This window comes from Brassica napus, chromosome C3, assembly GCF_020379485.1.
Source record: "Brassica napus cultivar Da-Ae chromosome C3, Da-Ae, whole genome shotgun sequence".
Classification (NCBI taxonomy): domain Eukaryota; kingdom Viridiplantae; phylum Streptophyta; class Magnoliopsida; order Brassicales; family Brassicaceae; genus Brassica; species Brassica napus.
Window position 1 is genome coordinate 1,973,891 of NC_063446.1, and position 65,176 is coordinate 2,039,066.

At 37.9% G+C, this 65,176-nt stretch overlaps 13 protein-coding genes and 2 pseudogenes across 17 annotated transcripts in view; 7 read left to right on the forward strand and 8 right to left on the reverse strand.

Annotated features, from left to right (window-relative positions):
- Positions 1-1,363: 1,363 nt before the first annotated feature.
- LOC106384959 (transcriptional repressor ILP1-like) lies at positions 1,364-6,842 on the reverse strand. Its single transcript, XM_048751873.1, has 6 exons — positions 5,784-6,842; positions 5,368-5,535; positions 4,273-4,946; positions 3,886-4,168; positions 3,483-3,772; positions 1,364-3,088 (listed from the first exon to the last, which is right to left on the reverse strand). Exons 1-6 carry the CDS (start codon positions 6,819-6,821, stop codon positions 2,815-2,817), a joined length of 2,727 nt encoding a protein of 908 aa, XP_048607830.1. The 5' UTR covers positions 6,822-6,842; the 3' UTR covers positions 1,364-2,814.
- Positions 6,843-7,102: 260 nt separating this feature from the next.
- Positions 7,103-10,400, reverse strand: LOC111204262 (WD repeat-containing protein 26 homolog). Its single transcript, XM_048751874.1, has 5 exons — positions 10,141-10,400; positions 8,859-9,695; positions 8,428-8,529; positions 7,717-8,346; positions 7,103-7,499 (listed from the first exon to the last, which is right to left on the reverse strand). The coding sequence occupies exons 2-5, from the start codon at positions 9,663-9,665 to the stop codon at positions 7,269-7,271; spliced, it is 1,770 nt and encodes a 589-aa protein (XP_048607831.1). The 5' UTR covers positions 9,666-9,695; positions 10,141-10,400; the 3' UTR covers positions 7,103-7,268.
- A 934-nt stretch (positions 10,401-11,334) lies between these two features.
- Positions 11,335-17,353, forward strand: LOC111198437 (annotated as a pseudogene).
- Positions 17,354-18,309: 956 nt separating this feature from the next.
- Positions 18,310-24,904, forward strand: LOC106384957 (annotated as a pseudogene).
- Positions 24,905-24,983: 79 nt separating this feature from the next.
- Positions 24,984-26,532, forward strand: LOC111204263 (transcription elongation factor SPT4 homolog 1-like). The gene is made up of 5 exons (XM_022698570.2): positions 24,984-25,125; positions 25,212-25,303; positions 25,547-25,602; positions 26,059-26,120; positions 26,247-26,532. Exons 1-5 carry the CDS (start codon positions 25,030-25,032, stop codon positions 26,295-26,297), a joined length of 357 nt encoding a protein of 118 aa, XP_022554291.1. The 5' UTR covers positions 24,984-25,029; the 3' UTR covers positions 26,298-26,532.
- Positions 26,478-29,547, forward strand: LOC106384952 (pyruvate kinase, cytosolic isozyme-like). Of its 2 annotated transcripts, none has more exons than XM_013824879.3 (4): positions 26,478-26,713; positions 26,975-27,290; positions 27,373-27,834; positions 28,539-29,547. In XM_013824879.3, the coding sequence occupies exons 2-4, from the start codon at positions 27,033-27,035 to the stop codon at positions 29,349-29,351; spliced, it is 1,533 nt and encodes a 510-aa protein (XP_013680333.1). In that variant the 5' UTR covers positions 26,478-26,713; positions 26,975-27,032; the 3' UTR covers positions 29,352-29,547. The 2 variants fall into 2 exon arrangements, with proteins under 2 accessions (XP_013680333.1, XP_013680334.1); XM_013824880.3 differs by having other exon boundaries at positions 26,711-26,882.
- LOC106384953 (calumenin-A-like) lies at positions 29,500-32,241 on the reverse strand. The gene is made up of 8 exons (XM_013824881.3): positions 31,661-32,241; positions 30,996-31,198; positions 30,694-30,796; positions 30,535-30,600; positions 30,281-30,454; positions 30,101-30,197; positions 29,877-30,016; positions 29,500-29,796 (listed from the first exon to the last, which is right to left on the reverse strand). Exons 1-7 carry the CDS (start codon positions 32,041-32,043, stop codon positions 29,888-29,890), a joined length of 1,155 nt encoding a protein of 384 aa, XP_013680335.3. The 5' UTR covers positions 32,044-32,241; the 3' UTR covers positions 29,500-29,796; positions 29,877-29,887.
- Positions 32,242-32,828: 587 nt separating this feature from the next.
- LOC106384950 (serine/threonine-protein kinase SRK2G) lies at positions 32,829-35,429 on the forward strand. 3 transcript variants are annotated; one of them, XM_048751877.1, is made up of 10 exons: positions 32,932-32,964; positions 33,085-33,204; positions 33,366-33,440; positions 33,511-33,612; positions 33,712-33,765; positions 33,851-33,943; positions 34,094-34,186; positions 34,450-34,554; positions 34,647-34,745; positions 34,823-35,429. In XM_048751877.1, the coding sequence occupies exons 1-10, from the start codon at positions 32,947-32,949 to the stop codon at positions 35,168-35,170; spliced, it is 1,107 nt and encodes a 368-aa protein (XP_048607834.1). In that variant the 5' UTR covers positions 32,932-32,946; the 3' UTR covers positions 35,171-35,429. The 3 variants fall into 3 exon arrangements, with proteins under 3 accessions (XP_013680330.1, XP_048607834.1, XP_048607833.1); XM_048751876.1 differs by having other exon boundaries at positions 32,948-32,983; XM_013824876.3 differs by having other exon boundaries at positions 32,829-33,204.
- LOC106384949 (DDT domain-containing protein DDB_G0282237) lies at positions 35,378-39,593 on the reverse strand. 2 transcript variants are annotated; one of them, XM_013824875.3, is made up of 12 exons: positions 39,406-39,542; positions 38,853-38,970; positions 38,607-38,726; positions 38,188-38,360; positions 37,653-38,062; positions 37,442-37,520; positions 37,004-37,350; positions 36,443-36,894; positions 36,180-36,351; positions 35,940-36,101; positions 35,760-35,848; positions 35,378-35,663 (listed from the first exon to the last, which is right to left on the reverse strand). In XM_013824875.3, exons 3-12 carry the CDS (start codon positions 38,717-38,719, stop codon positions 35,513-35,515), a joined length of 2,148 nt encoding a protein of 715 aa, XP_013680329.1. In that variant the 5' UTR covers positions 38,720-38,726; positions 38,853-38,970; positions 39,406-39,542; the 3' UTR covers positions 35,378-35,512. The 2 variants fall into 2 exon arrangements, with proteins under 2 accessions (XP_013680329.1, XP_013680328.2); XM_013824874.3 differs by lacking the exon at positions 38,853-38,970 and having other exon boundaries at positions 39,406-39,593.
- Positions 39,594-41,860: 2,267 nt separating this feature from the next.
- LOC106384944 (ATP synthase subunit beta-2, mitochondrial) lies at positions 41,861-44,657 on the reverse strand. Its single transcript, XM_013824870.3, has 9 exons — positions 44,126-44,657; positions 43,860-43,935; positions 43,683-43,771; positions 43,474-43,591; positions 43,285-43,388; positions 43,027-43,185; positions 42,709-42,933; positions 42,297-42,608; positions 41,861-42,218 (listed from the first exon to the last, which is right to left on the reverse strand). The coding sequence occupies exons 1-9, from the start codon at positions 44,594-44,596 to the stop codon at positions 42,105-42,107; spliced, it is 1,668 nt and encodes a 555-aa protein (XP_013680324.2). The 5' UTR covers positions 44,597-44,657; the 3' UTR covers positions 41,861-42,104.
- A 686-nt stretch (positions 44,658-45,343) lies between these two features.
- Positions 45,344-48,085, forward strand: LOC106384947 (ATP synthase subunit beta-3, mitochondrial-like). Its single transcript, XM_048751875.1, has 9 exons — positions 45,344-45,874; positions 46,039-46,114; positions 46,193-46,281; positions 46,371-46,488; positions 46,570-46,673; positions 46,774-46,932; positions 47,026-47,250; positions 47,355-47,666; positions 47,755-48,085. Exons 1-9 carry the CDS (start codon positions 45,401-45,403, stop codon positions 47,866-47,868), a joined length of 1,671 nt encoding a protein of 556 aa, XP_048607832.1. The 5' UTR covers positions 45,344-45,400; the 3' UTR covers positions 47,869-48,085.
- Positions 48,086-48,665: 580 nt separating this feature from the next.
- Positions 48,666-50,354, reverse strand: LOC106384946 (protein ATAF2-like). The gene is given in 3 exon segments (NM_001315775.1): positions 48,666-49,235; positions 49,778-50,058; positions 50,140-50,354. Coding segments are annotated over 3 exon segments (843 nt in total). The 5' UTR covers positions 50,300-50,354; the 3' UTR covers positions 48,666-48,833.
- A 6,441-nt stretch (positions 50,355-56,795) lies between these two features.
- LOC106384945 (amino acid permease 2) lies at positions 56,796-59,282 on the forward strand. The gene is made up of 7 exons (XM_013824871.3): positions 56,796-56,964; positions 57,057-57,180; positions 57,274-57,507; positions 57,765-57,858; positions 57,933-58,147; positions 58,222-58,361; positions 58,455-59,282. The coding sequence occupies exons 2-7, from the start codon at positions 57,057-57,059 to the stop codon at positions 59,109-59,111; spliced, it is 1,464 nt and encodes a 487-aa protein (XP_013680325.1). The 5' UTR covers positions 56,796-56,964; the 3' UTR covers positions 59,112-59,282.
- Positions 59,283-61,812: 2,530 nt separating this feature from the next.
- LOC106384942 (2-oxoisovalerate dehydrogenase subunit alpha 2, mitochondrial) lies at positions 61,813-64,263 on the reverse strand. The gene is made up of 8 exons (XM_013824868.3): positions 63,796-64,263; positions 63,371-63,691; positions 63,088-63,245; positions 62,905-63,004; positions 62,702-62,813; positions 62,467-62,606; positions 62,184-62,369; positions 61,813-62,097 (listed from the first exon to the last, which is right to left on the reverse strand). Exons 1-8 carry the CDS (start codon positions 64,012-64,014, stop codon positions 61,930-61,932), a joined length of 1,404 nt encoding a protein of 467 aa, XP_013680322.1. The 5' UTR covers positions 64,015-64,263; the 3' UTR covers positions 61,813-61,929.
- A 258-nt stretch (positions 64,264-64,521) lies between these two features.
- The window catches only part of LOC106384943 (probable gamma-secretase subunit PEN-2), a 977-nt gene continuing 322 nt past the window's right edge, over positions 64,522-65,176 (reverse strand). Inside the window, exons 1-2 of the mRNA XM_013824869.3 lie at positions 65,131-65,176; positions 64,522-64,894 (exon numbers count right to left, since the gene is read on the reverse strand). The exon at positions 65,131-65,176 is cut by the window's right edge and continues 322 nt beyond it. Coding sequence (XP_013680323.1) covers positions 64,734-64,894; positions 65,131-65,176 — 207 coding nt within the window. The 3' untranslated portion in view covers positions 64,522-64,733. The remainder of the gene's footprint in view (positions 64,895-65,130) is intronic.

Sequence of the window (65,176 nt, forward strand, 5' to 3'; positions counted from 1 at the left end):
TTCTTTCTTTCTTAACGTTCTTAGTATTGGTAAGAATGATCACTTTGTGTTGAAAAGAAACTAGTGTTTTAAACATATAAAAAGTTAAAGAAGTTGGTAAAATGGTAATGTTTGAGAGAGTTGTGTGGTTCATTAACTATGCTTCGTGTAGTATTCACCATTCCAACACTCAACTTCTACTAGGATGTTTTTGTTTTGTTTTAATCCTTGGACAACAAGAAAGTGATGTTTTACTCTAAAATTTGGATTGCATGTAAATCTTTTGGTTAGCATGTAACCGAGATAATGAAGTTGTTCTACATGCCAAAAGTTTTTGTTAAATATTCTATGTCATGACTAAGATGGAGGAGATGAAAAAACCTCATGAATATGAAAGGAACTGTCTAATGTTGAAAGACAAGTTGTAGCAGAGACTGTGATAGGTTAATGTGGTTGTGTTGTTCCTTCCATCATGCCACTCAAACATAAAGATTATGTTGTGAACATATTGCTAACATGCTTTTTTCTCTTTCTTTCTTTTTTCTCTTGTTTTTCCCTTATTTTTCTCTTATTTTTTCCTTATTTTTTTATTATAAAATGTAATGAAGAAAAAAAATTAAAACTTTTGTCTGGCTTGTAGTAATAACTTCCAAACATAGCTGGAGCCTTGTACAATTCGGTGCCTAGAGCAAAACTAATGACATCCAATTCCATTTGTGTGAAGTTTTCTCTGCCCATAGGAAATACAAAGATTTCTATCTTGAGGTTTTGAAGACGCACATCGGTTGTAGCATTCCTTATTGCTACACTCTCTACATGATCATTGGAAGACTTCAAGTACTCCGTCAAACCTTGGATAAGTATGTTTTTGGCCGAGTTGCTTACATCTTTCAAGGAAGCATGAGGGAAGTACATGCTTTCTTTGATGGGACTTTGGGTTTGCTTCCATCCCATGATCACACAGAGCACATTTGAAGGAAGAAGATGTTGGCGATTGTTTGGGATTCTCTGAAGCTAGATAAGTTTAAAACAATCAGCAACTTAATATCTTAAACTTTAACATACCGTGTAGTGGATAGACAATACATATGAGAAACATCACCATCACCATCATGATGATGGTTGCAATTGTTGCATTCATCTTACACTTACAAGAGGAATATTCTTCTCTTTCTTTCTTAACGTTCTTAGTATGGGTAAGAATGATCACTTTGTGTTGAAAAGAAACTAGTGTTTCAAACATATAAAAAGTTGGTCAAATGGTAATGTTTGAGAGAGTTGTATAATTCATTAACTACGCTTCTTGTAGTATTCACCATTCCAACACTCAGCTTCTACTAGGATGTTTTTGTTTTGTTTTAATCTTTGGACAACAAGAAAGTGATGTTTTACTTTAAATTTTGGTTGCATGCAAATCTTTTGGTTAGCATGTAACCGAGATAATGAAGTTGTTCTACATGCCAAAAGTTTTTGTTAAATATTTTTTGTCATGACTAAGATGGGAGATATGAAGAAAGCTCATGAATCTGAAAAGGAAATATTTACTGTTTAAAAACGAGTTGTAGCAGAGACTGTGATAGGCTAATGTGGTTCCTTGTGTTGTTCCTTCCATCATGTCACTCAGAGAAATGGACTTCTTCCAGCCAGAGTATAGCAAAGGAAGATGTCATGTCAAGCTGTCCAAACTCTCAAGTAAACATAATCTCACAATCAAGTAAGATAGACGCAAGGCTTGACTCAGTCACTTTCATCAGTGAAACAAACCACCAATTCTTACACATCTTTCGGTTCATGAGATGTTGCATCACCATTCTCACACGTTTCAGAAAAATCTGCATTCACTGAACATTTAGTGCATTCACCAGATTGTTGCAGTAACCATACGTTTTTGACTGCTCCATCAGACTCAGTGTTTGCATCAATCTCCTTGTAATTGGCCAAAGAGAAGCCTCTGTATTTGCACAACAGGAGCTTTGAGTATTTGATGCTTTGTATCAGATTGTTCTTTCATATCTACACTGCTAAAATTACCCGAGAGTTTCAACCATAGTTCCAGACAGTTGTCTCCAGAGATATGTATATTATTAAACTCAGAACGAGACCAACCCAACCACTCTAGTTCTGAAACTGCTTGGTGATAATCTGTCTTGTTACCCCTCATCATCGTCTCTCTGTTGCCCAATATTCAAAATGGAACACGCTCTAAACAGTACAGGACACCAACGAGATATAGAAAACTCTCATTGTGCCCAAGAAGAGTATGGAGAACTAGTTGTACAACCCTGAAACAATTTGGTGTTTCCTGTATCTCCATTTATGTTGTCGTCACTTGGAAGTTTCCCTTCCTCAAAGAGAAACCGTGTCATTAATAATGCATCTTTGTCATGTTGAACTCTGCCTAACTGAGCACCCAATCTAACTTCAGACTCCTGCCACGGTTGGAACAAAAGCTCCCCATACGTATGTAGATAATTGTAACAGTCATTGACAGTCCAACAACAACATTCGTGACATGTAGTTGTCTTTGAATAGAGTGACGAAGCATTAGTTTCTGTTACGCTTTCACTAAGATCATGCTGCTGTGTATCTATAACTCTCTTCCAAAAATCTCAGTATTTTACTGCACTGCACCAGCCATTGTTTCTTTGACGTTAGGCACAAGAAAGAGCATATATGGCATCAACTTTCTCTCCTCCAGCGAAGACATCTCAGCATAAGAACATCTAGTCACCCTCACTTCAACACCAGCATCAGATGCCTCTGTATCCTCTTTATCACCATCACCTTTTATTGTTTTCTTAGACAAACTATATGCATGTAGTGACGCTCTTTTGGCTATTGTTTTATACTTGAAGTGCCACGATTTGATGAGTTTGAGCTGTTGGACATGTTGCCTCTCACTTCTGTCTCTGGATTGAATACTGCCTCCTTGAGATTGAATATTCTGACAATTTCTCTGGCGTGATCGTGTTCGTGGAGCTCCACTAGCATTCTCTTCAACCTGCGGGCAAGACCCGTGGTTTCCGCATCATCCAGTCCTGAGGCATGCCGTTTCTCGAGATTTTCTCCAAGTGTCAGAATACAATCTACAAGTGGTTGCAACAGCCGGCTGCAAAATCAAAGAGAACGTTTTAGTATGTCAAGGCGAAACTACAGCACAAAAATTGGTCAATTCCATAATATGAGTTGCTACTATCATGTAACAATGATGATGATTTTTCTTAGGTGAATGAGCATAAAGACCATAGCCTGACCAATACTATCTAATTTTAAAGGAAGTGCCTAGAGACTTTGCAAGATTAAGTATGTAAATCTTGATTGGAAAGTTCCGCTTTCTTTACTCTTGCGTTAACACTCATGAAAATCAACAGCTTAACTTTTCACGCAGACAGATTCTAACCAAAACGGGAAATAATATACAACAACACAAGATGGGACTATGATAAAATGACCTATGCCAATGCGTGAGAGAGCAAACTTTTGTTGAGAGAAATTATTGTTACCTGTGAGTTCTTGTGACGCTTTGTCCTGTCCATACTCCAGACAAAGAAGCAACGATCTTTTCAGTTCTTGTGACTGCATCATGGATATTTGATGAAATGCTTCTGACATGAGGTAGGACTTTGCCAAACAAAAGCTCACTCAGAGCCAAGTTCTCCAACACTGGAAGCGCCATGATGTCTTTCCACATGCATATATTTCTCATAAGACGGACTGATGTCCCAAACCTATATGCTGAAACTTGTGGAGCATTGGGTACAGCCTTCAATACCAGAGGATCCCATGTCGGAACCTGGAGAACAAAGAAAGGATCAGACGATATAATTGGTCCAGTATACTTCATAACAGAGTCGACGAGAGTTTATCAGAAAAATAGCAAAAGATGTAACAAATTCGAATTCATACCGTAATAGCTGCTACGGCTTCAACAAGACGAGAACGAATAGCAGCAAATAGTTCTGCCAGAGCCTCGCTTGAAGCAGAAACATAATTTGTCACCAAGCTTGTAGCAGCAACAGCATTTTTTGTCTCCCGGGTGCTAAGTATATCCCAACAACGAACTATCTGATGGTGCAATATAGGAATCGCAACCTTCTCCACTAGCTGAGGGACAAGGTTGGCATCAGTATCATCGGGTGCAAAATCATCCCCGTCTTCTGGCTTCCCGTAACTAAACAATAACCCATGCCTGCAGACATAGATAACGAGTCAGCCTATTTCCACGATAAACAATGGTTTAGTTCACACACTAAGAGACTAATGCCTACTAGTTAGGAATCGTGAATAACTTACCACTCCATGTCAAAGAAATCCACTTCTTGATGAAGAGGACCCCATTTCAAAAGCTCCAAGCGTACATAAGGCGAAAAGATGGAAGGAACGGTCATAGACATGTAAGCGTCACGATAAGTAGATGAATAGTCTCGCTTCCACTTCTCAAATCTCGTCTTCACCCTTGAAAGCCGGGAATATTCCTCAGATGCATCACTGAAGACTTTATCAGCACATTGAAGTATCTTGTCTCTGATTTCCTTATATGCTGAAGTCTCGCTGTCACTCTCATCAGTGCTTGATTCTCCTTCTATTCTCAGAGAAGATCCATCAATCTCCATGGCAGATGCACGTTTATTTTCAAATCGAGCTCGCCTTTTCTGCCGTGCTGCAGCCCTCCGTTCCGCTTCCCTGCGCTTCTGCAAGTTTTCGTCTCTGCCCAATTCATCAAGCTTAACTGGTTGGGCCTGCTGTCTTATAGAAGCAGAGGCAGCCAGCGCAGCACTTGTGGCAGCAGCGATCACTGAAGTACTGCTTCCTTGCTTTAGAACTGCCATTGCTGCTTTCACGGAGGCGCCTAGCTCTACCATTTCATCATTGTTATCTGCAACTCTCCTTTCTAGAATAGCTGAAGCATGTTTTTCATTAAGTTCCTTCATCTGATCTTCAATTTCCTCAATGAAGGAACCCTTTTCCTGCGAAAGAAAATTCAAAACAGAAATTAGGAGGAATCCAGTAGCAGTATTTTTTCATAGTTGAATTTTTATACTGATGGAAATGAAAGCACCAGATGCATTTATATTAGGGGTAACATTATCCATATAGTGAATCCATACGGCTCTTTATATGAAAGCCCTTGTGTTGCATGCATTGCAATCAATCGTAAATCTTGTACGTTTTCAGTACTACAGAAATCGTTTGTTTTTATAGAGATGGAATCAAACTCTAAGTTTCAAAGAATATATACGCCAAGAGTACTTAGGTTACACGAAAATTTGGTTTGAGTTCATTTCTTTCTTGTATCGATGATATGAGTATTTCAAAAGTAAAAGAGATAATCCTGCAACCTATGCAATATGTATACAACTACATGCACATCGTTATATTAGAGCGTACCTGCATGAAGTCGCAAATAACAGAAATGAAGCCTCTGAGTTTTTGCATGAAGACATACTTATCTCCAGCTGCAGATAGAGAACTTTCAAGAGATGAGATACTCATCAACGAAGCTGTTAAATTATCATCCGTCTTGGCAAGCGAGGATACGGATTTTGCATGAGATTCCTGGCAAATAGTTCAAAATAAATGCAGATTATCACAAACCAAATCCAATATAACCCATAAACAAATCAGTCTCATAAGTTCATAACTAGTCAGCAGCAAAGGGACTCTAGGAAAACCTCTGCGGTGAGCTATGTTCACAACTTAACGATCAACTGATAATGAAAAACATGATAGGGTGATACTAACCAAAGCCTAAGAGAAGGCAAAAGATTCGCTACAGAGAAGAGGGCAAGTTCATAGATCAATACCTTAAGCCTCTTAACATTCTCTTGCAACGCCTTCTTGGCAAGTTCGGCTTGTTGTGACATTGGTAACGTATCGACACTACTAGCTGGACCAATGGTGGGAGGCCCTGAACCAGGAGGTATCCCGGCATGATAAGCATACATCTGCGGTTTCTGTTGTGGATGCAAAGGCACATCGCTAGTTGCAGTTCTATTAGTCCCTTCATCTATTCTTTTACCAATACCTTTCTTTAATTGCTCCTCCTCCCACAACTTCTCTTCCTCATCTTCATCCTCAGATAAGCTACTAATCGTGGACTCATTAGCTGTAAACACAGCTTTCCCATTACCTTTGTGAGGCAATGCACTGATGAAACCTCCTTGAAAGTCAGTATCCTCATCGCTAAGCACTTCAACAGCAGAACGATTCGTGGTACTGCAATCCAGTGATATGAAATCAGGTGCTGGTGTTGAACGTGGCTGCCTCATCTTCTCCCTCTTGGCTCTAGCTTCGATCACCGCCTGTTCGAAAAACGTATCGTCAGGCCGATCTTCCTCATCGAAGTCCAAATCCGAAACCTGTCTAACCACATCCGTCAGGCTCTCCTGCTCCTCCTGAGGTTTGATTAAACCTTTGAGCACTACCTTCGGCTCGGTACTTGCACTAGGTCGAGAATACGGAAGCGTCCGTGTGTTCCTTTGTAGCTCGAGCAGCGCCTCTTTCGTATAAGAGCCGGCCTGGGAAAGCACGTTGGAGGAGGAAGAGGAAGGACGATGTTCGATGGTGGAAGAGTTGAGTCTGTGAGAAGATAGACGCGAAGACGATTTGCTTCTGTCTCTGCCGCTGCTCTTAGGCTTTACAGTCACGCGGAGAGGTCCGTCTTCTTCCCCTTCCTCATCATCGGCGAAACTGAGGAGCTTCTTCTTCGTGTCAGACGCTGGGAGTTTTTTAGGTTTCGCCGGAGACGGTTTCGTCGCGGCGGTAGCAGCTTTACCGTCGATTTCGTCATCGCCGCCGTCGTCCCCGCGCCGCCGGAAGTTCCTAGGACGGTTACTTCCCATCCTCTCTAGAAATTAGGGATTCGAAACTTCGAATAATAAGAGAGTGAAAAATAATTAGTTACCGCTACTGCTTTGTATTTTTTTTTCATTACCAGAGTAAAATATAATTCAATTAACCGACTTAATCAAAATATACAATAACAAAATAAATAAAATTTTCCATGTAACAAATAATTATCTAAAGGAAAAAATTAAGTTCATCCAATTTTAACGAATTATTTAAATGATATCATTCAAACTATTTACAAAGAAGCAGCACGAGAAGTAAAAAAAGAAATAAATGTTGCAATTTGCATTTTCTTTTCATTCCACTTATGGGTTCATAATTAAAAACAGCTTTTTTCTTTTGTTTCTTCCATGCCAAAGGAAACAAAGTGAAAAAGAGATTGATGAAGGAAGAAAACAACATAACTGTTAAGTAGTTTAAAGGAAAAAGGTAAATCATAATCAGTTCCCATTGCATCGGTGAAGCACACCATTGCTACTACTTGCTTGCACTTGCTTCTTCTGGTTCTGTTGGTTTATCCTGTCAAGTCCCCATATCCTTATGGTGCCGTCATCGCTTGCTGAAGCCAACATGTGAAGGTTTGTTGGGCTCCAGCTCACGCAGTTTACCGCTCCTGCATGTCCTGGTAGCTCAATGATTAACTTCCCTGTTGATCTGTGCCATATATATACCTGCAAATCACACAACATATGAATATGTATGTAGACCAATGTCACCAACAGAATAGAGATGCAACCATTCTTCTATACTCAGAAACAGAGACTCATCTGATTGTCTTCTCTAAAACTGATAATGTTTTGTAACTCTAAATCCTAAAACCAAACCGAGGAACTATATACATTTGATTTAGCTTTGTGTGCTTATGTGATGAAAAGAGTGGATTTATACCAGAGAATCCTCGCTTCCACTAGCGATGAAAGCTTGTTGATAGCCACCAAAGCATGACCTGATGAGGAACCGTGAACGCTTGTGGCCTTTGTATCTCATCACAATCTTGGGGTCACCTTCGATATTCCAGAGACGGATCTCCTGGTTAAGGAGATTTACCAGAAGATATTTGTTATCATTCGAAAGCGAGAAGGATGTAATCATGTCTTCCTCTTCGATCAATCTCTCGACTGTCGCTTCCCTATCAAACAGGGATATCACTGAACCTTTGCATACACTAACGACCCACTTGCCATCATCCGTCATTGCTATATCTGATACTTTTTGCGTCCTCTGGCCTTTCCAGCATTCCAACTCTCTACCGTCTAAGTCCCACATGCAGATGCTTCGGTCTGTCATCCCGGCAATGATTCCCTGCCCATCAGAATACCATCCGCAAGAAATGGGACCGATGCCGCCTTTTTCGTACGTGTGAATACAGTCTCCTGAATCAACATTCCAGCGTCTGATAACCTCTTCTGCTCCACATGTCAGAACTTGACGATCATCAGGACTCCATAAGATCGCAGTCACGGGCTTCTGGTGGCCCACAAGTTTATGCTTCAATGAAAACTGCCCATCGGCTTTGATCTGAGAAGTAAACTCTAAGAAGATCAGCAAACATGTTTCCAGGTAACAAATCAAAACTTTTAAATGGTAAGTCAGCATTACCTCCCATATAATTGCGGTCTGGTCCTTGGACGATGAAGCTAGATATTTGCCATTATGCGAGAATTGCAAGAACCAAACTTCATCAGTGTGCGACTCCAAGATCTAAACCATTCACATAGAGAGAACTTAACAAATGTGATTTATGTCATAAACACACACAAACACTGAACTACAAACATAAAAAAGAGGCCACTGCAGTAATTAGATAATCATAGGAACGTGAGTACAGGTCACAGCAAAGAAAAATACTATAATAGACAATGATGGAAAAAATAACCGAAAAGAACAAGAAGCATCACGCTGAGCACACTGTACTAAAACCTTTCAGCTAGGGATACATATAGTTTCGAAAAACTAATGATCACCAAGAGAAGAAACAACCACAACATGAAGGAAACAGAAGTAACATTAACATATCATAGCAGTCTAACCTGAACAGTCCGAGAAGGAATCTGGTGCTTCCCGCATTGATGATCAGAAAACAGAGACAAATCACTATCCAAAGTATTATGGTAAACACAAGAATCCCGCTGAATACGAAGAGAATTCTCAACTAAACACTCCAACCTCTTTTCCGGGACCATAACAGAAGCAGGAAGCAAGTTGTGCAGCTCCTCCAAAACCTTAGACCTTGAACTCACACTCTCTTTACCTTTACCCGATGAGCTAAGTGACATAAACTTTGAAGGTGATATAAGTGCAGAAGCGAGCTCATGAACACGCTTTGTATTAACACGAAGAGGCACAATCTCGTTCCTCAACGTCCCTAACGCATCAGCTACCTTCTCAAACTTCAGAAGCTCAAAGAACTTCTGCTCTAGCAGCAAAAACGACGCAGCTTTAACCGCCTTTTCATCTACCAACCCGATTCTGTGCAACGTCGCAACACTCTCATCCCATTTCCCTTCCTTAACCTGCTGCAGAAACGCCTTGACGACGGACTGATGCATAGGGATTCCGGACTCTTCCTCCAGCATAGCCCCGGTTTTACCATACCCAAGCGAATAGAGAGCTCTGCTGATGATCCTGACGAATTCGGATTTTTTAATGACGCCTTTGGAGCCGATGGTTTCATCATCCCCTTGGGAGGAGGAGGTGAGAGGCCTCGCCATCAGGTCTCCCAAAGAGTTGTTCACACTACTAGTGGCTCTAATAGAAGAAGAGTTGCCGTTGGGTTCGTCAGCGAGGAGGAGTTTGGCGCGTTTAAAAGGAGGTTCAGTATCCTCCACAACTCCCATGAAATTGCTAGTTCAGGCCATATAGCTAGCCTGCAGAGACATAGAACGAAACCAAAGGTTTGAGTGAATGCACACACATTAGATCCACCAGAAGAGTACAAATCATTATCCTTGATCACAATCAGAGATCTACTAGCAAAATATAGTTAGATCAGACCCTTGAGAGTAACATCAAACCCCAGAAATGATCAAAAACTATAAATGAGTGGCTTTTCAATTTGTTCGATCGGAACAACCATTTCTCGACGGCTTCATCGATCAAGCAGAAGATAACATAGTGAATCGAGATAACGCTCAATCGATCTAATTACAATGGTAACTCCAAAATCTATAGAACTAAACCACAAAATCGAAACAGTTCGATTAGCAATCACAGAATCATCAGCATCGAAGCAAATAGAGCAAGGGCGATGAAGATTAATCAACGATCTAAGATGCAAAAGAAGGAGGGTGGGAGGAGACGATCGAATCTCACCGGATACGAAGCAAAACTCAGGAAGAAGTAAGAGATAAGGTTTAGCGATGGCAGACGATTGGGTTAGTGAAACGCCCAGAAGAAAAAAAGCGGTATGGATGCAAAAGCGGTGAGGATAGAGAGATATATAGAGAAGAGAATTAAGGAGTATAAAAAAGGGAAGGAAGATGAATGAAGAAAGGAAGCGTGTCTGATCAGCGGCTGCTCTCTCCTCCCAACAAAGCTTTTTTTGCAAATTTTCCCCCAGCTTTTTTATATATTTTCACATAAAACATGGTTAATATTGCTTTTAGTCAAGTGGTTAACATTTTATATATGCGTATCTTTTTATTTTATCAGAAGCCATCTCTATTTTTCCGGAAGAGATTTCTAGAGAAATAATCAATGGACCCGTTGATTTTTTAAAAACATAGTGCATGTATTTTTCTTGCAGTTTAATTTGAAAGCCCTTTTTCAAAAAAAAAGAAAGAAAGAATTGGTGCATATTCGTTTTATTGTCAAAAATAACAAATTCGTTTTCAGATCCTTGTAGATAAACAAACAAGAAAACGTGTATCTCGACGATATTATCGGTTCTTTTCATGATATAATCTAAAAGCGCTGTGGTGTTTGAACAAAATCCATAGTATACAAGCAAAGACTTTTAGCAATTCCCAGCTCTGTACAAATTACAAATACACAATGGGCTTGAACATGGCCCATAATGTGTTATTCAATCAAGAAGTTAACACTAAGAAGATCTGAATCCGTTCAATCTCATTTACCAAGGTGTAACACATGTTGAAGATCAAAATTAACAACTGTACTATGGACTGAAAAGTGTATCTTCTTCCTCTTAACTGAAATAATTAACAAACCAAATAACATCCGTTATTGTTTGGGCTATGTTCATTAGAGAAGGCCCATCAAAAACATGTATTGAATTAAGAAATATGCCCAACTAATCTACCCAAGGCACAATTTGTTTTGTCCAAAACGTCGCCGTTTTAAAGTTAGAGCCTTACCATATCTTAATTCGTTGATAAGCCACAGGTCATATCACCTCGCGCAAACGACTATAAGCAACCTAACTTATCTCAACGTGCCTTTAAGAGCGTCTTTTGTTTTCTTCTCTCTTTCTTGGATTCAAAATCACTAATCTTCCTTCCTTTTCAGCTTTATAGTAATTAATTAATAATTAAATTACTTTTCCTCTCTCTATAAATATCAGTTCGTCACCCACATCAAATGCTCAAAATCAAACCAAAAAATAAAATAAAACGAGCTCTCTCTGCTGCTCTACTCGCCCTTTCTCGCGTTCCCAGATTCTTCGATCGGCGAAGCCTATCATCATCTAATCTCTGCAGGTACTAATTCTCCGACTACGTTATTCGTTCTCGTCGCTCTATTCCATTTTTGCTCGAGTATCTTGTTTTCGTAGATTCGACGATTCAATTAGTGCACGATCCTTTAATGTATCTGTGTTGATCTCGTTCGCAGAGCTGCTGTGCGGTAATGGCTACTCTCGACAAGGAACTTTTGTTATTGATTCTTCAATATCTCGGTGAAGAGAAATACAAGGAAACTGCTCACAGGTCCTTCTTTTTCCGCCAAATCTTTTTTTTTTCTTTTCAAATTGCGAATTGAGAATCCTGATTAAAATCCTTGATAATGTTGAAATAAACCATAGATTGGAATCGGAGTCTGGCTGTTACTTCAACATGCGTTACTTTGAGGAACTGGTGACTCAAGGCAAGTGGGACGAAATGGAGAAGTATCTCTTTGGGTTCACCAAGATTGAGGATAACCAACAGTCCATGAAAATCTTCTTTGAAATCCGAAAGCATAAGTATCTCGAAGCGTTAGATAAGTAAGTATAAAGCTTCATATCTTTGAATAGTTTTAGCTAAGCTAAGTGGTGGTTATGTGTCTCAATTGTACTTTTTTTCTATTTAATCTGCAGGCGTGATCATGCTAAAGCTGTGGACATATTACGAAAGGATCTGAGGTTTTATGCACCTTTTTCTGAAGGTCTCTTCAAGGAAATGGCCCTGCTTTTGACACTGGATGACTTTAGGTTCTCATATATATTGTTGACCCTTGCAACATTTTTTTCCGGTTATATAGACTATTTATCATTCACTAATACATCAACTTTCAGAGAAAATCCGAAACTCTCCATGTACAAGAAGGACACAGAGTCAGAAAGAGGCGTTCTGTTTCGTGACTTAGAGAAACTGATAAAGGATAATCCACTTTTCCGCAACAAGCTCGAGTTTCCTGCTATCAAGACTTCAAGGTTGCGTACTCTAATCAACCACAGGTGCTTGAGACTTGTTATTTTATTCAGTGTAAACACACAATTTTCTCAAATGATTAAAACTTGGGATTTACTCGATTTCTTCATAGTTTAAACTGGCAGCACAAACTATGTAAGAATCCTCGGCCAAAGCCTGAATTCGAAACTCTGTTTGTGGACCATATATGCAACCAACCAATTGCTGCGCGAGCTGCATCCCCTGCTATAAGTCATCCCAATATTGCAGCTGAAGTGTTGTCACCTCATGGTGTAAGTGCCGAATGATTATGTTCTCTTTATGGAAATTGGTTTGTTTTACGCTCAAGTGTTGCCACATGTTTTCTTGACAACTGTTTCAGCCTGCTCCTGGTGCAACAATCCCAGCTGCTCCTGGTGCTCCTGTCAGGCGTTCGTTTTGCATCTTCAAGTGCTGGTTGTCTGTTTATTCTGAATGCTCTGTCTTATCATGAGTTTTGAAATCCGTTTCATTTGAATAGTTTTGTTTTAACTTGAAACATTGTGTTAGCTGCTATCTTAATGGGCCCTCAGACTCCTTCCGGTCATATGGAAAATCAAACTGCTGATTCTAACAATCCTTTGAAGAGGCCAAGGCCGTGTGAAACCTCACAGGAGGTACTTATGAATAACTAATCTCTGTTATGTATCCGAGAGTTGATATAATCTTTAGAGAGAACTGGGATTTTCAATTTTAGGTTTTCTACTTGTCAAAAATGTGGTAGAAGAGCTTAAGAGATATCTTTTCCATTCAAAGCATTCTTTTCACAGGTGGTTTGTAATGATTTTTTTCAGGTGGGTAATATTTTGCCAGTTTCATATTCTGGACATAATACATTATCACCTGATGACTTGCCCAAGGTAGTTGCTACAACTCTTCCTCAGGGTTCACCCGTCACCAGCATGGAGTTCCATCCAGTTCAGCAAATTTTACTACTGGGTATGTCCTATAAAACCGTACTCTCAAACGTGCAGATTCTGTAATGTCATCTCTTGCTTTTTGGTTTTTATTTTTATCGATTAAGGGTACTGAGATATATGTTGTCAGTTGGTACAACTGGTGGTGATGTTTTCCTGTGGGACGTGGGTGCTCGTAAAAAGATTTCAGAGAAGTGTTTTGATGTCTGGAAGCTTGATGCATGTTCAAAGGAATTGCAGGTTTACCTCTCACCTTTTGGATATATTCTCTTACTTTCTGGAAGCTTGATGCATGTTTTAATTGTTTAGAATTTGAGCTTGATGCATGTTTTAATTCTTTTGAATTTGTGGACAGGAATCTTTGAATACTGACAAGACGGCATCAGTAAACCATGTGGCATGGAGTCCTGATGGAACTCTATTTGGTATATGCCAACTGTTCTCCAGCAATTTATTATCTTCATGAGACTTTGTGATTAAATTGTTAAGTTTATTCGCTGAATAGAAACCGTCTTAACACTGGAAAAAAATTGACATTGTTTTAATATGTCCTTTCAGGCGTGGCATACTCAAAAAACATCGTGCATATCTATTCCTTTTGTCGGGACAATGCCGTAATAAGTCATCTGGAGGTTCATTTTACCAGCTATTCTTTCATTAATATCACTCACTTTAGCCTGCCATATGTTCCAAATTGGTTATACATTTTGGTTTTACTCTTTCCTCTGATTCCAGATTGAAGCTCATAGAGGAAGTGTCAACCATCTTGCCTTTTCATATCCTAACGAACAACTATATGTTGTTACTTGTGGAGATGACAGGCTCATTAAGGTTTTTGTTTCCGAATTCCGACTATTTATGTTCTGTTGTCACGTTAATGGTTGGGCATGACTTACATGAACTAAAACAATCCAAAGGTTTGGGATGCTGCTACTGGGGCTACACGGTTTACTTTTGAGGGTCATGAAGCTCCTGTGTTCTCTGTTTGTCCTCACCAAAAGGAAAATATTCAGGTATTAAGAATTGTTTCTTTTGTTGTTGTTGGAACGTACAACCAGTCTCATACGGTTGCCATGATTCATTTGTCTGTCATGACACCGAATACCTTTGGATTACAATTGTTGACTGACTGACTGAATGTAGTGTATATACAGTTTGTATTCTCAGCAGCAACTGATGGAAAAGTAAGAACTTGGTTGTATGATGAGTTGGGTGCGAGAGGTACCTATGACGCACCTGGCCATTCTTTGATAAGAATGGCATACAGCAGTGATGGAACAAGGTTCGTTCAACTTTCTCAATTTTTTACAAGCATTTCTTAAAGCCCTGACTGTGCTATCTTTTCCTTCCAAATTTTAAAACAATAACATGCAACAGGTTGTTTTCCTGTGGTACAAACAAAGAAGGAGAGTCATTCTTAGTCGAGTGGGATGAAAGTGAAGGCTCAATACAAAGAACATACGACAGCCTTGGACAACGTGCTGCAGGGATTGTACAATTTGACACAACCAAAAATAGATTCTTAGCTGCTGGCGATGAATCGACCATAAAAATTTGGGACATGAACAACACAAATATTTTGACAAATATTCATGCAGATGGTGGCTTACCGGTAATATTACCTAATGATCGTGGCCTCTAGCTATTTCTACTACTTCGCAGCTAATTACTTGTGGCAAACCTGCAGGCTTCTCCTTGTGTAAGATTTAACAGGGAAGGAATACTTTTAGCTGTCTCAACCAGTGACAATGGTGTTAAAATTCTCGCTACTGATGATGGATTTAGGTTGCTGAGAACAGCAGAAAATCGCTCGCTTGCCTTTAAGGTATAGTTTATTGGATACTACTATCTCTGTGAAAAATGTTCGAAATTTGTGAACACATTCTCGTTTGCAGGTTCCCGGAGGTGGTGGTTTTGGTTCTTCAAGTGCAAATGCAGGAATAACTATGGCAGATCAATCTACCTCTTTTTCAGCTACGAAGGTGAATTAAAGTCTGAATTTGAATGTGTATCCTACAAGTAGGGTGCCGAATATATAGTGTATGACTAAACAGTTTCTGTTATTCAGAAAAACGAAGTGCGAACTCTGGCTGATGGAAAGCCCAGAACCTCTAATTTTTCAACTGAAGTATCTACATCCTGGAAAGTTACAGAGATTACAGAGCCATCTCAGTGCTACTCCTTGAGGCTCCCTGACAATGTGACAGTCAAGAAGGTACTATTATAGTTATAGATGTTTATCTTCCAAAGTCAACATTTACAAGTGAAGAAGTTATAATCTTGTTACCTGAGTTAGATATATCTTGTAGTGACTGAGGCTGTTATTTGTTATGTAGCCTGCGGATGATCAGTGCTTACTCATGTTTTCATTGGTGGGAGTTTCAGGTTTCCAGATTAATATACACAAATTCTGGATCTGGAGTATTAGCCTTGGCATCTAATGCAGAGCACAAGTTGTGGAAATGGCAGAATAGCGATCCTAATTTAGATGGAAAAGTATCCTTGGCTCCTTTTTTTAGTAGTTTCCTTGTACATTGTTAGGTGTGACTTGCATATTTGTTGTTTCTTTCTTATAGACTTTATATATTTGCTTATATAGGCAACGGCTAATGCAGCACATCCAGTATTATGGAAACCTAAAAGTGGGATTATGATGATTAATGAGACAAGTGATAAAAACCCGGAACAGGCTATTCCCTGTCTTGCTCTCTCAAACAATGACGCCTACCTTGTGTCAGCTTCCGGGGGGGAAATCTCTTTGTTCAACATGGCGAGCTTCAAGGTGACTACCCGTATCTTCCTTGTAAAAAGTTGAAATCACCACTGCAGCGTCTGATAATTTGTAATAATGAAAGGTAGATTTGAAAAAGTTCCATGCTCTGATATGCTCTGTTTTATCTTTTAACCTATAGTGTATGGCGACGTGCATGCCTCCACCGCCTGCAGCAACATTTCTTGCGTTTCATCCTTCAGAAAATAATATCATTGGCATTGGCTTCGAGGATTCATCTATCCAAATCTACAATCTTAGGACTAGTGAGGTATTGCCTGGAATGAAATTATGATGGTTAGTTTCTGGTGGTAAAAGTCCTGAATATATAATGACGCTCTTGCTAGGTGGGAGCCATATTGAAAGGTCATCGGAACAGAATAACAGGGCTTGCTTTCTCACTGGCTCTGAACATTCTAGTTTCTTCGGGTGCTGATTCACAGGTAAGAATAATGTTGTTGTGAGTTTGGTTCATAAGTTAGTTAAACACTAGTAACTTGCTTACATATTTGGGGTCTGTAGCTGTGCGTTTGGGGCATGGCTGGATGGGAGAAGCGAAGTAGTACGTATTTGAAAGCTTCAAAAGGAAGATCAATGCCGGCTGTCTCAGATACTCGCGTGCAGTTCCATCAAAATGAGATTCATCTGTTGGTGGTCAATGAAACGCAAATAGCCATTTACGATGCTCAAAAACTTGATTGCTTGAAACTGTGGTTTCGATGGGAAGCCACTAGTCCAATTACATCAGGTACATATTCAGGTGATAGCCAGTCAATCTTCGTGAGCTCTGAAGACGGTACTGTCTATGTCTTCACTGCGTCAAATCTCAGACTGAGATGTCGGATTAATCCAACAGCTTACTTGCCATCGGACCCAAGGTAACTATTATGCCTTAAGTCTCAAATATTATTAGCTTCTGGCGTATGTATTGATGAAATGTGTGTGGTCTTTGCAGCTCAAGAGTATATCCGCTAGTGATTGCAGCTCATCCATCGGAGAGTAACCAGTTCGGAGTAGGGCTCAGTAATGGTCATGTCTATGCGGTTGAACCATCGGAATCAGAAGGAACGTGGGGAACCTCGCCTCCAGGCTCCACTGACAACTTTAAAAGTTTTGCATAGTCTTTTGCTTTGTATAGATAGGCGTTTTGTCTTTTTGATTTTAACTCAAAAGATCTCAAACCTTAGAGGTATAATTGAATATAATACAACCCCCCCCCCCCCCCCCCCCCCCCCCCCCCATGTAATTCCCTCATAGCATCACAAAACTGAATGTTTCTGCCTTCTTAGGCACCGATATGTTGATTCCTTCATGTATTACCATATAAATCTGATGGCATATTCTTTTGTTAACAATAACACTGCACAACTGGAAAAAAACAACTGTTCTCTTGCTTCCTTCTCTTAAACAACGGTTCGGGAACTTTGCCCGATAGCCGAACCCGAAAAACCCGAACCGAAATCCGAATCGAAGTAGCAAAATATCCGAACGGGTATTAAGTTAGGAGATATTAGATATCCGAACCCGAACGGGTAATATCTGAACTCGAATGGATATCCGAAGATAACCGAACATATATATACTTACCCTTATATTTTTATTTTACATCTCTTATTTTTTAAAAATATTTATATTGATGTTACACATACTTTAAAATCATAAGTATATATATATATAATTATGGAGAAAATGATTTGATATTCATTTAAAATGCATGTCAAACTTTTTGTTTCATGTATTAACAAAAGTTACATTTAAAGTTTAAAAACAATACCCAAATTAATATCTATCTGTTTTTGAAATATTATTTCCAAACCTATTAATCATTCAATTTATAAAAAAAAAAATCAGTTAAGTGAAATCTATATTTTTAAATACAAGAAACTTAAAAAATGAAAAAATATTTTTTTTCTTTTAAAATCTAAATATCTGAACCCGATTCAAAATAACTGAACCCGAACTAAAAATACCAGAACCCGAACTAAAAATACCCTAACCCGAACTAAAGTACAGAAATACCCGAACGGGTTCTCTATCCCTATACCGAAATACCCGACCCGAGCCCGAACGCTCTAAGACTCAATAAAGCCCAATATTAGGGACAGCGTTATGGGCCCATTATGTTCAGGCCCACTAATTTAGGCCAACTTAGGGGAGCGATGAATATTTACGTAGTTCTATGGAAGTGAAAAATCCATTGTTCCGTCTTGCTTGAATTAAGAATGGGAGAAGTGGCTGCTCAGATTCCGACGAGTTTCGGCCACGAGCTCAGGGCTTGTCGTCGATGCCGCCTTGTCAAAACCTACGATCAGGTATCGTGGATTCTCTCTCTCTTTCTCGCTTTGGTTTGCGTGTTTCTTTCGTTGTAATCTGGTTTCTACAACAGATTATGGATTTTGGGTGCGAGAATCGTCATTTCTTCAAGCTAGACGAGGATCCTGAGCTTATCGTCGATGTTACCACCCTTAACTTCAACGGGTACTTAACTTAATTTTGAATTTACTGGGCACTGTTCATAAAGTCTATACTTACTGATTAGATACTATTGTTAATTCCTCATTGATAAGCGAGCTATCTGATAATGTCACTCTACCACTATAAGCAACCTAACTTATCGTATCCTGCTTATAATTTTGTTTCCAACGATTCCGCGCGCATTGGCGGTTAATTTACTTTTCCACTCTCAATAAATAGCAGATCGTCACCCACAACAGCAACCGAAGAGGAAAATAAAACGAACTCTCTCTACTACTCGCTCTCGCTCTTGCTCGCGTTCCCAGATTCTTCGATCGGCGAAACCTTTAGTCATCTAATCTCCGCAGGTACTTCTCCCACTACGTTCTTCGTCCTCTTCGCTCTATTCCATTTTTGCTGGAGTATCTTGTTAGTTAGCGCATGATCGTTTAATGTATGTGTGTTGATCTCGTTCGCAGAGCTGCTGTGCAGTGATGGCTACTCTCGAGAAGGATCTTATGTTCTTGATTCTTCAATTTCTCGATGAAAAGAAACACAAGGAAACTGTTCACAGGTTTCCTTTCCCATCCAATCTTTTTTCAAATTGGGAATTGGGAATCCTGATTAATTATGATTAGTGTTAAACAGATTGGAATCGGAGTCTGCTTGTTACTTCAACATGCGTTACTTTGAAGAACTTGTGGCTCAAGGCAAGTGGGACGAAATGGAGAAGTATCTTTCTGGATTCACCAAGATTGAGGATAACAAACAGTCCATGAACATCTTCTTTGAAATCCGAAAGCATAAGTATCTTGAAGCATTAGATAAGTAAGTATAAAGCTTCATATTTTTGAGTAGTTTTAGCTAAGCTTAGTGGTGTATGAGTCTCAATACTTTTTCTATTTAATCTGCAGGCGTGATCATGCAAAAGCTTTGGACATATTCTTCAAGGATCTGAAGGTGTTTGAATTAGAAACTTATAATAAAGATCTCTTCAAGGAAATGTCCCTGCTTTTGACAGTGGATGACTTGAGGTTCTCACAATGTTGACCCTTGCAACATTTTTTCAGCTGATATAGATTATCTATTCATACTGTTACATCAACTTTCAGAGCCAACCCGAAACTCTCCACGTACGGGGATACAACGTCGGGAAGGGGTCAGTTGTTTCGTGGATTAGAGAAACTGATAAAGGCTAATCCACTTCTCCGCGACAAACTTCAGTTTCCTGTTCTTGAGACTTCAAGGCTGCGTACTCTAATCGGGCAAAGGTGCTTGAAACTTGTTCTGTTATCTAATTTAGTCAAAATGTGTTTTCTCAAATGATTAAAACTTGGGATTAACTCGATTTTCTCATAGTTTAAACTGGCAGCATCATCTATGTAAGAATGCTATGCCAAATCCTGACATCGAAACTCTGTTTGTGGACCATACTTGCGACCAACCGATTACTGTAAGTGCCGACTGATTATGTTCTCTTTACTACTCTATGGAAATGCGTTTGTTTTATGCTCAAGTTTGCCACATGTTCCATGGACAGATTTTTCGGCCTGTTCCACGTGCAACAATCCCACCTTCTCTTTTAGAATGGATCTCTAATCCAGGTTGTGTATTTATTCTGAATGCTTTTTTTTTACGTTTTCTGAAAGATCTGCTTTATCATAACTACATCTGCCAATGCTATATTATCTTACCATTTTACTTTATTTATCTGAAAGATCTGTTTTGAAATCCGTTTCATTTGAATAATTTTGTTTAACTTGAAACCTTGTGTTAGCTGCTATTTTAGTGGGCCCTCAGACTCCTTCTGGTCATATGGAAAATCAAACTGCTGATTCTGACAATCCTTTGAAGAGGTCAAGGCCGTCTGGAACCTCACAGGAGGTACTTATGAATAAGTAATCTCTGTTATGTATCCCAGAGTTGAAGTTGATGATATTAGAGTTTATATAATCTATAGAGAGAACTGGGATTTTCAGTTTTAGGTTTTCTACTTGTAAAAATGTGGCAGAAGAGCTTAAGAGATATCGTTTCCATTCCAAGCATTCTTTTCTTAGTGGGAATGTTCTTGGGTGATTTGTAATGATTTTTTTTTCAGGTGGGTAATATTTCGCCAGTTCCATATTCTGGCCAGCCCCATGGACGTAATACAATATCACTTGATGAGTTTCCCAAGGTAGTTGTTACAACTCTTCCTCAGGGTTCACCTGTCACGAGCATGGACTTCCATCCATTTCAGCAAATTTTACTACTGGGTATGTCCTATAAAACCATACTCTCAAACGTGCAGATTCTGTAATGTCATTTCTTGCTTTTTGGTTTTTATTTTTATCGATTAAGGGTACTGAGATATACGTTGTCAGTTGGTACAATTGGTGGTGATGTTTTCCTGTGGGACGTGGGTGCTCGTCAAATGATTTCGGAGAAGGGATTTGAAGTCTGGAAGCTTGATGCTTGTTCAAAAGAATTGCAGGTTTACCTTTCACTTTTTGGACATTTTCTTCCTTTCCAAGAAGAAGTGCTTTTAACTCTTTTGAATTCGTGGACAGGCATCTTTTAATGATGATGAGAGGGCATCGGTAAATCATGTGGCATGGAGTCCTGACGGATCTCTAATTGGTATAAGCCAACTGTTCTCAGAATTGTTAAGGTTATTCCCAGAATCGATACAGTCCTAACACGTGGAAAATATTCACATTGTTTTAATATTTCAGGCGTTGCATACTCAAAAAACATCGTCCATATCTATTCCTTTGATGGGGGCAATGACATACGCAATCATCTGGAGGTTCATTTTACCAGTTACTCCTTTCATTAATATCATACCAGCCTCCCTATGTTCAGCATAGCTTTACATTTTGGTTTTACTCTTTCCTCTGACTCCAGATTGAAGCTCATACAGGAAGTGTTAACCATCTTGCATTTTCATATCCTAACGAACAACTATCTGTTGTTACTTGTGGCGATGACAGACTCATTAAGGTTTGTGTTTCAGACCATCTATGTTCTGTTGTCACGTTAATGGTTGGGCATGACTTACATGAACTAAAATAATCCAAAGGTTTGGGACGCTTTTACGGGGGCTAAACGGTTAACTTTTGAGGGCCATGAAGCTCCTGTGCTCTCTGTTTGTCCTGACCAGAAGAAAAATATTCAGGTAATAAGAGTTGTTTCTTTGGTTGTTTTTGGAACGTACAATCAGTCTCATACGGTTGCCATGATTCATTTGTCTGTCATGACACCGAGTACCCTTGGATTACAATTGTCGACTGACTGAATGAATGTAGTGTGTATACATTTTACTATTTAGACTAGCATCCCCTATACTAGAAGTTTTCTCTAATGCATTCTAGATCGTACAGGTTATCTTGTCAACAGCAACTGATGGAGAAATAAAAGGTTGGTCTTATGATGATGTGGGTGCGAGTGTTACCTATGACGCACCTGGCCATTCTTCGACCAGAATGGCATTCAGCAGTGATAGAGCAAGGTTCATCCAACTTTCTCAAAAAATTTCAGCAAAGCATTGGCTGTTATCTTTTCCTTCGATGTATAAAAACAATAACATGTAACAGGTTGTTTTCCTGTGGTACAAACAAAGAAGGAGAGTCATTCTTAGTCGAGTGGAAGGACGGTAAAGGCTCCATAAAAAGAACATATCAAGGCCTTGGACAACGTGCTGTAGGGATTGTACAATTTGACACGACCAAGAATAGATTCTTAGCTGCTGGCGATGAGTCGACTATCAAAATTTGGGACATGAACAACACAAATCTTCTGACAACTATTCATGCAAATGGTGGCTTACCGGTAATATTACCTAATGATCGTGGCCTCTAGCTATTTCTACTACTTCCATACTAGCAGCTAATTACTTGTGGAAAACCTGCAGGCTTCTCCTTGTGTTAGATTTAATAGGGAAGGAACACTTTTAGCTGTATCAACCAGTGACTATGGTGTTAGAATTCTCGCTACTGATGATGGATTTAGGTTGCTGAGAACAGCAGAAAATCGCACGCTTGCCTTTAAGGTATATTTTCTTGGATACTATCTCTGTGGACATTGTATGCAATTTGTGAACACATTCTGGTGTGCAGGTTCCTGGAGGTGGAGGTGGTGGTTTTGGTTCTTCGAGTGCAAATGCAGGAATAACTATGGCAGATCAATCTACCTCTTTTGCAGCTATGAAGGTGAATTAAAGTCTGAATTTGGATGTGTATCCGTGTAGTACGCCAAATATATGGTGTATGATTAAACAGTTTTTGTTATTCAGAAAAATGAAGTGCGAACTCTGCCTCTTGGGAAGCCCAGAACCTCTAATGTTTCGAATGAAGGATCTACAACCTGGAAAGTTACAGAGATTACAGAGCCATCTCAGTGCTATTCCTTGATTCTCCAGACAAAGTGACAGACACGAAGGTACTATTATAGTTAAAACATGGTTCTATCTACAAGCTAGATGTTTATCTCTAAAGTTAACATTTACAAGTGAAGAGTTATAATCTTGTTACTTGACTTAGATATATCTTGTAGTGATCCTGCGGATGATCAGTGCTTACTCATGTTTTCTCTGGTGGGAGTTTCAGGTTTCCAGATTAATATACACAAATTCTGGATCTGGAGTATTAGCCTTGGCATCTAATGCAGAGCACAAGTTGTGGAAATGGCAGAAGAGCGATCCTAATTTGGATGGAAAGGTATCCTTGGCTCCTTGTTTTAGTAGTTTCCTTGTACATTGTCTACTGTGAGTTGCATATTTGTTGTTTCTTGCTTATAGACATTATTATTTGCTTATAGGCAACGACTAATGCACATCCAGTATTATGGAGACCTAACAGTGGGATTATTATGATCAATAAGACAAGTGATACAAACCCGGAAGAGGCTATTCCTTGTCTTGCCCTCTCAAAGAATGACTCCTACCTTGTGTCAGCTTCAGGGAGGGAAATCTCTTTGTTCAAGATGGCGACCTTCGAGGTGACTAACCGTATCTTCCTTGTAAAATTTCATTAAAGATGTGAAAAAGTTTAATGCTCTAATATGATGTATTATCTAACCTATAGACTGCAGCGACGTACATGTCTCCACCTCCTGCAGCAACATTCCTTGCGTTTCTTCCTTCAGACTATAATATCATTGGCATTGGCTTCAAGGATTCATCTATCCGAATCTACAATCTTCAAACTGACGAGGTATTGCCTGGAATGAAGTTATGATGGTTAGTTTCTGTGGTAAAAGTCCTGAATATACAATGACGCTCTTGCTAGGAGAAAGGCATATTATTGAATGGTCATACGAAAAGAATAACAGGGCTTGCTTTCTCACTGGCTCTGAACATTCTAGTGTCTTCGGGTGCTGATTCACAGGTAAGAATATTGTTGTTGGGAGTTTGGTTACTCAACATTAGTAACTTGCTTTTACATATTTTTGGGGTATGTAGGTGTGCGTTTGGAGCATGGCTGGATGGGAGAAGCGAAGTAGTATGTATTTGAAAGATCCAAAAGGAAGATCAATGCCGGCTGTCTCAGATACTCGCGTGCAGTTCCATCAAAATGAGATTCATCTGTTGGTTGTCAATGAAACGCAAATAGCCATTTACGATGCTCAAAAACTTGATTGCTTGAACACGGTAATTAATAATAGCAGATTTAATAGTGTGTGTATTGCAGCAAGCAAACTCGCCGGTTTAATTTTTTTTTTTTTTAATTATTATTGTTAATGAAACAGTGGTTTCTACGGGAAGCGACTGGTCGAAGAATCACATCAGGTACATATTCAGGTGATAGCAAGTCAATCTTCGTGAGCTTTGAAGACGGTACTGTCAATGTCCTCACTGCGCCAAATCTCAGACTGAGATGTCGGATTAATCCAAGAGCTTGCTTGCCTTCGAATCCAAGGTAACTATTATTCTCTTTTTAGTCTCCAAGTATCAAATTTTAATAACTTCTGGCGTATGTATTGATGAAATGTGTGTGGTCTTTGCAGCTTAAGAGTACTAGTGATCGCAGCTCATCCGTCGGAGAGTGACCAGTTTGCAGTAGGGCTCAGTGATGGGCATGTCTATGTGGTTGAACCATCGGAATCAGAAGGAAGATGGGGAACCTCGCCTCCAGGCTCCACCTGACAACTTCAATGTTTTTGATGATAGTCTCTTTGCTTTTGTATAGGCGTTTTGATTTTAACTCGAAAGATCGCAAACCTTAGTATTTTTTGGGGTATAATTGAATATAATACAAAACCCCAAGTAAATACCTAAAAGCATCAAAAGAGACGTCTTCTTTTGTTGACAACAACACTGCACCCAACAAGTGTCTTTTGCTTCAACTCAATAAAGCCCAATATTAGACCATTTTATGGGCCTGGATCACTATGTTCAGGCCCACTTCGTTGAAACGGTGATGAGTATTTAAGTTTTTAAACGGAAGTGAAAAATTCATCGTTCCGTCTTGCTCGAATGAGAATGGGAGAGGTGGCTGCGCAGATTCCGACCAGTTTCGGCCACGAGCTCAGGGCTTGTCTTCGTTGCCGTCTCGTCAAGACCTACGATCAGGTATCATGGATTCTCTCTCTCTCTCTCTCAATCTCTCTCGCTTTGTTTATTTATCTTGCGATATATTAATATGGTTTCTACAACAGTTTAGGGATTCTGGGTGCGAGAATTGTCCATTCTTCAAGATAGAGGAGGATCCCGAGCGTATCGTCGATGTTACCACCCCTAATTTCAACGGGTATGACCTAATTTCGAATCCTCAAAATTTGAATTTACTGGACATTGTTCATATAGTCGATGCTTATTGATAAGAAGAATAATGCGTTGCAAATTGTGATTTCAATGTGGAAGTGACCTAAAGTTTGCTGCTTTTTAACTTGTTTCATGTCAAATTAAAAAAAAAAAGGTTAACAGTGAGAAAGAGAGAGGTAGTGTACATATCTGCTAATACCTCTGTTATGATTGTTTTTTGTTTTTGCAGTACAATCTCTATGATGGATCCACGTAGAAGTTGGGCGGCGAGATGGTTAAGAATTGGTATGTTAAAAGCAATTACACTTTTAACTTGTTCTCTTTGTCCAACCATTACACTTGACTTTTGATATTATTGCTACGTTCATCACATCAAGAGATTCTGTATGTGGAAATATATATTACCGACCAGTGGCGGATGCAGGAAATAATTTTGTTGGGGGCATAAATACTAACCTACAATATTTAAAATAGGTGCATATAGCTTAGGTTTTAACAAATTACACTAAATTTTCAAATGTTGTTGGGTTCAGTGGCCCCCGTCTCGTTACATGTGGCTCCGCCACTGTTACCGACCGCCAAACTCCGCTTTAGATCTCCTAGTAACGGTCGTTTGAGTGGTGACTGCATTGATAATTCTAGTTTTCTTCGTCCGGATAGTAGGCTTGATGTTGTTGTATTCTCGGAGCCTTATTTGAGACGGAAGTTAGCTCTAACACGTTGTGATATTCTTGTTTACAGGTAAATTTGCTCCTGGTTGCTACGCTCTTGCTGTCTCAGAGACACTCTCAGAGGACATGCAGGTAAATGTACTTGATCGGCTATATAATAAGCAATCCTTAGTTCTGGTTTTCAAACTCCTAAGAATAAGGGATCCATGTTTCATAACGAGTGTTCTCATTTTCTTTTATTTTTCACTTGTTGTACAGTCACTATGCCAAGAAGAGCGAGTTCAGTACATTCCGCCAAAACGCATTTGAAGCCCTTTTCATCAACTGTCTTCATGTGGACATCAGCTTCAAGAAGCCTGAGTGTGTGAATCCATGGAGGCTATCAACGGAAGTAGTTTAGTTTAACTATGTTTCATGATTTCATATCTTTGTTTTGCCAACAAAAGAACATCTCTTGCAACTCATTTGATAACCTCCGGAAAACAATATCACTAAAAAAAAAAAAAACAAATTGGATATATAAAATAATATTCTTTTTCTTATATAATTTTAAAAATTCGAGTTCACGTGGCTGTCGATACCAACTTCGTTTCACAAAAGCTAATTCAATAATAAAAATATTATTTAATACTCAAAAACAGAGTCATCACACAAGTCCAACCCGAAAAAACAAGAGGTTGTTCTTGTTCCGACACGACAACACATCCAGAATCGGAGCTAATAAGGTAAAACCTCTCTCTCTCTCTCTCCGATTTCATCTCCAATCTACCTTATGTTCTATGTCCTGGATGCAAAACTTAGATACTCCGGTTCTTTTTGAAGTGTTGACTTCCTTTAATTCTATGTTCGGTTTGCTGAGAATCTGTTGAACTGTTACGTTTGCTTCTGTGTAGAGTTAGCTACCTTCTCCTTTGGTCTAATGGATTTGTATTCTTTTGTTGATAGGTATAAGTGTTACTTATGTTCAAATTTGTTTTTCATTGCAGGGGAAGAAGAAGAAGAAATAAGTTTCCTGTGTTTAGTGGTTCTTGTCAAAGCAAAGAAATGTCGAACATAGACATTGAAGGGATATTGAAGGAGCTACCTAACGATGGGAGGATCCCAAAGACCAAGATCGTTTGCACTCTAGGACCAGCTTCTCGCACTGTTCCTATGATCGAAAAGCTTCTCAGAGCCGGTATGAACGTTGCTCGCTTCAACTTCTCTCATGGAAGCCATGAGTACCACCAGGGCACACTCGACAACCTCCGCACCGCTATGCAAAACACTGGCATTCTCGCTGCTGTCATGCTTGACACAAAGGTATTAAAAACAAAAGTCTTTCATCTATCTAACCATATTTAGAGTCAAATCAGCATCTGATTCCTCTTGTTTGAATCTGCAGGGGCCTGAGATACGTACTGGTTTCTTGAAAGATGGGAACCCTATACAACTCAAGGAAGGCCAAGAGATCACCATCACCACCGACTACGACATTCTAGGAGACGAGACGACGATCTCCATGAGCTATAAGAAGCTTCCCTTAGATGTGAAGCCCGGAAACACCATTCTATGTGCGGATGGAAGCATAAGTCTAGCGGTCCTGTCATGTGATCCAGAGTCTGGAACTGTTAGGTGCCGGTGCGAAAACACGGCGATGCTTGGCGAGAGAAAGAACGTGAATCTCCCCGGTGTCGTTGTTGATCTCCCCACTCTGACTGAGAAGGACGTTGAAGATATTATGGGTTGGGGTGTTCCAAACAGCATCGATATGATTGCGCTTTCTTTTGTCCGTAAAGGCTCGGATCTTGTTAATGTCAGGAGGGTTCTTGGTTCTCATGCTAAAAGCATAATGCTGATGTCAAAGGTACTTCGAATTCTTTCACTTGTGGCATTGCATTTTATGTAGGCCCGCGGGTTCGGTTAGTTCGGAATCTGGTTAGTTCGGGTCGGTCGAAATCGGTTTGGTTTTCGGTTAGAGTTGTTGGTTAAATTTTCGGTTTAAATTGAATAAAATCTGAAAGATCCAAGTTATTTTATTTGGGTTCGAATTTAGGTTAGTTTGGTTTAGAATTTTGGTTAAAATTGGTTCTGTTTGGTAATTTTTTTATAGAAAACCGAACTAACTGATGACTGAACCGAAAACCAACTTCTTTTTCCAAATTGAACCAAACCTTTTAATCGAACCGAAATCCAAACTTTTCGGTTCAGTCCAGCAGGTTCGGTTCAGTTTGGTTTTTGGTTAGAGTTTTTGATTAAATTTTCGGTTTAAATTGAAGAAAATCTGAAAAAACGAAGTTAATTTATTTCGGTTCGAATTTAGATTAGTTTGGTTTAGAATTTTGGTTAAAATTGGTTTTGTTTGGTAATTCTTTTTTAGAAAACCGAACCGAAACCCAACTTTCTTTTAGTAGCCGAATTGGACCAAACCTTAAAACCGAACCGAAATCCAAACTTCGAACTTTTCGGTACAGTCCGGCAGATTCGGTTCAGTTAATAACCGCAGACCTAACTTTATGTATATATTGAGGCATAGACCTGACTTTTGGTTTTGGTGTTTTATATTTGAAGGTTGAGAACCAAGAAGGAGTGATTAACTTTGATGAGATACTGCGCGAAACAGATGCATTCATGGTTGCTCGTGGTGATCTCGGGATGGAGATTCCCATAGAGAAGATCTTCTTGGCTCAGAAGCTGATGATCTACAAGTGCAACCTCGCAGGCAAACCAGTGGTCACAGCCACTCAGATGCTCGAGTCAATGATCAAATCACCAAGGCCAACGCGTGCTGAAGCCACAGACGTTGCAAACGCCGTCCTCGACGGCACAGACTGCGTGATGCTCAGCGGAGAGAGCGCAGCAGGAGCTTATCCGGAGATAGCCGTGAAAGTCATGGCCAAGATCTGCATTGAAGCAGAGAGCTCGCTTGATTACAACACGATCTTCAAAGAGAGGATCAGAGCAACTCCGGTTCCAATGAGCCCGTTGGAGAGTCTTGCATCGTCAGCTGTAAGGGCTGCGAACAAAGCGCATGCGAAGCTCATCATTGTGTTGACTCGCGGAGGTTCAACAGCTAAACTTGTAGCTAAGTACAGACCCTCTGTTCCGATTCTTTCGGTGGTTGTACCAGTAATGACCACTGATTCCTTTGACTGGACTTGTAGCGACGAGTCGCCTGCAAGACACAGTTTGATATACAGAGGGTTGATCCCTATGTTGGCTGAAGGATCTGCGAAGGCGACGGATAGCGAGTCCACGGAGGTTATCATTGAATCCGCTTTGAAGTCAGCTGTGAAGAGAGGATTGTGCAACCATGGTGATGCTGTTGTGGCGCTGCACCGTATTGGAGTTGCCTCGGTTATTAAGATCTGTGTGGTGAAGTGAAGAAATAAAAGAATGGCTCTTGGAGTGCTTATGATTGTTGGCAATCATAAACTGAGAGTTAACTTCGTTGCTTGAAATAAAGATGTACTGTTAAGACATCTCTCTCCCTTTTGTATGGATTACCACCTACTTTTGATGTACAACACTGTTTCTCTTAATAAGCTTTGCTTATAAAAGTTTAAGCATTAAGGTTTTAGTAATATAATAACATACAAAGATGGAGAAAGCAATGCATAAAAGATTGAAACAAAATGTAAAGAGAAGTATGTTTCTTTCAGATGTTTAGAATCATAAATACTATTCTAACTTCTAAATCATCAGTTAATCAGCCGCCGTGGGAGAGAGAAGATTAAACAATGAAGCCTGATGTAACTGAGATCACCTGTTCTGAAAGGGGTTGGTTGTTATAACGTATTGCGCCTGATGTTATTGCTTCCACTGTTTTCTGTAACATGCAATAGATCGATTAGTGTCTGAAGTATTAACAGATTGAATAATAAAGCCCGGGATGTGGCAGATGCTTACTCATCGTGACACTAACGAAACTCATCATGGAAGCCGTAGTCATCATCAGAGTCATCTTCGTTAAAAATGGCACTGTAGAAGACGTATGGATGCTCAATCATCTCTGCCAAAGTCAGACGTCCATCTTTGTCTGAATCCGCCTGGTAAGATAAGAGAGAACAATATAACATTTGAGCAATACAACATCAAACTAAAGCCATTTGTTTTGAAAAGTGATTATGTACCTGTGATATAATATAATCAGCTTGTTGTTTTGCGTAGTAATGCTCGGTAGGATGGATTTTACTGATGATGGGAAGCAATTCAACGTCTGATAAGTACCTGCAGAGAAGTCAGAGGAAGCTATGTTAAGGGATGCATACATAAATGTTTATCATGATGTGTACTCTTCTCAAGTTACGTACCCGTCACCGTCTTTGTCAAGCTGAGAAAACAACTGCTTTGCAGGGCCTTCAGGTAAGTCATGATAAGGATGCGTAGCGTTGTGATTGTCTTCCTCGTAGTTTCTCACAGTGTCAAAGAGTCCGTGGTAAAACTCTTCGAAACCGATCTTACCATCTTTATCTGAATCTCTTTCTCTGCAAAAGGGTAGGAGAAGAAAGCTAAAACAAGTGTTCTTTAAAAGCTATGCCAATAACATATGGATACACTACAGTACCTTACTTCCTCCTTGCACAACCATAGCAGTAGTTTATGGTTCTTGGTATCAGCAGGATGAAGAAAGCTATAGGGAAAGAATCAACCAGTAAGAGCATTATGACAAGATATATTTTTGATGAAAGGTTGCTTCTAATCAATGGGAGACAAAAACACTTACTCGTTGAACTCTGTTAAGTTCAGTAAACCATCACCATTTGCATCTGAAGCATTAAAATGCTCCTCCTTCCACCAACCCATGTTATAGCCAAATGTATCATTACCTGAAATTTTTTATAACTAAGTCATTAGCAGTCCTCCTAAGTGAGATTTTGTTTTACTCTACATGCCTAAGTCTGTTGCAAATTGCAATCAATCAGAGGTTACTAAAAGAAGAAAGCTTTCATTTATCATGATTAACTTATTCATCTAACAAGTCCTGCATGAAAATAGCAAGTAGCACACAGACTCTAGTCAGCTCACCAGAGTTGCGGACCCAAGAGGGAGGCTCATACTCAGAGAAAGAGATAAAACCATCCTTGTTCCTATCATGAACATCCATATCTCTCTGAGTCCTGTGCATGACCTCCTTAGCAGAAGACTGCATATTCCACTCAGTCAATTCACTCTCAGTCACAAACCCATCCGTAGGAGAAACATCAAGCTTCGGAAACAAAGATATCAACCTGCAAAGCACCAAATCAAACCTCAACTAATCAATGCTCTAGCCTAAGAAAATCATCACAAATGAAATTAAAGTATCAATTAACTGCTAACTAAGTAAGTACTAAACTAATCCCCCATAGCCTAAGAAAAGATCACAAATGAAATAAAAGTATCAATTTAAAAAAAAAAATCAAACTGCTAACTAGTAACTACTAAACTAATCTCCCATAGCCTGAGAAGATCACAATTCACAAATGAAATTAAAGTTTGCATTTTTAAAATTAAAACTGCAACTAGTAAGTACTAAGCTAATCCCCATAGCCTGAGAAGATCACAAAGGAAATTAAAGTATCAATTTAAAAAAAAAAAATCAAACTGCTAACTAAGTAACTACTAAACTAATCCACATAGCCTGAGAAGAAGATCACAAAGGAAATTAAAGATTGGATTTTTAAAACCAAAAGATGTGGAATTTAAAGAACCTATCGGTGACATTGAACTTCTCCTCATCATTCAAGTAATCCTCCGCATCCATAAAGTCCTCCCACTCGGGCTGCGACTCGTGACCAGGCGCAGGATCATGAGCCGCAAGCTCGGGGTGAGAATGGTCAATGTGCTGCCGCTCCCACTCCTTATCCTCGCGGCGGCGCTCCATGTCGGCGACGAGGGGGTCGAAGGGGATCGGATCGTGGCGAGTGGGTTTGAAGTTGAAGGAAGAGCGGAGTTTGAGGCGGTGGTGTTGGGTGTGACCGCCGCCGTGGTGGTGGTGGTGATCGTGGTCGGTCTTGTTCTTAGGGGAGTAGGAGACGAGGAAGAGGACGAGGATCCCTACGGTGATGTAGAGTATCACCGAAGCTTTGCTCATGCTGAATGAATGAATGAATGAATCTGAGCTTGGAAGTTGAGGTTTTTACTAGATCTGTTACAGCTGCAAGATAGAGTCTTTCTGAATAAATTTTATTTTTATTTTGGATTTATGATATATTTACATTTTAGTGTATCTCGGATTTATGAATGATCCATTTTTTTCAATATAAATAATGGTAATAAACTGTTAACCTTTACAACATTAATAACTGTGTTTTAAAAAGTTTTTATAAGCTAAAAATTATTGAAAATAACTAAGCACAGAAAATAATGTATGTATTAGGCCTAGTATGTATAGTTAAAATTAACATTTTTTTTTTTTGATATGCATAAAAATTCTAAAACATTCTTTAGTTTGGAACGGAATGAATGGAAGGGGTATATTTATTTTAGATTTATGTATAAAAATAAGATATTATTATAAATATATTATTTTGTTTTTTATAATTTTCAACCAATTAATATTTAACAAATATAAATATTTTTGAACTTTATAGTTTATTATTATTAATTACTAAAGTTTATATAAAAGGTAAAAAATAAATATTTTTCAATCAAAATTTCTCTAAAATATTTATTTTTTTAGGGGAGGAAACTAGAACAGATTTAAATTTATGATAAATTTATGTTTATTTCGATATATCTGCAGAAGATTAGACCAGTTACATTCAATGATTCAAATGATTTTAGTTTATGCCTTTTAGGAATAAAATAAATATAGAATAATATAATAGAACTAGCTTAGTTAAATATCATTAAAGCATACCGCAGCTAAGCTGTCTCATTAATGACTAACATTAGCGTTGCACTCAACTTTAAGCTGGTCATCGAGAACTGAGCTTAAGCTTCCACCACGTGGTCCAATCCCATCTACCATCTCCCTTTGTCTACGCCTCCATCGATGCACAAAACAACACATGTGGATGTCATCATTTCTTGTCGATTCTCAATTCGCCTCGCTTTCTCAGATTCTCAAATTCCTATGATATAAGTGGATTGATAGATACTTACTCTGATCTGATACTGTTGATTTGGAAAGATGGACAAGTACGAGGTTGTGAAGGATCTGGGAACTGGAAACTTCGGTGTGGCTCGCCTTCTAAAGCACAAGGAGACTAAAGAGCTTGTTGCCATGAAATACATCGAGAGAGGCCGAAAGGTTGGCCCTTTCCTCCTCCTCTGTTTCTTAACTTACTATTGGGTTTATGATTCTTAAGGGGTTTTGCTGTTAGAGCTCAGTGTATGATCTTTTGAGTGTGATTTGGAGGGAAAAAGGTGAGAACTTGATGGGTTTGTATGTTTGATTCATGGACTCTGCAGATAGATGAGAACGTGGCTAGAGAGATTATCAATCACAGATCACTTAAGCATCCTAATATCATCCGCTTCAAGGAGGCAAGTTTTAGTTTTTTCTTTTTGGTTATCTAAGAGCTGTCTTGGGATCTTAGTTTGATTTGGTTTTCAGGTGATGCTGACACCTACTCATCTTGCCATTGTGATGGAGTATGCTTCTGGAGGAGAGCTCTTTGATCGAATCTGCACTGCTGGTAGATTCAGTGAAGCTGAGGTGCTTTTCTCTCTTTATTAAAGTCTTGGACTTTAATCTCTATCTGTCATCTTTTGATCTGTGTTTGTAAGTTTTGTTTATGATCTTTTATCTTTTCAGGCTAGGTACTTCTTTCAACAGCTGATTTGTGGCGTCGACTACTGCCACTCCTTGGTATGTATTAGACTCGTTTACAATCTGTATCACTTCTGTTGCATAATATGTACTGACTTCTCCTCTCTTTTTTTCTTATGTGCAGCAAATATGCCACAGAGATCTGAAGCTTGAAAACACACTGCTTGATGGGAGCCCTGCTCCGCTTTTGAAAATTTGTGACTTTGGTTACTCTAAGGTGTCTACTCATTCTCTTATTTCCCCAGTGACCTCAGTTCTCAATCCATTACAGATTTGTCATTATCTATTCACTCGTCTCTTAATTCTTGTAATCTTTTCCTGTTTTCACTTTTATCCTCAATCTGTGTTTATTTTCTTTGTTGTGTAGTCATCTATACTACACTCTCGGCCTAAATCGACTGTTGGAACTCCAGCATACATAGCACCTGAAGTTCTTTCCCGGAGAGAATATGATGGCAAGGTACCACTACTACTCATGTCTTTGTCATTAACACATGATTGGTTGTCAAAGTAAGCAGATAAATCTCATTTAGGGAAAAATATGAGAAAATAAAAGTTAAAGGACTGCTCAGAGATACTATTAGTAGATTTTATATATACTTTGTACTGGGTCTGTGTAAAACTTTTCAGGTTGTTCTGTGATTCTAATAAGGTTTAAATGGACCAACCTCTGCACATAGACTGGCTATTGCACTCATATGGCTGTGTGTTTTTTTTTTGTAGCATGCGGATGTGTGGTCATGTGGAGTAACCCTTTATGTGATGCTGGTCGGAGCCTACCCATTCGAGGACCCTAATGATCCAAAGAACTTCAGGAAAACAATCCAAGTAACTCACAACAATCAACTGCATTTTTCAAACTAACTCTTCTTATTGCCCCAATGTCTAAGTAATGTAACAATTCAAATGGTATTCTTCAGCGTATAATGGCTATACAATACAAGATCCCGGACTACGTTCACATATCTCAGGAATGCAAACACCTTCTCTCTCGCATATTCGTCACTAACCCCGCCAAGGTACCTAAACCATTTTCAAACTTTAACTTGTAGCCAGGAATTGTTACAGTTCTGATTGTCAATAATATTATTGACAGAGAATCACGCTTAAGGAGATCAAGAATCATCCATGGTACTTAAAGAACTTGCCAAAGGAGCTGGTGGAGTCGGCTCAAGCGGTGTATTACAAGAGAGACAACACGAGCTATTCTCTTCAAAGCATAGAGGACATAATGAAGACAGTTGGAGAAGCAAGGAATCCAGCTTCATCTTCTAGTGTTAGCAAAAGCTTGGGATCAGGGACGGCGGAGGAAGAAGACGAAGATGATGAAGAGGACGTTGAAGCTGAAATGGAAGAAGATGAAGAAGATGAATACGAGAAGCATGTCAAAGAGGCACATTCGTCTTGTCAAGAGCCTGACAAAGCTCAAGAAGAAAGAAAATGATCTGTAAATTCTTTCAAAGTCCAAAGGAGTAAACTTCTTAGTACATGTTATTTTCACTTTTTCGATTTGATGTCTGAACACGTTCTCGTTTCTTTAACTGTCTAGTGGTTCTGAACATAACTCAAAAAATGCTGTCGGATCTTCAGAGAGTGGTCAGTGATTATGAAGCACAAGGGATCAAATATTAGGATGATAAGAAAAATGATCTCTCTGTTAAGCATTTGCTTTTTGCTTGTTCAATGGCAATAATTTTTTCCTACAAAATGTTCAATCCGGAACTATTCCGTCTATGGCTGCAACTACAAAAGCTTTTCTAATATCAGAATCTAATTCTGCTAATGTTTACTCCTCTTTCCACTTGTTAACATATCGCATGAAGGCACTAGCTGGATTTTCATGAAGTAGAGCTCTTACACGGGTAGATCTCCTAACCACTGCTTCTTCCATTTCTATGTCCTCAGCAATGTCCTTCGTCCTCTTTTGTAGTGTAGAGCTGCAGATAACAGTTTAAATCCATCACACACAAAAAGACAACGAGACTGCATCACACATAATGCAAAATAGAAGTGGGAAGCTTCTCTAAACTGACCATATTCTGTCATAGAATTTCTCGAGCTGCATATGTAATGACAGTTCCCTCTCTCCTTCACGGTTTAGTGATCGCATCAATGCATCGAGCTGGATTTCAAGAAACAAAAACACAATTTTGAACAAGATCTATGCAATTAAATGATCAAACAAAGAAATGAGCCATGTGGCTTGATGATACCTCTTCCTTGGAGGTATAATAGCCCCATTCTTTGCAATCAGAATCCTCAACAAATATCCTCCCATTGCTTCGGAACCACCAGTACCTGTTGTAGTTCCGATCTTTACCCAATGGGTTTGTACGTATGACTATTCTCTCCATCTCTCCTTCATAATGTTGCCTCTGCATGTAAACACAAAAATTTCAGACTTGATTGGTCAAAGCACACATCAAAAATAATTACAATGGGAAGGACTCAACCCTCTGTTCAGGTCCCCTCCTTTCCAATGTTCCCTTCTCATCTTCACTTGAAGATTTTCCACCCTGCTTCTTCCCCGAAATTTCTTTCACCTCTTCTTCCTCCTCCTTTGATGTGATTTTTGTATCCGTCTTCTGCCGTTTGTGCTTTCTCAGATAGACATTCCCCATAAGCCTATCACAACCATAAGAAAAAATGATGAGCTCCCAAGTGGTCTGATAAAAACAAAAGTTCTGCATATGCGTAAAAAAAGGATAAGCCAAACCTTTTCTCTGATATTTCATTTCTTTTCGAAGAAACAGACCCATTTTCCATCTTGATTTCCCACGCAAAGCTCTCTTTCTTTCTGCTGCTTTCCGTTATTTGTGGGCTATTTTTCTTGTTCTCTAACCTGCTGTTATCTAAAACTCCATCAGATTCCTCGCCAGTTTTGGAGCCTTCTTTCTCCTCTCTTTTCATTCGGGCTTCCGCCAATGCTTCTTCCCTTCTAGCAGCTCCAAGGATATGCCGTTGTTCAACAAGCTTGTCTATTTCCCCCTTGAACGCAACTGTTTCAGCTATATGGTTCACTAACTCCCTTAGGATTTTCAATTTTACATTGGGGTCCAGTAGACCATAATGTCCCCGTTTGATTGTTCCAATGTCAAAGCACAAATCAGGAGTGTCAACTGATTCCAAGAAGTCACATAGATACTCTGTCCAAGTGATCAATGTTATCTGAAATCATTTGAAATGAAGCAACAAGCAGGCATCAATCACAAAAGGAAACTTCAAAACATCACAAGGCTGGCCACTTGTTAAAGCAAGGATGAGATGAAGATCTGACCTTTGACTTGCGACTCCTTCTCTTTAAAGCTTTGAATTTATCACCGTCTTCATTGATGAGGAATCGGAAAAGACAGGCATGCACTTCCATAATCAGAACCGAATTACTCTCCTTGTGGCAAAGAGCATTTTCAAAGTCCTCAAGAGAAAATCGCCATAGATGCAGCTGCCGACCAAACGAGGAACAAAAATCCCAGACCATAAGAAGATCCCCAGCACAATCCATAGAAACATTAAAATCCCGTGAAAGCCGAGGACGCTTAGTGATATCAGCATCATCACGATCAGGTGGCAACAGTAAATCTTCAATTGGATATATGATAGACTCTTTCTCTGACTCATTAACATCTGGAAAGAAAATAACCAACAACGAAAAATCAGTATAAAATGTACACAGGAAAGTTGCATGATGAATTGCAGAGCATCAATGCAAAGCTACCTCTATGTGTCTGCTCTGCAACATGACTTTCATTTTCTGCTCTCTTTCTTTTTCCGTTTTCACTTCCGGTTTTATCGTCCTATAGTTTAGCGATGAGATGAAACCGATTAGTACGTAGACTAATTATTAATCAACGCTAGCCGATTAGTACGTAGACTAATTATTAATCAACGCTACAAAATTATTATATGGTGTTATACTTCACATCTACCTGCTTCCTTTGCTGAACCAGTTCTCCATTCTGAAAGACATATTTGTCATGAAGTTCCTTGGGAATCTTTCTAGAGATTCCATGTGCTTTAGCCAGATATTCATTAACTACCCAAGGTATACTGCGGCATGTGGACTCCCGAATGAAAGACTTGAGAAAATTTCTACTAAATGGAAATTTCTTCCATGAAAGATCCTCCCCAGACAGCACTGCGCTCTCATTTATTTCCTTATCTTTGTCAAGGAAGCCTAACTTATACTGAGGTTCACCATCCTCATCTGTTACCATCTCCAAGATTCTGCATGGATGCAATTCGCCATCCCTGTTCGCATACAACTCCGCACCAGTAAAGAAACAACTTTGCAGCTTGGTCGCTACTGTGTCAGCAAGATCTTTCAATGAGAGTGTGCCTATACAAAATGGAAGAAAAAAATCAGAAATAGTGCCAAAACAAGACAAGAGCTTACTGAACTGGATGATACGTAAAGACTCTCACACAATTATATCAGAACCTAGGAAAGGGTTAAGAACTTACTGAACTGGATGATACGTAAAGCAGGTGCCAGTAGCTCTCCGGGCAGAGTTTGAACCTTCTTGCTTGTCAGTTTTTCTGACTCTAAGGCCTCCCCGTAGGTCAAGCTAGTTTTACCGGTAGATTTACATGTCCAAACTCGCTGGCGATACAGATTAATCCTCGTCAAGTACAATCTGTGTTTTAAGTTAAGCAAACAAATGGTTCTGACGCAGCATCTGCACTGGTAAACATGAACAACCAAGCCTTTGAAAGATAATATAAATGAAGGAGGTTCCAGAATGAAACAGCATGGCAGATATCAAGTGTATTTATAATTCCTCTACACATACAGGAAGGAAAATATTAAAAACATAAGTATTAAAAAATCGTCTCTTTTTTCTCTAAATCAGAAACCCAAACAGCTATTAGAAGAAGGATACTGATAATCTCGGAAAATCTCCTTTGTGAGACGAACTTGATAAACAAGATCTCGTGGCTCCAAGCCGTTTGGGGGCTCCAGCAGTCTATGTGGCTTCTTTTTTAGTAGAGGCATCCTCCTCCTGTGGTTGTACAAAAAAAAACAATCCATAAACACTAAGGAAATGAAGTCGCATATGAACGCAGCAGAGGTCATCCAAGCAAGCAAAAGCAAGAGTGTTTCTGTCACATTGCAGAAAACTTCTTACCAAAGTGGAAAATGTAAGCACTGGATACCAGATACTTAACGCTATAGGCAAATGATCCCTAGAGATGTTTCTAATCTCAAGGCCTGATTCGAGAGAGACGATAGAGAAGCAAGTGGGCCTTGTGAGATCATGTGGAAAAAAGGAAGTTCAGGATAAGCAATGCAGAAATCGAAACAGTAATAAACCCTAGAACTATAGCATCCCAATCGAATTCAGCAGAAACGATCTGAACCCCCATTCACCGAGTGAAACCAACGAAATAAAACCCATAACATCAAGATCAAGATCAAGATCAAGAATCCGTTTCGGAGAATCCAGAAAATCACCGAGAAGGCGAAACCGATGATACAATTACACACCCAGAAAAGCAAATCAAATGCAACATGGAAGAACACAAACACAATCACCACACACACACACACGACGAATTCGAAACCCAATGCTAAGCTCACAACGAAGAAAACAAAATCGCACACGACGACAACGTACAAGACGATTGATTTTCCCGCCAGAATTAACATCGAGAAAGAGAGAGAGGGGAGTCGAATCTTACAGAGAATGTATGGAGCTCGGAATGCGTCGGTCGACGGAGAGAGAGAGAGAGAGAGAGGTATCACACGAAGAACGAAACAGCTGCTTAGATCTCTCGTCTCTCTCTCTCTCTCTCTCGTTCTCAGCTGCTGGGGTCAGTCGTCGTTCCTTATGGGAATACGACGAAGACTTCATGTGTATTTAACTCTCCCCTTATTTATGTGTACGTTATTTCCTTTCCCATTAATCAAATCGGCCCATTACATGGATATACTGGGCCTTACATCTGTGGGCCTCGTCGGCTTTAAAATTTTCTTACCAATTCGTTTTCACCGTGTATGTTGGACTAATATTATCAAAAAAAGTAGCCACAAATTTAAAACTTTTTAAGGATTTAAGGTGAAATAGTTTTTTTTTTTTTTTTTTGAAAAATATCATTTTGTCAACAATTTAAATTCGTGAATAAAATTGCATTAGGTGAATATAGTTTGCATAATAATACAAAGCGATCATCATCAAATGAAATATATATAATGTAATGAATCTTTATCGAGTGTTTCTACAAAACCTCCTTTTCAAGTTTGAGGACGGCCATGAAAGCTTCTTGAGGTACATCAACTCTGCCTATGGCTTTCATTCTCTCCTTCCCTGCCGCCTGTTTCTTAAGCAGCTTCTTCTTCCGAGAAATATCTCCACCTGAATGAATCATATTTTACAAGATCAGAGATCGTTTTTGTGGGAACAACACACATCATCAAAGCAAAACCTACTTCATTTTTAAAAAAAAATTCAGTATCCTATTGATACCGGAAAGAGTTCTGGTAATACAAGAAGAGCTCAGGCTCAGACGGTTAAAGAGTTTCCATATCAGGCCAGGTGGTGGCTATTTCATACTTTAATGAAAGGAGACAGGGAAGTAAGGAAATGTGTAGTTACCGTAACATTTGGCCAAAACATCTTTTCTGATTGCTCAGAGCGCTTCACTAGCTATCACTTTTGATCCTATACAAACCATCTTCCGCAGTTTGTATATTCCAAGGCCATTGCCAGATAATCAAAGCAGAAAAGTAATTGACCAGACCCATTTGATCAAAAGTTACGTTTAATAAGTTCAGAGGTGAAAAATCTAAAGATCCAATCCTTCTGAAATGTGCCTCAAGCCTTCAGTGGTAGATTAGAAATCTCCAAGCATTCGTAGAAAACTAGTTATTCAGCAGCGAAATTACATGATTTATAAAAGGTTAAAATGTAAATACCTGGATAGGCACTTTAAACATTTGTCGCGGAATAAGCTCTTTGAGTTTTTGAGTCAAAGCTCTCCCAACGGAATATGCCTGGAAGCATAGTTCAAAATGAGTCCACGGTACTGTGAGGAAAAGACTCTTATATAACTCAATCCTAAAATACTGGTAGATGTGTAATTATGATAAGTTCACAAAAGTCTGATTAAAAAGTTAATAACCTTGTCTCTGTGTACAATGGTTGACAAAGGTTCCACCAATTCAGCATTAATCAGAATATCAAGTTTTATCAGATCGCTTTCCCTGTACCTGCACAAGTATTATAAGAAATGAAGATGACAAGCTTCTAAGATAATCACCAAAAACCAAAGACATGCCCCACTAAGAGATGACACAGATCAATAAAATTGGTGGAACTAACCCAATAACTGAGTATTCCATGCTAGCATATCCCTTGGTCCTGAAATAATTACTGAATAACACTGCACATAAACCTTAACAGCATAGACCATGAAAAGCAGACATTCACAAATTACATTCAATTCTTTTTGCACAAGGAGAACTATCTTAATCAAATGGAAAGACATGTAGACCAGAGTAGAGAAAGAAAAGAAAAAACCTTTCCGCTTGCCATGAAAAGAATCCTGTCACCTTTCTTCACTTTCCCATCAATAACTCGAAAGTATACAATGACGCCACGATATGGATCATAATAACTGCATACAAATGTATTGTGGAAGAAAAATACAAGTAGTTTAACATGTAAACACTGTGTAGTTGTGACTAATCAAGACAGACGGAACTGGAACTGATTTGACAAGCCAATGACCATCCCAATCATCATACAACACTATAACTTAAGACTCTACGCTTAAAGTAATTATGGATGAAACAACAAGTGCAACCCTGTCAAAAATCAAGGCTCTGAAGAGATTGTCTGCAGTATCACGAGGTGGAGGTATCCTTTGTACAATTGCATCCAATATCTCCGTAATGTAGAAGGGATTGTCTGCAGTAGCAGAAGCCATGGCCGTGGCACTGTGTGTACTGTAGACTCTGTTTACGGTTAGGAAAAAAAAAATTGTTCTTTAAGAGAATGCTGAGCCACATGCTATCCGGGTCAGCCCACCAGAATCTGACCTGACCCGTCTCAAATGGATGCTATATTGCATAAGATGGTTTCAATTCACACTGTTGATCAATATTAAGACTTGGACGAAAGAGACAACAGTTCAATAAATCATTAATAATACACTGCAATTAGAATATGCAAGTCTTAACTTTTATTTCAACAAGTAAAAGAAGCAAAAGAACCAAAAATTTGAGTAACAGTGAGTGAGTAAGTTCGTTCAGCATGATCTCGCAGCTCTCACACTCACAAATGATGGGAATCGCAATGCATTAGCTGCACTGCCTAAAGCATTGTTTTTTTTTTCGTTATTGTCAACAAAAGAAGAAAAGAGAAGTACTAAGCATCTCCTTAAGCTGCTGCCTCCTTGGAGATCTTCTCTGCCTTGGCAACCACCTCGTCGATTCCACCAACCATGTAAAATGATTGTTCTGGAAGATCATCGTACTTACCATCTAGCAACCCCTGCAACAATCAACAATTCATATAAGCAAACAACCATGGAGTAGGGAAGGAAAGAAAGTCATAAGGATATATATATACCTGGAAACTGTTGATGTTTTCCTTAAGGTCGACGTATTTTCCCGGGGCACCCGTGAAGATCTCAGCAACATGGAATGGCTGACTCAAGAATCTCTGGATCTTACGAGCACGGGCAACAGTCAGCTTGTCATCTTCACTCAGCTCATCCATTCCCAGAATGGCAATAATATCTTGCAGATTCTTGTAGTTTTGTAGCACCTTCTGCACACCACGAGCCGTGTTGTAGTGCTCCTCACCCAAAATGTGAGGCGAGAGCATACGGGATGTTGAATCCAGAGGATCCACAGCAGGATAGATACCAAGCTCAGAAATCTTCAAATTGGAAAGGAAAAAAAAGCGTATAAAGATGCAGCTTTATGAGCCTTTAACCAAAAAATCTGAAAAATATAATCACCAGTAGACAAATTCAAACCTGTCTCGAGAGCACAGTTGTGGCATCCAAGTGAGCAAAAGTTGTGGCTGGTGCAGGATCTGTCAGATCGTCAGCAGGAACATAGATGGCTTGGACTGATGTGATGGAACCTTTCTTGGTGGTTGTGATACGCTCTTGAAGAGCACCAAGATCAGAAGCCAGAGTTGGCTGGTAACCCACAGCAGATGGGATACGTCCGAGCAAAGCAGACACTTCAGAGTTGGCCTACACAAGAGAGTAGATCACGTTAAATTTACAGTCTCTTCATCAATAAATGTGATGCAGGTGCTGAGAGATAAAGTAAACAACAAGTCTCACCTGAGTGAAACGGAAAATGTTATCAATGAAAAGCAAGACATCTTGGCCTTCGGCATCACGGAAATACTCAGCAACGGTCAGACCAGTAAGTCCAACACGGGCACGGGCACCCGGGGGCTCGTTCATTTGTCCATACACAAGCGCACATTTGCTCTCAGACTGTTCAGATGAGAAACATAATTTACTAACAAAGATCACTCAAATACCATTTGCAGGAAAAAAAAGAAAGGTGAAGGCGAATCCAAATTATTTGTAAACCTGCTTCTCGCCTAGCTTGATGACACCACTCTCAATCATTTCTCTGTACAAGTCATTGCCTTCACGGGTTCGTTCTCCCACACCAGCAAACACAGAGAAACCACCTGTTCATCACAAGAAGTACCAATTAATAAACTAAAACTGGAGCACCACTGTAGAAACTACTTTATAAACCTTGAGAATACGTACCATGAGCTTTTGCGACATTGTTGATCAGTTCCATAATGAGCACAGTTTTCCCGACACCAGCACCACCAAAGAGCCCAATCTTTCCTCCTCTTTGGTAAGGAGCAAGCAGATCAACAACCTGGAACGAAAGCAACAAATGTTAGCTTGGAACATGAACAACAGGACATGTAACCTATACAAAGAAGACAGAGCTAGATCCCGGAATCTACCTTAATACCAGTGGCAAGAATCTCTTGTCCAGTGGCTAGATCAACCAAAGCTGGAGCATCCCTGTGAATAGGTAGGTAGTGCTCGGTCTCTAAACAACAAAAAAAAAAATCACATTGTCATGACAGGCCCGCAGAAAGTGAGAGACACTGATTAAAGGTTTGGCTAAGACTACTTACTAATCTCGCCTCTCTCATCAATTGGTTCCCCAAGAACATTCATAATACGTCCAAGGGTAGCTCTTCCAACAGGAACCTTCAAAATGAGAACAAAGAAACGATTAGTCCTCTACATTCACCAAAGTAACAAACTTTCAAAAGAAAAAAAGTGAATCTCGACAAAGTCAACGTTAATGGTAAGGACTCACTCGATGAATCAAATCACACAGATCTAGACCTAGAATTGACTCATTGATTCCAGATCTATCCAAATCAAATATACTTACGGTAATCGGAGCGCCAGTGTTGAGCACGCGCCTCCCACGAACAAGCCCCTCAGTACCATCCATAGCAATAGTCCTCACAACATTCTGACCCAAGTGATGAGAAACCTCAAGCACCAGCCTCGTCGGGTGATCCTGCACCTCGAGTGACGTCATGATCGGAGGCAATCCCTCCTGATCTTCGAATCTCACATCGACAATGGCGCCAATAACCTGGCAAACCTTCCCGATCGCGCCTTTGCCACCGTAATCGTAAGTCTTCTTCGCCTCATCCTTAGCTGGGGCAGCAGACGATGGCGGAGCTGGGGAAGAGGTCGAATATTCCGCGACGCGGCCGAGGAGGTTGCCGAAAGGAGCGGCGCAGCGAGCGGGGGAAGGAGACGGGATCCTAGGGTTACGGCTGGTGAATTTGGCGGCGGATCTGCCGGATGAAGATGAACGGAGAAGTGATGATAAGACTCTCCGAGACGCCATGAGTTTGTTGTCGTATGTGTTGAGTGGGAGAGTAAGATGCTAGGGTAAATATAAGAACCTGGATCTGAACTTCACTCGTTGTATCTGATGGGCTTTTATAGTGGGCTTTCATGGGCCTATGTTTTTTAATTGAAAATCTTCTTCTTCTTCTTTTTTGATCAAAAAATTGACCATGGGAAGTTGGAAACTTTAGGACCAAGAGGGCAATGACTATAATTAAGAAAGTGACCTTTGGGGATTCTAAATTGAGCTTCAGATTAACAAAATTATATTCTTAGAGGTCAAAGTCTGATTTTTATAAAGGATCATGCCAAGCACAAATAATTTACAAAATGTTCATATATACTCTCCCTTCTGAATTTAAAAGATTGATATTTAAATTTTAATGTTCGTATTTAAAAGTTTGTTGTAAAGTTTAATAATTAATATAAATCAAAACATAGACATGAATGGTTAAATTTTATTGGAGAAACAACAATATTAAACTAATAATTAAAACTAAAATTAGAAAGTAATAGAAAAAATACATTTAATTTTGAATACATCAATCCTTTAATATATTTGCATTTTGTTTTCTTGCTGTCCGAAATGTCGAAATTTATTACCATGTTTTGATTATTTCGTCCGAACGAATGGCTTGATATGGAAAAAAAAACCAGGAAATCACACGTGTCACCACAGAACTAAAAACACGTGTCACTGAAGAAGTGGTCTACGTAACTACGTTGGTTATAGAGAGGAGCGCAACGAACATTTCATTTTACAACCCTAGCCGCTCTCTTTCTTTCTCTCTCGATCTCAGTGATGGCGAGTCGACGAATCTTATCATCGCTCCTCCGCTCATCTCAGTCCAGATCCAATTCCAAATCCTCCTTGCTCGGTAGCCGCAACCCGAGGCTTCCATCTCCCGGTCCCGCGCGTCGCGTCGCTCCCCTCCTCGGCCGTGTCGCCGAGTATTCGACCTCTTCCCCGGCTCCTCCGCCGTCGTCGTCTTCTCCAGCTAAGGATGAGGCGGCGAAGAAGACGTACGATTACGGCGGAAAAGGCGCGGTCGGGAAGGTCTGCCAGGTCATCGGTGCCATTGTCGATGTGAGATTCGAGGATCAGGAAGGTCTGCCTCCGATCATGACGTCTCTCGAGGTGCAGGATCACCCCACGAGGCTGGTGCTTGAGGTGTCTCATCATTTGGGTCAGAATGTTGTGAGGACTATTGCTATGGATGGTACCGAGGGGCTTGTTCGTGGGAGGCGCGTGCTCAACACTGGCGCTCCGATCACTGTAAGGAGCTTGTGTTCTTGGTTTAGATCTGTGGCTAATTTAATCTAATTGGTTTAGATCTGTGAATCGGTTTGGTTTATGATCTGATGTATCTGACCATTGACTTTCCGAAAGTCTCCTTCTTTCTGTTAGATTCATGTTTTTGATGTTATCTGTTTATGTAGGTTCCTGTTGGAAGAGCTACTCTTGGACGTATCATGAACGTTCTTGGAGAACCTATTGACGAGAGAGGCGAAATTAGTAAGAAGTCTAAGCCATACTTAATCTATGTCTCACTTTATGTGAATCTGTTATGATAATTTGCTCTTGTTCTTCCAGAGACCGAGCATTACTTACCCATTCACAGAGATGCTCCGGCTTTAGTTGATCTAGCTACGGGGCAAGAGATTCTGGCTACTGGAATTAAGGTAGATTATGGGTCCTAGCTCATTGTTGTTCCCACGTGTTGTCTTTCGTGTTCTGTGCTCATTATTTGTTGTTTGTTGTTTGTCCTTAGGTTGTTGATCTGCTTGCTCCTTACCAAAGAGGAGGAAAGATTGGACTCTTTGGTGGTGCTGGTGTTGGGAAAACTGTGCTCATTATGGAGCTGATTAACAATGTAGCGAAAGCTCATGGTATGTATTCTCAAGGCTTTTTAAGCTATTTCTCAATGGTACTTCAGTTTGTTTTATTGATTCGTTTCTTTTGATAAACAGGTGGTTTCTCCGTGTTTGCTGGTGTGGGAGAGCGAACCCGTGAAGGCAATGACTTGTACCGAGAAATGATTGAGAGTGGTGTCATCAAGCTAGGCGAGAAGCAGGTTTACAAATAATTTGGATTCGCCTTCACCTTTCTGTTCTCTGGCAAATGGCATTTGATTGATCTTTTTGCTAAATTCTCTTTCTTTTCCCATCCAACAGTCTGAGAGCAAATGTGCTCTTGTGTATGGACAAATGAACGAGCCCCCGGGTGCCCGTGCCCGTGTTGGACTTACCGGTTTGACTGTTGCTGAGTATTTCCGTGATGCCGAAGGCCAAGATGTGTTGCTCTTCATTGATAACATTTTCCGTTTCACTCAGGTGAGCATCGTTCTTTGCTTTATCTCTCAGCGCATTTATGCCATTTACTGATGAAGAGGCTGTACATGTAACGTGGTGTACTCTCATATATAGGCCAACTCTGAAGTGTCTGCTTTGCTCGGACGTATCCCATCTGCTGTCGGTTACCAGCCAACTCTGGCATCTGATCTTGGTGCTCTTCAAGAGCGAATCACAACCACCAAGAAAGGTTCCATCACATCAGTCCAAGCCATCTATGTTCCTGCTGACGATTTGACAGATCCTGCTCCAGCCACAACCTTCGCTCACTTGGATGCCACAACTGTGCTCTCAAGACAGGTGAGAATTTGTCTCCTCATGATGATTATTTTCAGATTTTTTTTTTTTTTTTGTTGAAGTTCCATTAACTGACATCTATAGACATTTGTCTGTTTTATTTGAAGATTTCTGAGCTTGGTATCTATCCTGCTGTGGATCCTCTGGATTCAACATCTCGTATGCTCTCGCCTCACATTCTGGGAGAGGAGCACTACAACACAGCTCGTGGTGTGCAAAAAGTGCTACAGAACTACAAGAATCTGCAAGATATTATTGCCATTCTCGGAATGGATGAGCTAAGTGAAGATGACAAGCTGACTGTTGCTCGTGCTCGTAAGATCCAGAGATTCTTGAGTCAGCCATTCCATGTTGCTGAGATCTTCACGGGTGCCCCCGGAAAATACGTAGACCTCAAGGAAAACATCAACAGTTTCCAGGTATATATGCCGTAATAACTTTCTTCGCTTCTCCATGATTGTTTGCTATATTATTAGCTTAGCTCATATGAAATGTTAATTGTTGCAGGGCTTGCTGGATGGTAAGTACGATGATCTTCCTGAACAATCATTCTACATGGTTGGTGGCATTGACGAGGTGGTTGCTAAGGCAGAGAAGATCTCCAAGGAGGCAGCAGCTTAAGAGAGCTTGATTCACCTCTTCTGGATGCTTAATACTTCACATCTTCATCTTTTTTTTTTGTTGACAATAACGAAAAGAAAAACAAAGGCAATGTTTTAGGCTGAGCTGCGGACGCATTGTGATTTACATCATTGTGAGTGAGAGATAGTACGAAGAAAAAACAGATTCATTCGTTGTAGTTTTTGATTTGGAATAAAGGAGACAAATGTTTTCAATCTCTCCCCACTTGAAATGACAATTTCGTACTGTAAGGATGGAGATCCGATGAGAATGCTTCTGATTTGTTTGTTTATAAATGCAAACCGGACTCTAAAACCGAAGTCGGTAAGAAAAGAAGACATTCAACTGTGTGTGTCTGCGTTTATAAGTATGTGATAGGAAAATGCCGAAACAGTGCAGATAAAATACTAGCAGACGACAAATATCCTTGTTACTTGTGTCATTTGGTATGTTTTTGAGCTGATGAAGAACAGTTCTGATTCATTTTTGGTTACGAGAAAGCTGCGAAGAACAGAGGAAGTTAACTCAAATTATAGAAAACCAGCTCTCTGAGATCATCGATTGCTTTGGTGAAGCCTTGGTTTAAAGGATGTGAAATGGAAGGTATAAGCAAATGACTCGACACAGCTTTGACCAAGAAGAAGAGAGTCGAAAGATTTCATGACGTAAGACAAAAGGTATTTGAGGAAATCACAACGTATGTACGCAAATATGAAGATTCAAAAACTAAATGTTGGTTTTGGAGTAAAGGTTAAGTTATATAATATCTTCATCGGTATCTACATGAGTGGAACACTATCCTGAAGAATGTGTATATTTTCATATAATGAAATTACAAGAATTTGCCTATCAATGAGACATTGATGCTAAGAACTATCAACACTATACAATCTTTTTTTACTACTAAGAAACAAATGATTGAGAACTTCTCTCTACCACATCACAACACCAACATCTCTTCCTTTTCACCCCTGTGGAGCAAAACTCCAGTTCAAAAACGGTTTCTGCTCAAACGGATCCTGTAAGGTTGTGAAACAATCGGTAGGCTGATGCATGAACTGAGGTATATAAGCATCGCTCTGCAACATATCCATGGAGCCACCACCAAACATGGAAGAATCAAAAGCCTCCAAAGCATCCTCAAGCTCTCTCCATTTAGGCTCGCTCTGAACTTCCTTAGCATCAGGTGATACCACATGACTGTGACCCCCCGAGCTGCTCGAATCCTCCTCTTGCAATGTCGAAACCGATGTATCAAAAGGCGATGATGACTGATCCGTCATGATCCTCGGTTTCTCATCAGCAGGGTAGTACTTCTCCATGGTTCCTTTCTTATTGTAGATTCGACATAACACCCAATCATCAAGCTGTTAACAAAACACATAACAAGAAAGTCAACAATCTGAAAACATCAAAACATTCACAAAGGAAGTAAAAACAGAAAAAAAAAGAGAAAAGAAAAAAATAGCACTAAATCAAGTTTTTGTTCCCAAACTAGTATTCAAGGTCAAAAGTCACAAAAATAGCACTTAATGTTTTATCAAAAGTCACAAACTTAGGGTTTAGAATTAAAGGGTGGGGTTTAAGATTTAGGGTTTAGGGTTTAGAGTTTAGGGTTTAAATTTGAGAAATGAGGTTTTGGAGATAAGATTTCAAATTTTGAAAAATAAAAAAATTAAAATTTTCAAAGTATAAACTTAGAAAGGTGCTATTTTGGTCATTTTAGTTTTTGAATGCTATTTTGTGATATAAACTTAGAAATGTGCTATTTTGGAGATTTGCCCAAAAAAAAATTAAGATAATAGATTATTTATTTTTTGGAGCAAAATTTTTTTTTTTTTAAATAATATTTATTAATATACTTTTTTGAGCAAAAAAAGACGGAACATTTTTTAAAGACAGAACATACTCGTAGGTTGTTCTTTTTGCTAACAGAAGCCGATCTATCAACATTAGCGAGGCGATACTCATGCATAATCCAATTCGTTTTAATCCCTTTAGGAGCTTTCCCAGCGTAGAAGACGAGTGCTTTCTTTATCCCCAACGTCTTCGGTTTACCGATCGGTTTATCAGCTCCGGTGGCTTTCCAATAACCGGTTCCTGCGGCCCGGTTAGGACGCGAACCGTTTGGGTATTTCCGGTCTCGTGGTGAGAAAAAGTACCACTCTTTATCTCCGTACAGAGACATCTCTGTAATAAGAACAACGAATCTCTCGATTAACAACGATTCTCGAGAAATTTTGCAAAATGATCAGAAACCCATGAATTTACCTGGAAGCTCCCAAGGATTGAACTTGTAGAGATCGATTTCGGCGATGACCGGAGCTGAGATCTGCTCCGACGCGCATTTACGGATCAGGTAGAATCTCACTAGCTCTTCGTCTGTGGGGTGGAATCGGAATCCTGCTGGTAAGTTCAGCTCTGCTTTCATTCTCCAAAAGTTTCTTTCTTTTTTTTTTCTCTCGTTGCGTTCTTCGAGTATCTGGGTTCGTAATCGTCTGATGAAGGTTGGAATCGAGGAGATGAGTGGGAGGCGACGAAGGTTTTATAAGAGGACGAGAATCGCCGAAATTTAATTAATTTTAATTAAGAAAACAGATGATGGCATGTGGAGGTTGTACGCACGTGCGGTAAACGATACTGTTTTCTGTTCCACGCTGACCGTTGACGTACGTGGCGTAGTCTTAGTGGACGGTCGACTTAATGAAAGCAGTGATGATGTCATTGCTTCCGTCACCTGTACCCTTTGTAGATTGTTCACCGGCTTAAGTGTCAAACACCTTAATCCTCTCCTAGTATAGCTTATCCATTTTGTTCCTTTACTTGCACCAGTTTTAAATAGGGGTGGGCACGAATTCAAATATTACCATAATTTTTAATTTGTTCGTATTTAACAGATACTTAATTTTTTATTTGTTTTGTTTCGGCAAAATACGAATATTTGATTTTTCGCATATCCAAAAAAAATTACAAATATTTACCAATATTTACACACACACACACACATATATATATATATATATATCCACTTTATTTAATAAAATCAAAATCAAAAATATTATATGACATATTGTTTTCAAAAAATATCTTATATATAATATAAAATAAAAAAAATAAAGATTAGCTAGTGAAACTATATGTTCCATAGATTTTTAAAATAAAATTTTTATAAAAGATAAATTTGTAGAAATATTGTAATTTTACAAAAAAAAATAATTTAATACTTTTATAAGTAATTTATAAATAAAATTAATAAAATTGTATTTTAAAATAATAATTATATAAATAATACATTTAAAATACTATATTTAGTTGTATATATATATATATATATATATATATATCTATTTGTTTAAAAATCGGAGCAAAGCGGATATCCGAAATCTAATTTTTTTATTTATTGGTGATTTGCTTTAATTTTAACCAATGCTAGATCAAATAAGGGGGGACTTGGAAAAAGAACTGAAACTCCATCAAATGTTTTTAATTAAAACTAATCATAGTTTACATATCTTTTGAAATTATTGTTTTAATTTATTTTAAATAAAATTAAAACATAGCTATATTAATTAAATCTGATTAACTAATAAGAAAAAATAACATTTCATTTTTTAAATAGCCAAACGTTGTTAATGTGAGATCCAATATTATATGAAATAAAATATTTTTATTTGTATAAATTTTATTAAATTTTTATTATCATACATTTTAAAATTTTATTATAGCGTAATAAATACATCTCACTAATTTTAAATAATTTTTTCTTACTTTCAATTTACATTATATTTTTCATCTTTGACTTTAACAATTGTAGAGATTGTCATTTTTGTTGAACTTCCTTACTAAATTTATCTTAACATTTTTAAAACACATAAAACAAATCAGTTCACATTTATACTAACACAAAAAAAATACATATACTTCGACAAACAAATAAAAATTAAATACATAAGAATATAAAAATACCAAGAACACAACAAACATATTTTATTATTCTTCCCTCTTGTTCTTTTATTTATGTCTTTTTTTCCTATTAAAAAATAAGCATGCTAATATTATTATAATCCAAGGCATATGAACTATATTAATAGAGTATTAACTGTAGAAAAATCCTTTGAAAAATACTTTGATTAATATAATTAAATGACTTACCATAAAATAAATTAAATAAATTAGCAAATAATATAATTTTAAATGACTTACCATATAATGATGTCAATTCATCTGTTTAGATTAATAAATGAATTAAATAAAAATTTCTTGATTAATATACGTTTAAATAACTTACCATATAATTTTTATGTTTAAAAATATAAAAATATTTTAATCATTTCTAAAAGTGATAGCGGATATATGATATTACATTTTCATTGGAAAATGATTGGAATTTTGTAGAATTATATATTTGACTGTTTTGCATTCATTTGACACATTTTATACTATATATATAGTGAATGAATGAATTTAATTATTAAGTTTAGATTAATTAATTTTCTAAAATGTATGATTTATTCTATTCACTACTAATATAAAGATAATAAAAACCATTTTTATAATTGTTTCTATAGTATCATATGTATTTATATGTATCTTACAATTTTATATAATGTTGTAATCTAGATATTTAATTATTTCTATAAACAAATTATGTTAATTCATCTATATTTAAAATGTTTAATTGTATGTTTGGAAATATAGAATAGATTAAGTAATTCTATGAATAGTTTTCTTTTAAAAATTTAATTAAATAAAAAAAAACATCAACCAATCAAATTATAACAATTAATTGGAGAGTTTTTCTATAAACGATACGTCAGCATAAATCACTAAAGTGACTTTTCAATTAATATATAGGAGGATTGTTTTTTATATCGCTATGCTTCGAAGATTTATGGATGTCCAAATTTTTTTGAATCAAATCGAAAAAAATAACTAATGGAATCAAAAATAACTGATAAAATACTCAGCCCTAGTTTTAAGGTCCTTTACTTACACCAGTTCTAATAAAAATATATATAATTTCTCGGCAGCCACTACTTTTGTTATATTGTAGTCAAACCAAAAGAAGAGACATTTTCTGAAGAGAAGTCAGCATTTCTTGAGGTGGAAGTTTTGTATGTGTCTTGTGATTGGACAGTTGATGGAACTACGATGAGCTTCTCCGCAGCGGATTACAGTTTCCTCTTTGAGAGTTTGAACGAAGCTCACGTCATGGCGTATCCAACGTTGTATCGTTGGTTTATACCTCGGCTAAAGTTTTTTTTTTTAACTTTAACCTCGGCCAAAGTTTCCCCGGTTTTATATATAACAATAAGAGGGGTATTAAGCCGTTGTTTCAATCCTTGATTAAGTACTAATTGAACGGCATTATACATAGGGACTCAATTTAAATTAATTGATGCGATTTGTTTTAGTCACATGAATCTTTCTATTTAAAAATCGTTAAATTGAAAGTTGAGGTAGGTGTATGAGAGGCTGACGTTAGCTTGTTCCCCGTTTGATGATCATCACTTACGTTTACTATCATTATACATTATTATGTTATATTCAACATTGTGTTTTTTAAGATATGGACTTTCATATTTGTATTAGAAAATGAAGAATATAAAATTGTTTTGGTCAAATATGACTTTTGTCAATATTCATTTTGTAGATATTTATACAAGTCGCATAGTTTCATACACGTATGTTTTAAATAAATAGCTATCCCTAACTCCCTCATCATTTGTACATATGAAACCTGAATTATAAATACAAGAAATAAAATGAAACCAAAGCCCTTTCTCAAAAAAAAAAAGAAATAAAATGAAACCATCGTGATGCATGTAACTTCTTTTATTTGTGAAACATATGCACTTTATTAAAAAAACATATGCACGTAATTTGATAATTGTCGCTTTTTGGGTGGTAACACTTTTCTAAAAGGAAGAGATAAAAGAGTCATAAGCCCAACAATAATAAAACATTTTTTCCTATTATATAAATCAGATAAATTGTATCTGGACTTGATCTGAATTTGTTATTATATAGGACAAATCGACATTATACTTTCGTGTAGTTGTTTATTTAAGTCGTTGAGTAAATTGAAATATGATGCTTCATGGAACATGATGTTATAGCTGCCGAACTTGACCTAAACATATCTGTTGTGATGGATAAATACCTTTTTTGTTTTGTCGTATTTAGATTTTCGGGAATATGCTTCAAGAAATTGGATAAGGATGTAAGCTGGGACATCACTGTCAAAACTTAGAACATACAGTATATCTTTAACAACGTCATCACATATATACTATTCATATGACTAGTTGTCTTAAAAGTACGATAATATATATATAGGGACCCTAATATATAATAAGATATGTGTGTGTAAACGTAAAATAATCCAAATTTTAGCAAAAAAAAACGTTAAATAATTTATATGATATGATTTTGAAACGGTGGATTGTTGTATTCTACAATTTTCATTGACTAGTGTTGAGTTTGTGATAGATCTCCACTATTGAACTTCTAAACAAAATTTCTCGCATTAAGAAAATAAAATGCTCGCATAAAATTTTATAATTTCTTCTGATTTTGACAGCAAGAACCAAACTAATTGCATAATTTCTTCAAACAAATTTGATTTTCTGAATTTTGAGAGGTAGGAAAAAAAGTAGTCAACAAGAATGATTCTAATCTCCTTATATACATACATTTTGTCTTACCGTCTGCATCATGACTTTCATTCGACCAACAAATTATCATTCATTTAAATGGTTATTTCTATAACTTTTCAACTTCAGACATGATAACATCAATGGGATAAGACCAAAGAATTCCACAACATTAATCTATGTGGTGGAAAACAAAGTAATATATAACTTTTCATGTTACATAAATATATAGATTTAAACTTTTTGCATCCACTAATTTTAAAATTTTAAGAACAATATGCAGCTAAAAAAGCATCAGAAATCAAATATCCTTTTGTCACACCATTTTTGATTCTCTCAACACAATATACTTGTCACTAATGGGCCACGCTGGTCACTCTCCTCTCTGACAATTAATCATTCGTCACTACAACTTAAACAAAATGGGCCAAGTTTGACCCTTAATATGGGTCATCCATCATCTAAACCCGGTCGGTAGCTGGAGATCAACATCCGACCCGAAGTCTATGTGTTTTTTAATGGCTGCTTATTCCTCTAAATTTATATTTTGGGATCCTGTAATATTCCTCGCGATTCTCAACATATTTGTTTATTTTTGTCCTTATGTGGTTTGCAACTATGCACATCATTTTTCCATGTAAACCATACAACATGATCGCTAAGCATTATTCAGTAGACTTAAAAGGTACAAGTATGGCCAAATGGTCATGTCGATAAGTTGCTAGACATTTGAAACTGACCAATAATTTTGGCAAAATAACAAACATCATATCATTAATTATTCATGCATCATAGCCGGTCCTGGGCAAAGTCTAACGAAACATTGGTCTTAGGCCTCCAAAAATTTTGTAAAAAATTACATAGAAAAAACTCCCAAATTTTTTTTTTAAAACCTCCAAAGTTATTAAAAAAAATTTTTAGCTGGAATTTTTTAAAAACCGCCTACGGCCCTTAAATCTCATGGCCGGCCCTGCATGCATCACTACGACCAAGATTTTTTTTGTCGTTTCCATCGTAGTCATTAATTGTTGAAATACCCGTAATTACAACAACTACTGAATACTTAAACATGCACGTAGAAATTACAACAATCTGAAAAGTTGCAAATACATATTTACATGTGGTGAGTTTTATTAACAAAAAGAACATGAATCTGACGAATTAGATATAAATATAATCATATAAGTGCAAAAAAAAGAGTGAGTCATTATTTAATCTGGTAAATGAGGAGTAGTAATTAATACGAAGTCAGAATCTTGTCATTCAAAAGGACGTCTAATTTCCTACTCGAAGATGCTCACAAAATATTTAAAATAATATAAATGGTGGATAGAAGCACTAGACAAATTCGATTCTCCTTACCAGTATAATCATATCCATCACTACGAGTCTACGACATTGGGCGGTGTTGGTCTACTTGGCTCAATTTATACTTTTATTTATAAGTCATCTATCAATTTAAAAGATCATTCTAAGATGGTTAAGCTTTTATAGTTTTTATTAATCACCCAATATAACCTTATTCTTAAACATATACTGTCATATATCACACAATTACTTAATGTTTCATAACTTAAAATTTTGAAAATACAGAGATAGACAACATAAGTCCGTCCATTGGTGAAGTTCAAATGGTAGAGGATTCGTTTTATCGATCAAGATCAGAATCTATTCATCCACGAGATTACGACAATCATATAGTAATTCCCTCTGGGCTGTTATCAATGTTAAAAAAAACACAACAAACTTAAATTTCTCATCATACACTATGTCGTTCACATTTATATTTAGGTGCATGAATAAAATATATATCATTCTCGAAACTACTAAACTTTCATGATTAACTTTCTTCTTTTTGTTTCAACTTTTGAACCAAACACTACACGTTTCGTGCGTAGAGAAACTCCACGGTATATGGAGGAACATCTCGATGAACATTCCATATTGTAATATAATATAATATATTCAAGCACTTAAGCATCATAAATTCTTTCTAATTATATAATAATAAACGTGGTATATCCTTAATAATGGAGTTTTAGCCTTTTATCATTTATAAAATAGTATATTATATACGAGTGATTAAGTCGACCGCAAAAGGTACGGAGGAGAAGAAACAAGCATTCGATTCTCTCATATATTTTGATGCATCCTTCACTAATGATGGTTGAGAAAAAAAGGAAAATAGCCAACTGGCAAATATTGTCAAAATTGAAATAATTGTCACACCAAAATATTTGTATAGTTGTAAATAAGTAATTATTATTCCTCACTTTTCTTGGCTTATATAAGACGGTGACCAAACACAAGATCAAAATGCAGCAGCAACTCCTATCATATCATCACCCATCTCCTTTAGTTATATTTTGCTCTTCTTTGTTTTTTGTTCATAGCTTTGTAATAACAGTCTTATCCTTCTATTAAGACTCAATAAGAGGAGGTACTATTACTACGTACTTCACTTCTTGTAATATAAATAAACTGTTTATGTGAAAGAAAACAAGTAAACTAATGTTGGTTTCTTACTAACAGATGGGTGAAACCGCTGCCGCCAACCATCACCACCACCATCACGGCCACCAAGTCTTTGACGCGTCCGTCCCTCAACAACCAGCTTTCAAATGCTTTGACGATGATGGCCGTCTCAAAAGAACCGGTTACCAATGCTAAACAAAATAATAATATCAACTTTGTTTTATTAACGTTACAGCATGAAACGCAAAACAAAACGTTTTTTTTTATAATTCAGGTACTGTTTGGACCGCAAGCGCTCATATCATTACAGCAGTGATCGGTTCAGGCGTTCTCTCGCTTGCATGGGCTATTGCTCAGCTTGGATGGATCGCTGGACCTGCGGTGATGCTATTGTTCTCTTTTGTTACTCTATACTCTTCAACACTTCTCAGTGACTGCTACAGAACCGGAGATGCAGTCTCCGGCAAGAGAAACTACACTTACATGGACGCAGTTCGGTCCATTCTCGGTAATCATTTCATCCGATACTCTATTATTATATACACCTTCCGTTTCATATTATTGTTTTAGCTTTTAAATTTTATTTCATTATACATTTTACATTTTCATAATATATTGTAAATAAACTTTTCAGTTTTACTTTTATTTTTTATTGTGTTAATTAATAAAATAAAATAAAATAATCTATTAAATAGAGATAAAATATAAATCTAATAATTATATTAATTTGTGCTCTGTTTTGGTTTAATGTGTTTTTTATTATAGGTGGGTTCAAGTTCAAGATATGTGGGCTGATTCAATACTTGAATCTCTTTGGTATCGCGGTTGGTTACACAATAGCAGCATCTATAAGCATGATGTGAGTGTTTCTTAGTTTACTTGCGAAACAAGCTTCAAATATGTTATAGATTTAACATTTGATGGATCATGCAGGGCGATCAAGAGATCGAACTGTTTCCACAAGAGCGGAGGAAAAGACCCATGTCACATGTCAAGCAACCCTTACATGATTATATTTGGTGTGACAGAGATCTTGCTCTCTCAGGTTCCTGATTTCGACCAGATTTGGTGGATCTCAATTGTAGCAGCTGTCATGTCTTTCACTTACTCAGCCATTGGTCTAGCTCTAGGGATCGTTCAAGTTGCTGGTCAGATATAACTATATAAAGACTCACATAATGGTCATGAGAATTGTGCTAACTCTTGATTTGTAATCTCTCAGCAAATGGAGTGTTCAAAGGAAGTCTCACGGGCATAAGCATTGGGACAGTGACTCAAACACAGAAGATATGGAGAACCTTTCAAGCACTTGGAGATATTGCGTTTGCTTATTCATACTCTGTTGTCCTAATAGAGATTCAGGTAATAAAACAAAACCTTACTTGGGATACAAGATTCAAGTATTTATTCTAAAACCCTAAAGAAAAAGATTTCACTTTGGTGCTTGGTATCTAGGATACTGTTAGATCCCCACCGTCAGAATCAACAACGATGAAGAAAGCTACAAAGATCAGCATTGCAGTCACCACTATCTTCTACATGCTATGTGGCTCAATGGGCTACGCAGCCTTTGGAGATGCAGCACCAGGAAACCTCCTCACGGGTTTCGGATTCTACAACCCGTTTTGGCTCCTCGACATAGCCAACGCGGCCATTGTAGTCCACCTCATAGGAGCTTACCAAGTCTTCTCTCAGCCCATCTTCGCCTTCGTTGAAAAATCAGTCTCAGAGAGGTTTCCAGACAATGACTTGCTCACCAAGGAACTCCAATTCAAGATCCCAGGGATTAGGTCTCCGTACAAAACAAACGTTTTCAGGGTAGTTTTCCGGTGCTGTTTCGTCGTTCTAACCACCGTGATATCGATGCTAATGCCGTTCTTCAACGACGTGGTTGGGATCTTAGGAGCCTTAGGGTTCTGGCCCTTGACGGTTTATTTCCCGGTGGAGATGTATATAAAGCAGAGGAAGGTGGAGAAGTGGAGCACGAGGTGGGTGTGTTTACAGATGCTTAGTGTTGCTTGTCTTGTGATCTCGGTGGTCGCTGGAGTTGGGTCAATAGCCGGAGTAATGCTTGATCTTAAGGTCTACAAGCCCTTTCAGTCTACGTACTGATGATGATAAAGGACCAAGAACAAAAGAAAACTGGTGTATAAAGCTTATTGTTTATGTTATGCCTTTGAAAGAAAAAAATTGAACATGTGTATAATGTAAGTTTCCATTTCGTATGATATCTCTGTAATAAATTTATAAAATATGTTATATAAACCCTATGATTCGTGTGTTTTTATTTCCTCTATTAATTAGTTTATATAGTTTTTGTTATTACATGTTCATCTGGTTAACGAATGATGTGTACCACAAATTTGGAATAATCAATTTTTAATTTTTGTTTATAGTGGTAACTCTTTATATTGCATCTTTTGTTATGAATGTATGAATTAGGTATTGAAAACATGGTGCTGGGAAAATGGAATTTGAATCAAAGTGATACTGACATTTCAATGGTGTTTAAATATTAAAAGTGAAATTTTAAAAGGAGCAATTTGGATGGTCTTGCCTAAAAGAGAAATTCCTCAATAGTCAAATTAAGCTGTCCACCCAGCCTAATAATAATAACACCCGCACCTTACGCAGGATAAACATTATATATATATTTTATTTTATGTATTATATGTTCTTACATTTTATGAAATAATAAATATATATTGAATAATTAAAAATCAGTAACTATTACATATATAATTAAATTGGTGCGAACGTATAAATCAATTTTATTAATCCAAAATTTTTTTTTTAAAAATTTGATAGGATATGTAATTAAATTTAAATGATATTAACATACATAATATATTTTTAATATTAATGTATATTAAATGATGATTTCTACTCATATGTTTTTTGATCACGTGTATCTTTAATAGCAAAAACTTTAAATTATTGATAACAAAATTTTCATTGTGGGATTAATAATTTTAGTAATTTATAATTTAAAAAAAAATTATCAATGTTAGTTCAAAACTTTTATAAAAAAAAATTATTCAAAGTAAATGTTGAAATTAAAATATTTATTTATTCAATATGGTTTATAGTTTAATTTAGAATGATATATACACATATATATATTTTAAATCTTAATGATTAATTAAATTAGACTTTTATTTATATGATTTTGTATTCATTTGTATTTTGTCATAACAAAAATTTTAAACCATGGATCGCAAAATTTGAATGTGCGATTTTTAACAGTTTTAGTAATTTATAGTCGTTTTTAAAAATTCAAAATAGAACATATATAGAAAAATCTAAATTTTTATAATATAGTTATTGTGATTTTTTTAAATTATTTTAATAGTTTAAAATTAAACAAATTTGATAGAAGATATATTATTTTTTTATCAGATCTTTATTATTCAAAATCATTAATTGTCATATATACTTTAGCCACATTAGGCAATTTCGTAATCTTTATTTAAGAAAATAATAAATGTCATTAATAATGAATTTATGATTAGTTTAATAAAAAACTTATTATATAATTAGATGGACCAACATATTTCTCTAATAATTCTAAGAATCATCCTAGTGATGACACGTGTCTACAAAAAGAAGTCGTAATGTTTCACAAATAATATATAGGGAATAAAAAATCTCCTATATAATTTCTTAAACTTTTTGGGGCTAATATTCCATATCACTTGTCAAAAAACATGTAGGGTTCTTGGAAAGCAACCCATAAAAAGTTTCAAGGTTTGGTACTAAATGCATCTAAAGTCAGAGAGTCAGAAATGTACCCATGCCTTCCTCGTGCTCTCAACTATTCAGTGATCATTGCCTTCCAAGGTTTGGTACACTGTACCGTCTGAAATGGTAACTGATGTATATCACACACACTACTATCATATAGAGATGTCAAATGAGCGGGTTGGGCGGGTTTGGGTGTGTCCGAATGAGTTTCATTTTTTTGCTGGACATTTTTGGTCGAAGCCCAAATAGAACCATGTCCAAATGAGACCATAACCAAATAAGACCATGATTTGTTGGGCTATCCATGGACGGCCCATACGCCCATTTAATGTAAACAACATAATTTCAGTTTTAAAAATTTAAAGATTATTAAGTTTTCAATTTTAAAGATGTCACATACTTAAACTTTAAGTTTTAAACTTCATGTTTCAAAGTTATAAAAAATTCAAGATAAGTTTAAAAAATTCGTAATTTCGTCTGACTTGCGGAAACAGAAACAGTCGCCAGCTCGCCACCAACTTCGTTATGAACACAAATCACCGATCTATTTAACACATAAACCATAACACAATATTAGTAGATGATACGAATCAGTAGCTAATAGTGAAAACCCATTAACACAAATCACGAAAAATCAAATCTTAAGAGATGATGAAATCAGAAGTTGGTGAAGAATCGAAAAAAAATTGAAGAAGAACGAAGATGAGAAAGAAGAATCGAACACGAAGAGGAAGAATCGAAGACGAGGACTCGAAGAGGAAAAATCGAAGACGATGATTCGAAGAGGAAGAATCAAACACGAAGAAAAAACACAAGAGTGAGACGGGAAGAAAAAAAAAGGTGATTTGTGTTTTCTCCCAATTTTTCAAACCCTAGACATTTAAGTTTATTGGGCCGCCCATTGTCCAAGTGGTTAAGCCCAATATTGTCCATGAATATAATTGGGTTCACCCATCTGGACAAATTTTAATTATGGTTTAATCTGGGTCTGTCCATTTTGGACCATATCGATTTGGACACGGACCACCCATTTATAGCCCGCCCATTTGACATCTCTACTATCATATCCTGAAGAAGTTGTATGCTTTTGAATTAATGATGATCCAAATTTCAATAAAAGATTACAATTCACAATGTAATAAATCTTTTACATTTTATTACATGGGAGCATTTGATAAGTATCAACCTAAAGAGGTACATCGGATGGGTAATCTTGTGGGTGACTTTTGATCGCCTGCCTCACCAGAAGTTCCTGTTCCCTGAGGTTCAAAGGAGGAACATCATACACATCTGAGAACATGTGATTCAGATTCGGTTTCTCAGTCTTCTCCGCAACCCTGATAGCTTCTAACATCTGTTTACAAGGAACACAAATATAAAAAAAAACCAAAAATGCTTCTTATAAAAAATGCTCAAGAGCCAGAGTTCTTTAGTAATTACCTCTTTCTTGATTCTGCTTCTCAGATCAGATTCCGCTTCATCACTCCACCAGCCATTACTCTCAACCCAAGTCCTAAACCTAGACAGCGGGTTTCTTGCTTTGTTCCACCACTCTATCTCATCAGCAGAGCGGTACCTAGTGGAGTCATCTGACGTTGAATGGTGTCCTACACGATACGTTAAGGCCTAACACACACCAAAACAAAACAAAACAAAACAAGAGAAGGATTTGAAGTTTTTTGTATGTTTTTGATGTTGCATCTTATAATCACATCAATGTTACCTCGATCAAGATTGGCCTATGTTCTCTAATCGCCATCTCGCGAGCTTCATGCACCGCGCTGTACATAGCAAGCGCATCATTTCCATCCACACGTATACTCCTAATCCCGTAAGCACGGCCTTTCACCACTACACCATCACCTATCATTGGCCACAAACAAAGTATTTGAAAAAAATCCGAAAAGACTTCAAGACAAAGACAAAACTCAAAAGGGAAAAAGCAAAAGGAGTTATACTTCGGAACTGATCTGAGGTAGGAGTACTAATCGCCCATCCATTGTTCCTGCAGATAAACAAAACAGGCGCTTCCATAACTGCTGCAAAGTTCATAGCAGCATGGAAGTCTCCCTACCAAAAATACAAAAACATTATTTTGATATCAGCCAAAAAGGCTCAAGAGTAATGAAAACAAGACTTCAAGTTTTTGTTTCCATTTCACCTCGCTAGAGCCACCATCGCCAAAGAATGTGACCGCACACGCATCCTTCCCATCCATCTTTAAGGAATAAGCAGCACCAACCGCGTTTGGTAACTGCGTACTGGAGAAGGAAACTTCCATCGGCAACATAAAAATAGAAACCATAAAATTATCATAAAACCAGTTTGAGTCGGTAAAGAATACGCTATTGTGGCTGAGACGGTGAAATAGTTAAGCTTGTTAGAGCCATAGTGAACAGGCATCTGCCTGCCTTTGCCATAATCAGATTTGTTCCCAAAACACTGGTTTGCAAATTCTTGAAGCGTGAAGCCACGCCATAGTAGAACACCAGGCTCTCTATACTGCACATATACAACAACTCCTCAGTTCAAAAAATTTATTGGAACTTTTACTAAATAGTCTACGCCCCCAAAATCTCAGGGACCGGCCTATACAGTCAAAATGATGAAATTATGATTTTTAAAACCTGAGGGAAGATGACATCATCAGGAGAGAGAGCTGCAGCAGAAGCAATATTAATGGCTTCTTCACCGTATGCAGTAGCGTAAAAGGAGAGTCTGCCTTGTCTTTGAGCTTCGTAGAATATGTTATCCATCATTTGAAGAGTAACCATATCGCTATACATTTTCACCGCAATTTCTTTACTAACAGGAACAAACTGGCTGTTGGGGAGTTGTTGGCCATTGTCATCGAGAACACGGTAGCAAGGCACACGCTCTTCGTTGGATTCTGATATGAAGTGGATCTCAGGTGTGAAAGATACTTTTCCTCCGGGAAAATCCATGACCTGAATATTGGTAAAAGACTCATCTCAATACATATACTTAACTCTACACAGTGATTAAATTAAACAGTAAGCTATGAGCAAGTTTGTAATCAACGTATGTTCACCTGACTATTGGTGTCTTCGTGTGAGCTTGAGAGCGTATCCACCATGGTGTTACACAAACGAGTTAATGGATTCGGTGAGACTTTTTTTATACTCGGAGGACCACCATGCGGTAGTTTTTGGCGGAGATGACGAGACGCGTGGCTTGGAGAACCGAAGGCGAGGCTATGTCTGAGAACGTTGAGGAAAGTCGATTTCGAGGATTTCAGATGCTGAGCCATTTTGTGTGTTTAGGATTTGATAGAAGAAGAATAGCGAGAATATCGAGAGACGAAGAAGAAGATGACGATGTCTTGTGTTAGAGAGAGAGAGAGGTTGTTGAGTGTGTTTTGTTTTTTCCATACAGATTTGATTCCTTAATTCACCAAGTGGAATCTTTACTAGTTACTACAGTGCTTAGGGACTCGTGATCTCACGTCCATCGTGTCAAACGCTACCGTATAAAACCGAGATCGTGTATCCATGGGCCACAACATTACACTGTCAAGCCCATTAGATTACTCACTTTTATATAAGTTGAATCTCGGTTAATTTACTTCAGTTTTTCATAAAGTGAGTTAAGATTTATATACCAAAATTCGATAAACTAGCAAAAGAACTGATACTCACGAACATCATTGAATGATTGCTTCCTTGAAACCCGCAAAGTTTCTTGAAAGTACTGTCCATGCAATAGATGTTATGTTGTGAGTCAATAGACTTAATAGTGAGGAAAATTGAACAGAGCATTATCAGTAATGAATATACTAAAGAACCTTAGCAGATACAACAAAGAGAACTATTTGCTTCATAGAATGCTTCATTATCCCGCTTATATCAACAGCATGGATCTCTCATCAAACATAGTAATGCTCGCATACGAAAACGTAAGAAGGGAAAAGTAACAGTGAGATCTCCCCGTTTCTACATGTCCAATGATAAACGAGAGAGAGAAAGAGAGCTAAGCCAAACCAGACAAGCCAAGACGATCAGCAACGTTGTACATAACCAGCTTATCCCAAACAGGGCCAAAAAGCTGTTCTCCACCTAACGAGAATGTCAATGCCCACGCTAGAAGAAGAGATGTAAAGACACTGAACCCAACTGCTGATCTAACAACATCTACAAAACAATAACAAGATATAATGTACAAATCAAAAAAAAATATCTCAAATCAGAAGTAAAACACACACAGCTCAAAGCAATAATACTCTAAATTTACATCAATCAAACGAACACATAGAACAATTTTGAATACTGGCAAATCACAATGCTGATCAAGATTGAAGTAACAGATCGATTCCCAGATCAAAAGATCCCAATCTACAAAATCGAAAAGAGTATCTGGGGGAACTTACAATTGCGGATCTGAGGGAAAGCGCGAGAGTGACGGAGAACAGGCCA

Excerpts from the sequence above, each read along its gene's own strand:
- LOC106384944 (XM_013824870.3), bottom strand. The coding sequence starts at position 44,596 with ATGGCGTCTCGGAGAGTCTTATCATCACTTCTCCGTTCATCTTCATCC. Across the intron at positions 43,936-44,125 it reads ACACTGGCGCTCCGATTACC|GTTCCTGTTGGAAGAGCTAC; the intron begins GTAAGTATATTT and ends CTCATTTTGAAG. Across the intron at positions 43,186-43,284 it reads TCAAGCTAGGCGAGAAGCAG|TCTGAGAGCAAATGTGCGCT; the intron begins GTTTACAAATAA and ends TCATCTGAACAG.
- LOC106384942 (XM_013824868.3), bottom strand. The coding sequence starts at position 64,014 with ATGGCTCAGCATCTGAAATCCTCGAAATCGACTTTCCTCAACGTTCTC. Across the intron at positions 62,814-62,904 it reads GCGATGGTGGCTCTAGCGAG|GGAGACTTCCATGCTGCTAT; the intron begins GTGAAATGGAAA and ends TATTTTTGGTAG. Across the intron at positions 62,098-62,183 it reads GAAGCAGAATCAAGAAAGAG|ATGTTAGAAGCTATCAGGGT; the intron begins GTAATTACTAAA and ends CCTTGTAAACAG.
- LOC106384953 (XM_013824881.3), bottom strand. The coding sequence starts at position 32,043 with ATGAGCAAAGCTTCGGTGATACTCTACATCACCGTAGGGATCCTCGTC. Across the intron at positions 31,199-31,660 it reads AAGTTCAATGTCACCGATAG|GTTGATATCTTTGTTTCCGA; the intron begins GTTCTTTAAATT and ends GGTGCTTTGCAG. Across the intron at positions 30,017-30,100 it reads CTGATTATATTATATCACAG|GCGGATTCAGACAAAGATGG; the intron begins GTACATAATCAC and ends TTATCTTACCAG.
- LOC106384945 (XM_013824871.3), top strand. The coding sequence starts at position 57,057 with ATGGGTGAAACCGCTGCCGCCAACCATCACCACCACCATCACGGCCAC. Across the intron at positions 57,859-57,932 it reads GCAGCATCTATAAGCATGAT|GGCGATCAAGAGATCGAACT; the intron begins GTGAGTGTTTCT and ends TGGATCATGCAG. Across the intron at positions 58,362-58,454 it reads TTGTCCTAATAGAGATTCAG|GATACTGTTAGATCCCCACC; the intron begins GTAATAAAACAA and ends CTTGGTATCTAG.
- LOC106384952 (XM_013824879.3), top strand. The coding sequence starts at position 27,033 with ATGTCGAACATAGACATTGAAGGGATATTGAAGGAGCTACCTAACGAT. Across the intron at positions 27,291-27,372 it reads CTGTCATGCTTGACACAAAG|GGGCCTGAGATACGTACTGG; the intron begins GTATTAAAAACA and ends TTGAATCTGCAG. Across the intron at positions 27,835-28,538 it reads GCATAATGCTGATGTCAAAG|GTTGAGAACCAAGAAGGAGT; the intron begins GTACTTCGAATT and ends TTATATTTGAAG.
- LOC106384947 (XM_048751875.1), top strand. The coding sequence starts at position 45,401 with ATGGCGAGTCGACGAATCTTATCATCGCTCCTCCGCTCATCTCAGTCC. Across the intron at positions 45,875-46,038 it reads ACACTGGCGCTCCGATCACT|GTTCCTGTTGGAAGAGCTAC; the intron begins GTAAGGAGCTTG and ends CTGTTTATGTAG. Across the intron at positions 46,674-46,773 it reads TCAAGCTAGGCGAGAAGCAG|TCTGAGAGCAAATGTGCTCT; the intron begins GTTTACAAATAA and ends CCCATCCAACAG.
- LOC111204263 (XM_022698570.2), top strand. The coding sequence starts at position 25,030 with ATGAGAATGGGAGAGGTGGCTGCGCAGATTCCGACCAGTTTCGGCCAC. Across the intron at positions 25,126-25,211 it reads TCGTCAAGACCTACGATCAG|TTTAGGGATTCTGGGTGCGA; the intron begins GTATCATGGATT and ends TTTCTACAACAG. Across the intron at positions 26,121-26,246 it reads CACTCTCAGAGGACATGCAG|TCACTATGCCAAGAAGAGCG; the intron begins GTAAATGTACTT and ends CTTGTTGTACAG.
- LOC106384950 (XM_048751876.1), top strand. The coding sequence starts at position 32,963 with ATGTGGATGTCATCATTTCTT. Across the intron at positions 33,613-33,711 it reads GTAGATTCAGTGAAGCTGAG|GCTAGGTACTTCTTTCAACA; the intron begins GTGCTTTTCTCT and ends TTATCTTTTCAG. Across the intron at positions 33,944-34,093 it reads GTGACTTTGGTTACTCTAAG|TCATCTATACTACACTCTCG; the intron begins GTGTCTACTCAT and ends TTTGTTGTGTAG.
- LOC111204262 (XM_048751874.1), bottom strand. The coding sequence starts at position 9,665 with ATGGGAGTTGTGGAGGATACTGAACCTCCTTTTAAACGCGCCAAACTC. Across the intron at positions 8,530-8,858 it reads TTCCTTCTCGGACTGTTCAG|ATCTTGGAGTCGCACACTGA; the intron begins GTTAGACTGCTA and ends TGAATGGTTTAG. Across the intron at positions 8,347-8,427 it reads AGACCGCAATTATATGGGAG|ATCAAAGCCGATGGGCAGTT; the intron begins GTAATGCTGACT and ends TTTACTTCTCAG.
- LOC106384959 (XM_048751873.1), bottom strand. The coding sequence starts at position 6,821 with ATGGGAAGTAACCGTCCTAGGAACTTCCGGCGGCGCGGGGACGACGGC. Across the intron at positions 4,947-5,367 it reads TTATTTGCGACTTCATGCAG|GAAAAGGGTTCCTTCATTGA; the intron begins GTACGCTCTAAT and ends TTTCTTTCGCAG. Across the intron at positions 4,169-4,272 it reads GATTTCTTTGACATGGAGTG|GCATGGGTTATTGTTTAGTT; the intron begins GTAAGTTATTCA and ends CTATGTCTGCAG.
- LOC106384949 (XM_013824874.3), bottom strand. The coding sequence starts at position 39,578 with ATGAAGTCTTCGTCGTATTCCCATAAGGAACGACGACTGACCCCAGCA. Across the intron at positions 37,521-37,652 it reads TGGTTCAGCAAAGGAAGCAG|GACGATAAAACCGGAAGTGA; the intron begins GTAGATGTGAAG and ends GCTAAACTATAG. Across the intron at positions 36,895-37,003 it reads GAAGGAGTCGCAAGTCAAAG|ATAACATTGATCACTTGGAC; the intron begins GTCAGATCTTCA and ends AAATGATTTCAG.